Consider the following 60,948-nt stretch of genomic DNA (forward strand, 5'->3'; position numbering starts at 1 on the left):
ACCCCCAAAAAGGCCTATACTGCTCGTTGATGCCATCCACATTACACCAGGGCCTGTGGTGCTGACCGATATCATGCACATTTCACCAGGGCCAGTGGTGTTGGCTAAGGCCATTCACATTACACAAGGGTGTGTGGTGCTGATCAATACCATCCATACTTCACCAGGGACAGTATTGTTAGATGAGGCCATCCACATTACAACAGGGCCTGTGCTACTGGCTAAGGACATTTACATTTAACGAAGGCCTGTGGTCATGGCTGAGGCCAACCACATTTCACCAGTGCGTGTGGTCATGGCTGATGCCATCCACATTACACCAGGGCCAGTGCTCCCTGTGAGGCCATTTTCACCACACCGTGGCCTGTGCTGCTGGCTGATACCATCCTCATTTCACCAGGGCCTGCGTTACTGGCTGAGGCCATCCACATTGCACCAGGGCCACTGCTCCCTGTGAGGCCATTTTCACCACACCAGGGCCTGTGCTGCTGGCTGATACCATCCTCATTTCACCAGGCCCTGCGTTGCTGGCTCATGCCATCCATATTACATCAGGGCATGTGCTACTGGCTGAGACCAACTACATTACACCAGGGCCAATGCTCCCTGTGAGGCCATCTTCACCACACCAGGGCCTGTGTTGCTGGCTGAGGCCATCCACATTACACCAGGGCCTGTGCTACTGGCGGAGGTCAACTACATTTCACCAGTGCCTGCGTTGCTGGCTCATGCCATCCACATTTCACCAGGGCCTGTGCTACTCGTTGATGCCATCAGCATTACACCAGGGCATGTGGTGCTGTCCGAAACCATCCACTTTACACCTGGGCCTGTGGTGTTGGCCTATACCATCCACATTTCACCAGTGCCAGTGTTGTTGGCAGAGGCCATACACATTACACCAGGGACAGTGCTTCCTGTGAGGCCATCTTTACCACACAAGGGCCTGTGCTACTCGTTGATGCCATCCACATTACACCAGGGCATGTGGTGCTGTCCGAAACCATCCACTTTACACCTGGGCCTGTGGTGTTGGCCTATACCATCCACATTTCACCAGTGCCAGTGTTGTTGGCAGAGGCCATACACATTACACCAGGGACAGTGCTTCCTGTGAGGCCATCTTTACCACACAAGGGCCTGTGCTGCTCGTTGATGCCATCCACATTACACCTGGGCCTGTGGTGCTGACCGATATCATGCATATTTCACCAGGGCCATTGGTGTTGGCTAAGGCCATTCACATTACACCAGGGTGTGTGGTGCTGACAAATACCATCAATATTTCAAAAGGGACAGTGTTGTTAGATGAGGTCATCCACATTACAACAGGGCCTGTGCTCCTTGTGAGGCCATCTTCACCACACCAGGGCCTGCGTTGCTGGCTGAGGCCATCCACATTACACCAGGGCCTGTGCTACTGGCTGAGGACATTTACAGGGACAGTGCTTCCTGTGAGGCCATCTTCACCCCCAAAAAGGCCTATACTGCTCGTTGATGCCATCCACATTACACCAGGGCCTGTGGTGCTGACCGATATCATGCACATTTCACCAGGGCCAGTGGTGTTGGCTAAGGCCATTCACATTACACAAGGGTGTGTGGTGCTGACCAATACCATCCATACTTCACCAGGGACAGTGTTGTTAGATGAGGCCATCCACATTACAACAGGGCCTGTGCTACTGGCTGAGGACATTTACATTTTACAAAGGCCTGTGGTCATGGCTGAGGCCAACTGCATTTCACCAGGGCCTGTGTTGGTGGCTGATCCCATCCACAATATATAAAGGCAGGTGTTACTGGCTGATGCCATCCACATTGCAGCAGGGCTAATGCTCCCTGTGAGGCCATCTTCACCACATCAGGGCCTGTGCTGTTGGCTGATACCATCCACATTTCACCAGGGTCTGCATTGCTGGCTCATGCCATCCACATTACACCAGTGCCTGTGCTACTGGCTGAGGCCAACTACATTTCACCAGGGCCTGTGCTACTCGTTGATGCCATCCACATTACGCCAGGGCCAGTGGTGTTGGCTGAGGACATTCTCATTACACCAGGGTCTGCGGTGCTGGCCAATACCATCCACATTTCACCAAGGCCTGTGTTGTTGGCTGAGGCCATCCACATTACACCAGGGCCTGTGCTACTGGCTGAGGCACACTACATTTCACCAGGGCCTGTGCTACTCGTTGATGCCATCCACATTTCACCAGGGCATGTGGTGCTGCCCGAAACCATCCACAATACACAAGGGCCTGTGGTGCTGGCCAATACCATCCACATTTAACCAGTGGCAGTGCTTCCTCTGAGGCCATCATCACCACAGCAGGGCCGGTGGTGCTGGCTGAGACCATCCACATTACACCAGGGCCTGTGCTACTCATTGATGCCATCCACATTTCACCAGGGCTTTTATTGCTGGCTCATGCGATCCACAATACACTAGGGCCTGTGCTACTGGCTGAGGACATTCACATTACACCAGGGCCTGTGGTGCCGGCCAATACCATCCACATTTCATCAGGGCCACTGTTGTTGGCTGAGGCCATACACTTTACACAAGGGACAGTGCTTCCTGTGAGGCCATCTTCACCACACCAGGGCCTGTACTGTTGGATGAGGCCATCCACATTACACCAGGGATAGTTCTTCCTGTAAGGCCATCATCACCACACCAGGGCCTGTGGTGCTGGCTCATGCCATCCACATTACACCAGGGACTGTGCTACTCGTTGTTACCATCCACATTTCACCAGGGTTTGTGTTGCTGGCTGATGCATTCCACAATACACAAGGGCATGTGCTACTGGCTGAGGACATTTACAAATCACACCAGGGCCTCTGCTGCTGTCCAATACCATCCACATTTCACCAGGGCCACTGTTGTTGGATGAGGCCATCCACATTACACCAGGGACAGTGCTTCGTGTGAGGCCATCTTCACCACATCAGGGAGTGTGCTTTTGGCTGAGGCCATCCACATTACATCAGGGCCTGTGATGCCGGCTTTTACCATCCACATTACACCAGGGACAGTGTTTCCTGTGAGGCCATCTTCACCACACCAGGTCCTGCGTTGCTGGCTGATGACATCCACAAAAAAGAAGTGCCTGTGATACTGGCTGATGCCATCCACATTACACCAGGGCCTGTGGTCATGGCTGAGGCCAACTACATTTCACCAGGGCCTGTGATCATGGCTGATGCCATCCACATTACACCAGGGCCAGTGTTCCCTGTGAGGCCATCTTCACCACACCAGGGCCTGCGTTGCTGGCTGAGGCCATCCACATTGCACCAGGGCCATTGCTCCCTGTGAGGCCATATTCAACACCCCAGGGCCTGTGCTGCTGGCTGATACCATCCTCATTTCACCAGGGCCTGTTGTGCTGGCCAATACCATCCACATTTCACCAGGGCTTGTGTTGCTGGCTGATGCGTTCCACAATACACAAGGGCCTGTGCTACTTGCTGAGGACAACTACATTTCACCAGGGCCTGTCTTGGTGGCTGATCCCATCCACAATATACAAAGGTCTGTGCTACTGGCTGATGCCATCCACATTACACCAGGGTGAGTGGTGTTGGCTTAGGCCATCCACATTACACCACGGACAGTTCTTCCTGTGAGGCCATCATCACCACACCAGGGCCTGTGGTGCTAGATGAGGCCATCCACATTACACCAGGGCCTGTGATACTCGTTGATACCATCCACATTTCACCAGGGCTTGTGTTGCTGGCTGATGCCATCCACATTACACCTGGGCCAGTGCTCCCTTTGAGGCCATCTTAACCACAACAGGGCCTGCATTGCTGGCTGAGGCCATCCACATTTTACCAGGGCCTGCGTTGCTGGCTCATGCAATCCACATTACACCAGGGCCTGTGCTACTGGCAGAGGCCAACTACATTTCGCCAGGGCCTGTGCTACTCGTTGATGCCATCCACATTACAACAGGGCATGTGGTGCTGTCCGAAACCATCCACAATACACAAGGGCCTGTGATACTGGCTGATGCAATCCACATTACACCAGGGCCAGTGGTGTTGGCTGAGGACATTCACATTACACCTGGGCCTGTGGTGCTGGCCAATACCATCCACATTTCACCAAGGCCAGTGTTGTTGGCTGAGGACATCCACATTACACCACTGCCTGTGCTTCCTGTGAGATCATCATCACCACAGCAGGGCCTGTGCTTTTGGCTGAGGCCATCCACATTACATCACGGCCTGTGCTACTCGTTGATGCCATCCACATTACACCCGGACCTGTGGTGCTGTCCGAAACCATCCACATTACACCAGGGCCAGTGGTGTTGGCCAATACCATCCACATTTCACCAGTGCCAGTGTTGTTGGCTGAGGACATCCACATTACACCACTGCCAGTTCTTCCTGTGAGGCCATCTTCACCCCACCAGGGCCTCTGCTGCTCGTTGATGCCATCCATATTACACCTGGGCCTGAGGTGCTGACCGATATCATGCACATTTCACCAGGGCCAGTGGTGTTGGCTAAGGCCATTCACATTACACCAGGGTGTGTGGTGCTGACCAATACCATCGATATTTCACCAGGGACAGTGTTGTTAGATGAGGCCATCCACATTACAACAGGGCCTGTGCTACTGGCTGAGGACATTTACATTTCACCAGGGCCTGTGTTGGTGGCTGATCCCATCCACAATATACAAAGGCCTGTGCTACTGGCTGATGCCATCCACATTGCACCAGGGCCAATGCTTCCTGTGAGGCCATCTTCACCACATCAGGGCCTGCGTTGCTGGCTGAGGCCATCCACATTTCACAAGGGCCTGTGATGCTGGCTGAGGCCATCCACATTTCACCAGTGCCTGCGTTGCTGGCTCATGCCATCCTCATTGCACCAGGGCCTGTGCTACTCGTTGATGCCATCAGCATTACACCAGGGCATGTGGTGCTGTCCGAAACCATCCACTTTACACCTGGGCCTGTGGTGTTGGCCTATACCATCCACATTTCACCAGTGCCAGTGTTGTTGGCAGAGGCCATACACATTACACCAGGGACAGTGCTTCCTGTGAGGCCATCTTTACCACACAAGGGCCTGTGCTACTCGTTGATGCCATCCACATTACACCAGGGCATGTGGTGCTGTCCGAAACCATCCACTTTACACCTGGGCCTGTGGTGCTGGCCTATACCATCCACATTTCACCAGTGCCAGTGTTGTTGGCAGTGGCCATACACATTACACCAGGGACAGTGCTTCCTGTGAGGCCATCTTTACCACACAAGGGCCTGTGCTGCTCGTTGATGCCATCCACATTACACCTGGGCCTGTGGTGCTGACCGATATCATGCATATTTCACCAGGGCCATTGGTGTTGGCTAAGGCCATTCACATTACACCAGGGTGTGTGGTGCTGACCAATACCATCAATATTTCAAAAGGGACAGTGTTGTTAGATGAGGTCATCCACATTACAACAGGGCCTGTGCTCCTTGTGAGGCCATCTTCACCACACCAGGGCCTGCGTTGCTGGCTGAGGCCATCCACATTACACCAGGGCCTGTGCTACTGGCTGAGGACATTTACAGGGACAGTGCTTCCTGTGAGGCCATCTTCACCCCCAAAAAGGCCTATACTGCTCGTTGATGCCATCCACATTACACCAGGGCCTGTGGTGCTGACCGATATCATGCACATTTCACCAGGGCCAGTGGTGTTGGCTAAGGCCATTCACATTACACAAGGGTGTGTGGTGCTGACCAATACCATCCATACTTCACCAGGGACAGTATTGTTAGATGAGGCCATCCACATTACAACAGGGCCTGTGCTACTGGCTGAGGACATTTACATTTCACGAAGGCCTGTGGTCATGGCTGAGGCCAACCACATTTCACCAGTGCGTGTGGTCATGGCTGATGCCATCCACATTACACCAGGGCCAGTGCTCCCTGTGAGGCCATTTTCACCACACCGTGGCCTGTGCTGCTGGCTGATACCATCCTCATTTCACCAGGGCCTGCGTTACTGGCTGAGGCCATCCACATTGCACCAGGGCCACTGCTCCCTGTGAGGCCATTTTCACCACACCAGGGCCTGTGCTGCTGGCTGATACCATCCTCATTTCACCAGGCCCTGCGTTGCTGGCTCATGCCATCCATATTACATCAGGGCATGTGCTACTGGCTGAGACCAACTACATTACACCAGGGCCAATGCTCCCTGTGAGGCCATCTTCACCACACCAGGGCCTGTGTTGCTGGCTGAGGCCATCCACATTACACCAGGGCCTGTGCTACTGGCGGAGGTCAACTACATTTCACCAGGGCCTGTGCTACTCGTTGATGGCATCCACATTACACAAGGGCATGTGGTGCTGTCCGAAACCATCCACAATACACAAGGGCCTGTGATACTGGCTGATGCAATCCACATCACACCAGGGCCAGTGGTACTGGCTGAGAACATCCACATTGCACCAGGGCCACTGCTCCCTGTGAGGCCATTTTCACTACACCAGGGTCTGTACTGCTGGCTGATACCATCCTCATTTCACCAGGCCCTGCGTTGCTGGCTCATACCATCCATATTATATCAGAGCATGTGCTACTGGCTGAGGCCATCTACATTTCACCAGGGCCTGTGGTACTCGTTGATGCCATCCACATTACACCAGGGCCAGTGCTCCTTGTGAGGCCATCTTCACCACACCAGGGCCTGCGTTGCTGGCTGAGGCCATCCACATTACACCAGGGCCTGTGCTACTGGCTGAGGACATTTACAGGGACAGTGCTTCCTGTGAGGCCATCTTCACCCCCAAAAAGGCCTATACTGCTCGTTGATGCCATCCACATTACACCAGGGCCTGTGGTGCTGACCGATATCATGCACATTTCACCAGGGCCAGTGGTGTTGTCTAAGGCCATTCACATTTCACCAGTGGCAGTGCTTCCTGTGAGGCCATCATCACCACAGCAGGGCCGGTGGTGCTGGCTGAGGCCATCCACATTGCACCAGGGCCACTGCTCCCTGTGAGGCCATATTCAAAACACCAGGGCCTGTGCTGCTGGCTGAGGACATTCACATTACACCTGGGCCTGTGGTGCTGGCCAATACCATCCACATTTCACCAGTGCCAGTGTTGTTGGCTGAGGACATCCACATTACACCACTGCCTGTGCTTCCTGTGAGGCCATCATCACCACAGCAGGGCCTGCGTTGCTGGATGAGGCCATCCACATTACACCAGGGCCTGTGCTACTCGTTGATACCATCCACATTTCACCAGGGCTTGTGTTGCTGGCTGATGTGTTCCACAATACACAAAGGCCTGTGCTACTGGCTGAGGACATTCACATTACACCAGGGCCTGTGCTGCTGGCCAATACCATCCACATTTCACCAAGGCCAGTGTTGTTGGCTGAGGCCATCCACATTACACCAGGGCCTGTGCTACTGGCTGAGGCACACTACATTTCACCAGGGCCTGTGCTACTCGTTGATGCCATCCACATTACACCAGGTCCAGTGGTGTTGGCTGAGGACATTCTCATTACACCAGGGCCTGCGGTGCTGGCCAATACCATCCACATTTCACCAAGGCTTGTGTTGTTGGCTGAGGCCATACACATTACACCAGGGCCTGTGCTACTGGCTGAGGCACACTACATTTCACCAGGGCCTGTGCTACTCGTTGATGCCATCCACATTTCACCAGGGCATGTGGTGCTGTCCGAAACCATCCACAATACACAAGGGCCTGTGGTGCTGGCCAATACCATCCACATTTCACCAGTGGCAGTGCTTCCTGTGAGGCCATCATCACCACAGCAGGGCCGGTGGTGCTGGCTGAGGCCATCCACATTACACCAGGGCCTGTGCTACTCGTTGATACCGTCCACATTTCACCAGGGCTTTTATTGCTGGCTTATGCGATCCACAATACACTAGGGCCTGTGCTACTGGCTGAGGACATTCACATTACACCAGGGCCTGTGGTGCCGGCCAATACCATCCACATTTCATCAGGGCCACTGTTGTTGGCTGAGGCCATACACTTTACACAAGGGACAGTGCTTCCTGTGAGACCATCTTCACCACACCAGGGCCTGTACTGTTGGATGAGGCCATCCACATTACACCAGGGATAGTTCTTCCTGTAAGGCCATCATCACCACACCAGGGCCTGTGTTGCTGGCTCATGCCATCCACATTACACCAGGTCCTGTGCTACTCGTTGTTAACATCCACATTTCACCAGGGCTTGTGTTGCTGGCTGATGCATTCCATAATACACAAGGGCCTTTGCTACTGGCTGAGGACATTTACATTACACCAGGGCCTGTGCTGCTGGCCAATACCATCCACATTTCACCAGGGCCACTGTTGTTGGATGAGGCCATCCACATTACACCAGGGACAGTGCTTCGTGTGAGGCCATCTTCACCACATCAGGGGGTGTGCTTTTGGCTGAGGTCATCCACATTACATCAGGGCCTGTGATGCCGGCTTTTACCATCCACATTACACCAGGGACAGTGTTTCCTGTGAGGCCATCTTCACCACACCAGGGCCTGCGTTGCTGGCTGATGACATCAAAAAAAAAACAAGTGCCTGTGATACTGGCTGATGCCATCCACATTACACCAGGGCCAGTGGTGTTGGCTGAGGACATTCACATTACACCAGGGCCTGTGGTCATGGCTGAGGCCAACTACATTTCACCAGGGCCTGTGGTCATGGCTGATGCCATCCACATTACACCAGGGACAGTGTTCCCTGTGAGGCCATCTTCACCACACCAGGGCCTGCGTTGCTGGCTGAGGCCATCCACATTGCACCAGGGCCATTGCTCCCTGTGAGGCCATATTCAACACACCAGGGCCTGTGCTGCTGGCTGATACCATCCTCATTTCACCAGGGCCTGCGTTGCTGGCTCATGCCAGCCACATTACACCAGGGCCAGTGCTACTGGCTGAGGCCAACTACATTTCACCAGGGCCTGTGGTGCTGGCCAATATCATCCACATTTCACCAGGGCTTGTGTTGCTGGCTGATGCGTTCCACAATACACAAGGGCCTGTGCTACTGGCTGAGGACAACTACCTTTCACCAGGGCCTGTCTTGGTGGCTGATCCCATCCAGAATATACAAAGGTCTGTGCTACTGGCTAATGCCATCCACATTACACCAGGGCGAGTGGTGTTGGCTTAGGCCATCCACATTACACCACGGACAGTTCTTCCTGTGAGGCCATCATCACCACACCAGGGCCTGTGGTGTTAGATGAGGCCATCCACATTACACCAGGGCCTGTGCTACTCGTTGATACCATCCACATTTCACCAGGGCTTGTGTTGCTGGCTGATGCGTTCCACAATACACAAGGGCCTGTGCTATTGGCTGATGCCATCCACATTACACCTGGGCCTGTGCTCCCTTTGAGAACATCTTCACCACACCAGGGCCTGCATTGCTGGCTGAGGCCATCCACATTTCACCAGGGCCTGCGTTGCTGGCTCATGCAATCCACATTACACCAGGGCCTGTGCTACTGGCTGAGGCCAACTACATTTCACCAGGGCCTGTGCTCCTCGTTGATGCCATCCACATTACAACAGGGCATGCGGTGCTGTCCGAAACCATCCACAATACACAAGGGCCTGTGATACTGGCTGATGCAATCCACATTACACCAGGGCCAGTGGTGTTGGCTGAGGACATTCACATTACACCACTGCCTGTGCTTCCTGTGAGGCAATCATCACCACAGCAGGGCCTTTGTTGCTGGATGAGGCCATCCACATTACACCAGGGCCTGTGCTACTCGTTGATACCATCCACATTTCACCAGGGCTTGTGTTGCTGGCTGATGTGTTCCACAATACACAAGGGCCTGTGCTACTGGCTGAGGACATTCACGTTACACCAGGGCCTGTGGTGCTGGCCAATACAATCCACATTTCATCAGGGCCACTGTTGTTGGCTGAGGCCATACACATTACACCAGGGACAGTGCTTAGTGTGAGGCCATCTTCACCACACCAGGGAGTGTGCTTTTGGCTGAGGCCATACACATTACATCAGGGCCTGTGATGCCGGCTTCTACCATCCACATTACACCAGGGACAGTGCTTCCTGTGAGGCCATCTTCACCCCACCTGGGCCTGTGCTGCTCGTTGATGCCATCCACATTACACCTGGGCCTGTGGTGCTGACCGATATCATGCACATTTCACCAGGGCCAGTGGTTTTGGCTAAGGCCATTCACATTACACCAGGGTGTGTGGTGCTGACCAATACCATCCATACTTCACCAGGGACAGTATTGTTAGATGAGGCCATCCACATTACAACAGGGCCTTTGCTACTGGCTGAGGACATTTACGTTTCACCAGGGCCTGTGCTCATGGCTGAGGCCAACTACATTTCACCAGGGCCTGTGCTACTGGCTGATACCATCCACATTACACCAGGGTAAATGCTCCCTGTGAGGCCATCTTCACCACACCAGGGCCTGCGTTGCTGGCTGAGGCCATCCACATTGCTCCAGGGCCACTGCTCCCTGTGAGGCCATATTCAACACACCAGGGCCTGTGCTTCTGGTTGATACCAACTACATTTCACCAGGGCCTGTGCAATTCGTTGATGCCATCCACATTACACCCGGGCCTGTGGTGCTGTCCGAAACCATCCACATTTCACCAGGGCCTGTGATACTGGCTGATGCCATCCACATTACACCAGGTCCAGTGGTGTTGGCTAAGGACATTCACATTACACCAGGGACACTGCTTCCTGTGAGGCCATATTCACCCCACCAGGGCCTCTGCTGCTCGTTGATGCCATCCACATTACACCTGGGCTTGTGGTGCTGACCGATATCATGCACATTTCACCAGGGCCAGTGGTGTTGGCTAAGGCCATGTTAGATGAGGCCATCCACATTACAACAGGGCCTGTGCCACTGGCTGAGGACATTTACGTTTCACCAGGGCCTGTGGTCATGGCTGAGGCCAACTACATTTCACCAGGGCCTGTGGTCATGGCTGAGGCCAACTACATTTCACCAGGGCCTGTGGTCATGGCTGATGCCATCCACATTACACCAGGGCGAGTGCTCCCTGTGAGGCCATCTTCAGCACACCAGGGCCTGCGTTGCTGGCTGAGGCCATCCACATTGCACCAGGGCCACTGCTCCCTGTGAGGCCATATTCAAAACACCAGGGCCTGTGCTGCTGGCTGATACCATCCTCATTTCACCATGACCTGCGTTGCTGGCTCATGCCATCCACATTTCACCAGGGCCTGTGCTACTGGTTGAGGCCAACTACATTTCACCAGGGCCTGTGTTGTTGGCTGAGGACATCCACATTACACCACTGCCAGTACTTCCTGTGAGATCATCATCATCACAGCAGGGCCGGTGGTGCTGGCTGAGGCCATCTTAGGATATTCACATTACACCAGGGACGTGCTTCCTGTGAGGCCATCTTCACCACACCAGGGCCTGTACTGTTGGATGAGGCCATCCACATTACACCAGGGACAGTTCTTCCTGTAAGGCCATCATCACCACACCAGGGCCTGTGTTGCTGGCTCATGCCATCCACATTACACCAGGTCCTGTGCTACTCGTTGTTAACATCCACATTTCACCAGGGCTTGTGTTGCTGGCTGATGCATTCCATAATACACAAGGGCCTTTGCTACTGGCTGAGGACATTTACATTACACCAGGGCCTGTGCTGCTGGCCAATACCATCCACATTTCACCAGGGCCACTGTTGTTGGATGAGGCCATCCACATTACACCAGGGACAGTGCTTCGTGTGAGGCCATCTTCACCACATCAGGGGGTGTGCTTTTGGCTGAGGTCATCCACATTACATCAGGGCCTGTGATGCCGGCTTTTACCATCCACATTACACCAGGGACAGTGTTTCCTGTGAGGCCATCTTCACCACACCAGGGCCTGCGTTGCTGGCTGATGACATCAAAAAAAAAACAAGTGCCTGTGATACTGGCTGATGCCATCCACATTACACCAGGGCCAGTGGTGTTGGCTGAGGACATTCACATTACACCAGGGCCTGTGGTCATGGCTGAGGCCAACTACATTTCACCAGGGCCTGTGGTCATGGCTGATGCCATCCACATTACACCAGGGACAGTGTTCCCTGTGAGGCCATCTTCACCACACCAGGGCCTGCGTTGCTGGCTGAGGCCATCCACATTGCACCAGGGCCATTGCTCCCTGTGAGGCCATATTCAACACACCAGGGCCTGTGCTGCTGGCTGATACCATCCTCATTTCACCAGGGCCTGCGTTGCTGGCTCATGCCAGCCACATTACACCAGGGCCAGTGCTACTGGCTGAGGCCAACTACATTTCACCAGGGCCTGTGGTGCTGGCCAATATCATCCACATTTCACCAGGGCTTGTGTTGCTGGCTGATGCGTTCCACAATACACAAGGGCCTGTGCTACTGGCTGAGGACAACTACCTTTCACCAGGGCCTGTCTTGGTGGCTGATCCCATCCAGAATATACAAAGGTCTGTGCTACTGGCTAATGCCATCCACATTACACCAGGGCGAGTGGTGTTGGCTTAGGCCATCCACATTACACCACGGACAGTTCTTCCTGTGAGGCCATCATCACCACACCAGGGCCTGTGGTGTTAGATGAGGCCATCCACATTACACCAGGGCCTGTGCTACTCGTTGATACCATCCACATTTCACCAGGGCTTGTGTTGCTGGCTGATGCGTTCCACAATACACAAGGGCCTGTGCTATTGGCTGATGCCATCCACATTACACCTGGGCCTGTGCTCCCTTTGAGAACATCTTCACCACACCAGGGCCTGCATTGCTGGCTGAGGCCATCCACATTTCACCAGGGCCTGCGTTGCTGGCTCATGCAATCCACATTACACCAGGGCCTGTGCTACTGGCTGAGGCCAACTACATTTCACCAGGGCCTGTGCTCCTCGTTGATGCCATCCACATTACAACAGGGCATGCGGTGCTGTCCGAAACCATCCACAATACACAAGGGCCTGTGATACTGGCTGATGCAATCCACATTACACCAGGGCCAGTGGTGTTGGCTGAGGACATTCACATTACACCACTGCCTGTGCTTCCTGTGAGGCAATCATCACCACAGCAGGGCCTTTGTTGCTGGATGAGGCCATCCACATTACACCAGGGCCTGTGCTACTCGTTGATACCATCCACATTTCACCAGGGCTTGTGTTGCTGGCTGATGTGTTCCACAATACACAAGGGCCTGTGCTACTGGCTGAGGACATTCACGTTACACCAGGGCCTGTGGTGCTGGCCAATACAATCCACATTTCATCAGGGCCACTGTTGTTGGCTGAGGCCATACACATTACACCAGGGACAGTGCTTAGTGTGAGGCCATCTTCACCACACCAGGGAGTGTGCTTTTGGCTGAGGCCATACACATTACATCAGGGCCTGTGATGCCGGCTTCTACCATCCACATTACACCAGGGACAGTGCTTCCTGTGAGGCCATCTTCACCCCACCTGGGCCTGTGCTGCTCGTTGATGCCATCCACATTACACCTGGGCCTGTGGTGCTGACCGATATCATGCACATTTCACCAGGGCCAGTGGTTTTGGCTAAGGCCATTCACATTACACCAGGGTGTGTGGTGCTGACCAATACCATCCATACTTCACCAGGGACAGTATTGTTAGATGAGGCCATCCACATTACAACAGGGCCTTTGCTACTGGCTGAGGACATTTACGTTTCACCAGGGCCTGTGCTCATGGCTGAGGCCAACTACATTTCACCAGGGCCTGTGCTACTGGCTGATACCATCCACATTACACCAGGGTAAATGCTCCCTGTGAGGCCATCTTCACCACACCAGGGCCTGCGTTGCTGGCTGAGGCCATCCACATTGCTCCAGGGCCACTGCTCCCTGTGAGGCCATATTCAACACACCAGGGCCTGTGCTTCTGGTTGATACCAACTACATTTCACCAGGGCCTGTGCAATTCGTTGATGCCATCCACATTACACCCGGGCCTGTGGTGCTGTCCGAAACCATCCACATTTCACCAGGGCCTGTGATACTGGCTGATGCCATCCACATTACACCAGGTCCAGTGGTGTTGGCTAAGGACATTCACATTACACCAGGGACACTGCTTCCTGTGAGGCCATATTCACCCCACCAGGGCCTCTGCTGCTCGTTGATGCCATCCACATTACACCTGGGCTTGTGGTGCTGACCGATATCATGCACATTTCACCAGGGCCAGTGGTGTTGGCTAAGGCCATGTTAGATGAGGCCATCCACATTACAACAGGGCCTGTGCCACTGGCTGAGGACATTTACGTTTCACCAGGGCCTGTGGTCATGGCTGAGGCCAACTACATTTCACCAGGGCCTGTGGTCATGGCTGAGGCCAACTACATTTCACCAGGGCCTGTGGTCATGGCTGATGCCATCCACATTACACCAGGGCGAGTGCTCCCTGTGAGGCCATCTTCAGCACACCAGGGCCTGCGTTGCTGGCTGAGGCCATCCACATTGCACCAGGGCCACTGCTCCCTGTGAGGCCATATTCAAAACACCAGGGCCTGTGCTGCTGGCTGATACCATCCTCATTTCACCATGACCTGCGTTGCTGGCTCATGCCATCCACATTTCACCAGGGCCTGTGCTACTGGTTGAGGCCAACTACATTTCACCAGGGCCTGTGTTGTTGGCTGAGGACATCCACATTACACCACTGCCAGTACTTCCTGTGAGATCATCATCATCACAGCAGGGCCGGTGGTGCTGGCTGAGGCCATCTTAGGATATTCACATTACACCAGGGACGTGCTTCCTGTGAGGCCATCTTCACCACACCAGGGCCTGTACTGTTGGATGAGGCCATCCACATTACACCAGGGACAGTTCTTCCTGTGAGGCCATCATCACCACACCAGGGCCTGTGTTGCTGGATGAGGCCATCCACATTACACCACTACTCGTTGATACCATCCACATTTAACCAGGGCTTGTGTTGCTGGCTGATGTGTTCCACAATACACAAGGGCCTGCGTTACTGGCTGAGGCCATCCACATTGCACCAGGGCCACTGCTCCCTGTGAGGCCATTTTCACCACACCAGGGCCTGTGCTGCTGGCTGATACCATCCTCATTTCACCAGGCCCTGCGTTGCTGGCTCATGCCATCCATATTACATCAGGGCATGTGCTACTGGCTGAGACCAACTACATTACACCAGGGCCAATGCTCCCTGTGAGGCCATCTTCACCACACCAGGGCCTGTGTTGCTGGCTGAGGCCATCCACATTACACCAGGGCCTGTGCTACTGGCGGAGGTCAACTACATTTCACCAGTGCCTGCGTTGCTGGCTCATGCCATCCACATTTCACCAGGGCCTGTGCTACTCGTTGATGCCATCAGCATTACACCAGGGCATGTGGTGCTGTCCGAAACCATCCACTTTACACCTGGGCCTGTGGTGTTGGCCTATACCATCCACATTTCACCAGTGCCAGTGTTGTTGGCAGAGGCCATACACATTACACCAGGGACAGTGCTTCCTGTGAGGCCATCTTTACCACACAAGGGCCTGTGCTACTCGTTGATGCCATCCACATTACACCAGGGCATGTGGTGCTGTCCGAAACCATCCACTTTACACCTGGGCCTGTGGTGTTGGCCTATACCATCCACATTTCACCAGTGCCAGTGTTGTTGGCAGAGGCCATACACATTACACCAGGGACAGTGCTTCCTGTGAGGCCATCTTTACCACACAAGGGCCTGTGCTGCTCGTTGATGCCATCCACATTACACCTGGGCCTGTGGTGCTGACCGATATCATGCATATTTCACCAGGGCCATTGGTGTTGGCTAAGGCCATTCACATTACACCAGGGTGTGTGGTGCTGACAAATACCATCAATATTTCAAAAGGGACAGTGTTGTTAGATGAGGTCATCCACATTACAACAGGGCCTGTGCTCCTTGTGAGGCCATCTTCACCACACCAGGGCCTGCGTTGCTGGCTGAGGCCATCCACATTACACCAGGGCCTGTGCTACTGGCTGAGGACATTTACAGGGACAGTGCTTCCTGTGAGGCCATCTTCACCCCCAAAAAGGCCTATACTGCTCGTTGATGCCATCCACATTACACCAGGGCCTGTGGTGCTGACCGATATCATGCACATTTCACCAGGGCCAGTGGTGTTGGCTAAGGCCATTCACATTACACAAGGGTGTGTGGTGCTGACCAATACCATCCATACTTCACCAGGGACAGTGTTGTTAGATGAGGCCATCCACATTACAACAGGGCCTGTGCTACTGGCTGAGGACATTTACATTTTACAAAGGCCTGTGGTCATGGCTGAGGCCAACTGCATTTCACCAGGGCCTGTGTTGGTGGCTGATCCCATCCACAATATATAAAGGCAGGTGTTACTGGCTGATGCCATCCACATTGCAGCAGGGCTAATGCTCCCTGTGAGGCCATCTTCACCACATCAGGGCCTGTGCTGTTGGCTGATACCATCCACATTTCACCAGGGTCTGCATTGCTGGCTCATGCCATCCACATTACACCAGTGCCTGTGCTACTGGCTGAGGCCAACTACATTTCACCAGGGCCTGTGCTACTCGTTGATGCCATCCACATTACGCCAGGGCCAGTGGTGTTGGCTGAGGACATTCTCATTACACCAGGGTCTGCGGTGCTGGCCAATACCATCCACATTTCACCAAGGCCTGTGTTGTTGGCTGAGGCCATCCACATTACACCAGGGCCTGTGCTACTGGCTGAGGCACACTACATTTCACCAGGGCCTGTGCTACTCGTTGATGCCATCCACATTTCACCAGGGCATGTGGTGCTGCCCGAAACCATCCACAATACACAAGGGCCTGTGGTGCTGGCCAATACCATCCACATTTAACCAGTGGCAGTGCTTCCTCTGAGGCCATCATCACCACAGCAGGGCCGGTGGTGCTGGCTGAGACCATCCACATTACACCAGGGCCTGTGCTACTCATTGATGCCATCCACATTTCACCAGGGCTTTTATTGCTGGCTCATGCGATCCACAATACACTAGGGCCTGTGCTACTGGCTGAGGACATTCACATTACACCAGGGCCTGTGGTGCCGGCCAATACCATCCACATTTCATCAGGGCCACTGTTGTTGGCTGAGGCCATACACTTTACACAAGGGACAGTGCTTCCTGTGAGGCCATCTTCACCACACCAGGGCCTGTACTGTTGGATGAGGCCATCCACATTACACCAGGGATAGTTCTTCCTGTAAGGCCATCATCACCACACCAGGGCCTGTGGTGCTGGCTCATGCCATCCACATTACACCAGGGACTGTGCTACTCGTTGTTACCATCCACATTTCACCAGGGTTTGTGTTGCTGGCTGATGCATTCCACAATACACAAGGGCATGTGCTACTGGCTGAGGACATTTACAAATCACACCAGGGCCTCTGCTGCTGTCCAATACCATCCACATTTCACCAGGGCCACTGTTGTTGGATGAGGCCATCCACATTACACCAGGGACAGTGCTTCGTGTGAGGCCATCTTCACCACATCAGGGAGTGTGCTTTTGGCTGAGGCCATCCACATTACATCAGGGCCTGTGATGCCGGCTTTTACCATCCACATTACACCAGGGACAGTGTTTCCTGTGAGGCCATCTTCACCACACCAGGTCCTGCGTTGCTGGCTGATGACATCCACAAAAAAGAAGTGCCTGTGATACTGGCTGATGCCATCCACATTACACCAGGGCCTGTGGTCATGGCTGAGGCCAACTACATTTCACCAGGGCCTGTGATCATGGCTGATGCCATCCACATTACACCAGGGCCAGTGTTCCCTGTGAGGCCATCTTCACCACACCAGGGCCTGCGTTGCTGGCTGAGGCCATCCACATTGCACCAGGGCCATTGCTCCCTGTGAGGCCATATTCAACACCCCAGGGCCTGTGCTGCTGGCTGATACCATCCTCATTTCACCAGGGCCTGTTGTGCTGGCCAATACCATCCACATTTCACCAGGGCTTGTGTTGCTGGCTGATGCGTTCCACAATACACAAGGGCCTGTGCTACTTGCTGAGGACAACTACATTTCACCAGGGCCTGTCTTGGTGGCTGATCCCATCCACAATATACAAAGGTCTAGCTACTGGCTGATGCCATCCACATTACACCAGGGTGAGTGGTGTTGGCTTAGGCCATCCACATTACACCACGGACAGTTCTTCCTGTGAGGCCATCATCACCACACCAGGGCCTGTGGTGCTAGATGAGGCCATCCACATTACACCAGGGCCTGTGATACTCGTTGATACCATCCACATTTCACCAGGGCTTGTGTTGCTGGCTGATGCCATCCACATTACACCTGGGCCAGTGCTCCCTTTGAGGCCATCTTAACCACAACAGGGCCTGCATTGCTGGCTGAGGCCATCCACATTTTACCAGGGCCTGCGTTGCTGGCTCATGCAATCCACATTACACCAGGGCCTGTGCTACTGGCAGAGGCCAACTACATTTCGCCAGGGCCTGTGCTACTCGTTGATGCCATCCACATTACAACAGGGCATGTGGTGCTGTCCGAAACCATCCACAATACACAAGGGCCTGTGATACTGGCTGATGCAATCCACATTACACCAGGGCCAGTGGTGTTGGCTGAGGACATTCACATTACACCTGGGCCTGTGGTGCTGGCCAATACCATCCACATTTCACCAAGGCCAGTGTTGTTGGCTGAGGACATCCACATTACACCACTGCCTGTGCTTCCTGTGAGATCATCATCACCACAGCAGGGCCTGTGCTTTTGGCTGAGGCCATCCACATTACATCACGGCCTGTGCTACTCGTTGATGCCATCCACATTACACCCGGACCTGTGGTGCTGTCCGAAACCATCCACATTACACCAGGGCCAGTGGTGTTGGCCAATACCATCCACATTTCACCAGTGCCAGTGTTGTTGGCTGAGGACATCCACATTACACCACTGCCAGTTCTTCCTGTGAGGCCATCTTCACCCCACCAGGGCCTCTGCTGCTCGTTGATGCCATCCATATTACACCTGGGCCTGAGGTGCTGACCGATATCATGCACATTTCACCAGGGCCAGTGGTGTTGGCTAAGGCCATTCACATTACACCAGGGTGTGTGGTGCTGACCAATACCATCGATATTTCACCAGGGACAGTGTTGTTAGATGAGGCCATCCACATTACAACAGGGCCTGTGCTACTGGCTGAGGACATTTACATTTCACCAGGGCCTGTGTTGGTGGCTGATCCCATCCACAATATACAAAGGCCTGTGCTACTGGCTGATGCCATCCACATTGCACCAGGGCCAATGCTTCCTGTGAGGCCATCTTCACCACATCAGGGCCTGCGTTGCTGGCTGAGGCCATCCACATTTCACAAGGGCCTGTGATGCTGGCTGAGGCCATCCACATTTCACCAGTGCCTGCGTTGCTGGCTCATGCCATCCTCATTGCACCAGGGCCTGTGCTACTCGTTGATGCCATCAGCATTACACCAGGGCATGTGGTGCTGTCCGAAACCATCCACTTTACACCTGGGCCTGTGGTGTTGGCCTATACCATCCACATTTCACCAGTGCCAGTGTTGTTGGCAGAGGCCATACACATTACACCAGGGACAGTGCTTCCTGTGAGGCCATCTTTACCACACAAGGGCCTGTGCTACTCGTTGATGCCATCCACATTACACCAGGGCATGTGGTGCTGTCCGAAACCATCCACTTTACACCTGGGCCTGTGGTGCTGGCCTATACCATCCACATTTCACCAGTGCCAGTGTTGTTGGCAGTGGCCATACACATTACACCAGGGACAGTGCTTCCTGTGAGGCCATCTTTACCACACAAGGGCCTGTGCTGCTCGTTGATGCCATCCACATTACACCTGGGCCTGTGGTGCTGACCGATATCATGCATATTTCACCAGGGCCATTGGTGTTGGCTAAGGCCATTCACATTACACCAGGGTGTGTGGTGCTGACCAATACCATCAATATTTCAAAAGGGACAGTGTTGTTAGATGAGGTCATCCACATTACAACAGGGCCTGTGCTCCTTGTGAGGCCATCTTCACCACACCAGGGCCTGCGTTGCTGGCTGAGGCCATCCACATTACACCAGGGCCTGTGCTACTGGCTGAGGACATTTACAGGGACAGTGCTTCCTGTGAGGCCATCTTCACCCCCAAAAAGGCCTATACTGCTCGTTGATGCCATCCACATTACACCAGGGCCTGTGGTGCTGACCGATATCATGCACATTTCACCAGGGCCAGTGGTGTTGGCTAAGGCCATTCACATTACACAAGGGTGTGTGGTGCTGACCAATACCATCCATACTTCACCAGGGACAGTATTGTTAGATGAGGCCATCCACATTACAACAGGGCCTGTGCTACTGGCTGAGGACATTTACATTTCACGAAGGCCTGTGGTCATGGCTGAGGCCAACCACATTTCACCAGTGCGTGTGGTCATGGCTGATGCCATCCACATTACACCAGGGCCAGTGCTCCCTGTGAGGCCATTTTCACCACACCGTGGCCTGTGCTGCTGGCTGATACCATCCTCATTTCACCAGGGCCTGCGTTACTGGCTGAGGCCATCCACATTGCACCAGGGCCACTGCTCCCTGTGAGGCCATTTTCACCACACCAGGGCCTGTGCTGCTGGCTGATACCATCCTCATTTCACCAGGCCCTGCGTTGCTGGCTCATGCCATCCATATTACATCAGGGCATGTGCTACTGGCTGAGACCAACTACATTACACCAGGGCCAATGCTCCCTGTGAGGCCATCTTCACCACACCAGGGCCTGTGTTGCTGGCTGAGGCCATCCACATTACACCAGGGCCTGTGCTACTGGCGGAGGTCAACTACATTTCACCAGGGCCTGTGCTACTCGTTGATGGCATCCACATTACACAAGGGCATGTGGTGCTGTCCGAAACCATCCACAATACACAAGGGCCTGTGATACTGGCTGATGCAATCCACATCACACCAGGGCCAGTGGTACTGGCTGAGAACATCCACATTGCACCAGGGCCACTGCTCCCTGTGAGGCCATTTTCACTACACCAGGGTCTGTACTGCTGGCTGATACCATCCTCATTTCACCAGGCCCTGCGTTGCTGGCTCATACCATCCATATTATATCAGAGCATGTGCTACTGGCTGAGGCCATCTACATTTCACCAGGGCCTGTGGTACTCGTTGATGCCATCCACATTACACCAGGGCCAGTGCTCCTTGTGAGGCCATCTTCACCACACCAGGGCCTGCGTTGCTGGCTGAGGCCATCCACATTACACCAGGGCCTGTGCTACTGGCTGAGGACATTTACAGGGACAGTGCTTCCTGTGAGGCCATCTTCACCCCCAAAAAGGCCTATACTGCTCGTTGATGCCATCCACATTACACCAGGGCCTGTGGTGCTGACCGATATCATGCACATTTCACCAGGGCCAGTGGTGTTGTCTAAGGCCATTCACATTTCACCAGTGGCAGTGCTTCCTGTGAGGCCATCATCACCACAGCAGGGCCGGTGGTGCTGGCTGAGGCCATCCACATTGCACCAGGGCCACTGCTCCCTGTGAGGCCATATTCAAAACACCAGGGCCTGTGCTGCTGGCTGAGGACATTCACATTACACCTGGGCCTGTGGTGCTGGCCAATACCATCCACATTTCACCAGTGCCAGTGTTGTTGGCTGAGGACATCCACATTACACCACTGCCTGTGCTTCCTGTGAGGCCATCATCACCACAGCAGGGCCTGCGTTGCTGGATGAGGCCATCCACATTACACCAGGGCCTGTGCTACTCGTTGATACCATCCACATTTCACCAGGGCTTGTGTTGCTGGCTGATGTGTTCCACAATACACAAAGGCCTGTGCTACTGGCTGAGGACATTCACATTACACCAGGGCCTGTGCTGCTGGCCAATACCATCCACATTTCACCAAGGCCAGTGTTGTTGGCTGAGGCCATCCACATTACACCAGGGCCTGTGCTACTGGCTGAGGCACACTACATTTCACCAGGGCCTGTGCTACTCGTTGATGCCATCCACATTACACCAGGTCCAGTGGTGTTGGCTGAGGACATTCTCATTACACCAGGGCCTGCGGTGCTGGCCAATACCATCCACATTTCACCAAGGCTTGTGTTGTTGGCTGAGGCCATACACATTACACCAGGGCCTGTGCTACTGGCTGAGGCACACTACATTTCACCAGGGCCTGTGCTACTCGTTGATGCCATCCACATTTCACCAGGGCATGTGGTGCTGTCCGAAACCATCCACAATACACAAGGGCCTGTGGTGCTGGCCAATACCATCCACATTTCACCAGTGGCAGTGCTTCCTGTGAGGCCATCATCACCACAGCAGGGCCGGTGGTGCTGGCTGAGGCCATCCACATTACACCAGGGCCTGTGCTACTCGTTGATACCGTCCACATTTCACCAGGGCTTTTATTGCTGGCTTATGCGATCCACAATACACTAGGGCCTGTGCTACTGGCTGAGGACATTCACATTACACCAGGGCCTGTGGTGCCGGCCAATACCATCCACATTTCATCAGGGCCACTGTTGTTGGCTGAGGCCATACACTTTACACAAGGGACAGTGCTTCCTGTGAGACCATCTTCACCACACCAGGGCCTGTACTGTTGGATGAGGCCATCCACATTACACCAGGGATAGTTCTTCCTGTAAGGCCATCATCACCACACCAGGGCCTGTGTTGCTGGCTCATGCCATCCACATTACACCAGGTCCTGTGCTACTCGTTGTTAACATCCACATTTCACCAGGGCTTGTGTTGCTGGCTGATGCATTCCATAATACACAAGGGCCTTTGCTACTGGCTGAGGACATTTACATTACACCAGGGCCTGTGCTGCTGGCCAATACCATCCACATTTCACCAGGGCCACTGTTGTTGGATGAGGCCATCCACATTACACCAGGGACAGTGCTTCGTGTGAGGCCATCTTCACCACATCAGGGGGTGTGCTTTTGGCTGAGGTCATCCACATTACATCAGGGCCTGTGATGCCGGCTTTTACCATCCACATTACACCAGGGACAGTGTTTCCTGTGAGGCCATCTTCACCACACCAGGGCCTGCGTTGCTGGCTGATGACATCAAAAAAAAAACAAGTGCCTGTGATACTGGCTGATGCCATCCACATTACACCAGGGCCAGTGGTGTTGGCTGAGGACATTCACATTACACCAGGGCCTGTGGTCATGGCTGAGGCCAACTACATTTCACCAGGGCCTGTGGTCATGGCTGATGCCATCCACATTACACCAGGGACAGTGTTCCCTGTGAGGCCATCTTCACCACACCAGGGCCTGCGTTGCTGGCTGAGGCCATCCACATTGCACCAGGGCCATTGCTCCCTGTGAGGCCATATTCAACACACCAGGGCCTGTGCTGCTGGCTGATACCATCCTCATTTCACCAGGGCCTGCGTTGCTGGCTCATGCCAGCCACATTACACCAGGGCCAGTGCTACTGGCTGAGGCCAACTACATTTCACCAGGGCCTGTGGTGCTGGCCAATATCATCCACATTTCACCAGGGCTTGTGTTGCTGGCTGATGCGTTCCACAATACACAAGGGCCTGTGCTACTGGCTGAGGACAACTACCTTTCACCAGGGCCTGTCTTGGTGGCTGATCCCATCCAGAATATACAAAGGTCTGTGCTACTGGCTAATGCCATCCACATTACACCAGGGCGAGTGGTGTTGGCTTAGGCCATCCACATTACACCACGGACAGTTCTTCCTGTGAGGCCATCATCACCACACCAGGGCCTGTGGTGTTAGATGAGGCCATCCACATTACACCAGGGCCTGTGCTACTCGTTGATACCATCCACATTTCACCAGGGCTTGTGTTGCTGGCTGATGCGTTCCACAATACACAAGGGCCTGTGCTATTGGCTGATGCCATCCACATTACACCTGGGCCTGTGCTCCCTTTGAGAACATCTTCACCACACCAGGGCCTGCATTGCTGGCTGAGGCCATCCACATTTCACCAGGGCCTGCGTTGCTGGCTCATGCAATCCACATTACACCAGGGCCTGTGCTACTGGCTGAGGCCAACTACATTTCACCAGGGCCTGTGCTCCTCGTTGATGCCATCCACATTACAACAGGGCATGCGGTGCTGTCCGAAACCATCCACAATACACAAGGGCCTGTGATACTGGCTGATGCAATCCACATTACACCAGGGCCAGTGGTGTTGGCTGAGGACATTCACATTACACCACTGCCTGTGCTTCCTGTGAGGCAATCATCACCACAGCAGGGCCTTTGTTGCTGGATGAGGCCATCCACATTACACCAGGGCCTGTGCTACTCGTTGATACCATCCACATTTCACCAGGGCTTGTGTTGCTGGCTGATGTGTTCCACAATACACAAGGGCCTGTGCTACTGGCTGAGGACATTCACGTTACACCAGGGCCTGTGGTGCTGGCCAATACAATCCACATTTCATCAGGGCCACTGTTGTTGGCTGAGGCCATACACATTACACCAGGGACAGTGCTTAGTGTGAGGCCATCTTCACCACACCAGGGAGTGTGCTTTTGGCTGAGGCCATACACATTACATCAGGGCCTGTGATGCCGGCTTCTACCATCCACATTACACCAGGGACAGTGCTTCCTGTGAGGCCATCTTCACCCCACCTGGGCCTGTGCTGCTCGTTGATGCCATCCACATTACACCTGGGCCTGTGGTGCTGACCGATATCATGCACATTTCACCAGGGCCAGTGGTTTTGGCTAAGGCCATTCACATTACACCAGGGTGTGTGGTGCTGACCAATACCATCCATACTTCACCAGGGACAGTATTGTTAGATGAGGCCATCCACATTACAACAGGGCCTTTGCTACTGGCTGAGGACATTTACGTTTCACCAGGGCCTGTGCTCATGGCTGAGGCCAACTACATTTCACCAGGGCCTGTGCTACTGGCTGATACCATCCACATTACACCAGGGTAAATGCTCCCTGTGAGGCCATCTTCACCACACCAGGGCCTGCGTTGCTGGCTGAGGCCATCCACATTGCTCCAGGGCCACTGCTCCCTGTGAGGCCATATTCAACACACCAGGGCCTGTGCTTCTGGTTGATACCAACTACATTTCACCAGGGCCTGTGCAATTCGTTGATGCCATCCACATTACACCCGGGCCTGTGGTGCTGTCCGAAACCATCCACATTTCACCAGGGCCTGTGATACTGGCTGATGCCATCCACATTACACCAGGTCCAGTGGTGTTGGCTAAGGACATTCACATTACACCAGGGACACTGCTTCCTGTGAGGCCATATTCACCCCACCAGGGCCTCTGCTGCTCGTTGATGCCATCCACATTACACCTGGGCTTGTGGTGCTGACCGATATCATGCACATTTCACCAGGGCCAGTGGTGTTGGCTAAGGCCATGTTAGATGAGGCCATCCACATTACAACAGGGCCTGTGCCACTGGCTGAGGACATTTACGTTTCACCAGGGCCTGTGGTCATGGCTGAGGCCAACTACATTTCACCAGGGCCTGTGGTCATGGCTGAGGCCAACTACATTTCACCAGGGCCTGTGGTCATGGCTGATGCCATCCACATTACACCAGGGCGAGTGCTCCCTGTGAGGCCATCTTCAGCACACCAGGGCCTGCGTTGCTGGCTGAGGCCATCCACATTGCACCAGGGCCACTGCTCCCTGTGAGGCCATATTCAAAACACCAGGGCCTGTGCTGCTGGCTGATACCATCCTCATTTCACCATGACCTGCGTTGCTGGCTCATGCCATCCACATTTCACCAGGGCCTGTGCTACTGGTTGAGGCCAACTACATTTCACCAGGGCCTGTGTTGTTGGCTGAGGACATCCACATTACACCACTGCCAGTACTTCCTGTGAGATCATCATCATCACAGCAGGGCCGGTGGTGCTGGCTGAGGCCATCTTAGGATATTCACATTACACCAGGGACGTGCTTCCTGTGAGGCCATCTTCACCACACCAGGGCCTGTACTGTTGGATGAGGCCATCCACATTACACCAGGGACAGTTCTTCCTGTGAGGCCATCATCACCACACCAGGGCCTGTGTTGCTGGATGAGGCCATCCACATTACACCACTACTCGTTGATACCATCCACATTTAACCAGGGCTTGTGTTGCTGGCTGATGTGTTCCACAATACACAAGGGCCTGTGCTACTGGCTGAGGACATTCACATTGCACCAGGGCCTGTGGTGCTGGCCAATACCATCCACATTTCACCAGGGCCACTGTTGTTGGCTGAGGCCATACACATTACACCAGGGACAGTGCTTACTGTGACGCCATCTTCACCACACCAGGGAGTGTGCTTTTGGCTGAGGCCATCCACATTACATCAGGGCCTGTGCTACTCGTTGATGCCATCCACATTACACCCGGACCTGTGTTGCTGTCCGAAACCATCCACAATACACAAGGGCCTGTGATACTGGCTGATGCCATCCACATTACACCAGGGCCAGTGGTGTTGGCCAATACCATCCACATTTCACCAGTGCCAGTGTTGTTGGCTGAGGACATCCACATTACACCACTGCCAGTGCTTCCTGTGAGGCCATCATCACCACAGCAGGGCCGGTGGTTCTGGCTGAGGCCATCCACATTACACCAGGGCCTGTGCTACTCGTTGATACCATCCACATTTCACCAGGGCTTGTGTTGCTGGCTGATGTGTTCCACAATACACAAGGGCCTGTGCTACTGGCTGAGGACATTCACATTACACCAGGGCCTGTGCTGCTGGCCAATACCATCCACATTTCACCAAGGCCAGTGTTGTTGGCTGAGGCCATCCACATTACACCAGGGCCTGTGCTACTGGCTGAGGCACACTACATTTCACCAGGGCCTGTGCTACTCGTTGATGCCATCCACATTACACCAGGTCCAGTGGTGTTGGCTGAGGACATTCTCATTACACCAGGGCCTGCGGTGCTGGCCAATACCATCCACATTTCACCAAGGCTTGTGTAGTTGGCTGAGGCCATCCACATTACACCAGGGCCTGTGCTACTGGCTGAGGCACACTACATTTCACCAGGGCCTGTGCTACTCGTTGATGCCATCCACATTTCACCAGGGCATGTGGTGCTGTCCGAAACCATCCACAATACACAAGGGCCTGTGGTGCTGGCCAATACCATCCACATTTCACCAGTGGCAGTGCTTCCTGTGAGGCCATCATCACCACAGCAGGGCCGGTGGTGCTGGCTGAGGCCATCCACATTACACCAGGGCCTGTGCTACTCGTTGATACCGTCCACATTTCACCAGGGCTTTTATTGCTGGCTTATGCGATCCACAATACACTAGGGCCTGTGCTACTGGCTGAGGACATTCACATTACACCAGGGCCTGTGGTGCCGGCCAATACCATCCACATTTCATCAGGGCCACTGTTGTTGGCTGAGGCCATACACTTTACACAAGGGACAGTGCTTCCTGTGAGACCATCTTCACCACACCAGGGCCTGTACTGTTGGATGAGGCCATCCACATTACACCAGGGATAGTTCTTCCTGTAAGGCCATCATCACCACACCAGGGCCTGTGTTGCTGGCTCATGCCATCCACATTACACCAGGTCCTGTGCTACTCGTTGTTAACATCCACATTTCACCAGGGCTTGTGTTGCTGGCTGATGCATTCCATAATACACAAGGGCCTTTGCTACTGGCTGAGGACATTTACATTACACCAGGGCCTGTGCTGCTGGCCAATACCATCCACATTTCACCAGGGCCACTGTTGTTGGATGAGGCCATCCACATTACACCAGGGACAGTGCTTCGTGTGAGGCCATCTTCACCACATCAGGGGGTGTGCTTTTGGCTGAGGTCATCCACATTACATCAGGGCCTGTGATGCCGGCTTTTACCATCCACATTACACCAGGGACAGTGTTTCCTGTGAGGCCATCTTCACCACACCAGGGCCTGCGTTGCTGGCTGATGACATCAAAAAAAAAACAAGTGCCTGTGATACTGGCTGATGCCATCCACATTACACCAGGGCCAGTGGTGTTGGCTGAGGACATTCACATTACACCAGGGCCTGTGGTCATGGCTGAGGCCAACTACATTTCACCAGGGCCTGTGGTCATGGCTGATGCCATCCACATTACACCAGGGACAGTGTTCCCTGTGAGGCCATCTTCACCACACCAGGGCCTGCGTTGCTGGCTGAGGCCATCCACATTGCACCAGGGCCATTGCTCCCTGTGAGGCCATATTCAACACACCAGGGCCTGTGCTGCTGGCTGATACCATCCTCATTTCACCAGGGCCTGCGTTGCTGGCTCATGCCATCCACATTACATCAGGGCCTGTGCTACTGGCTGAGGCCAACTACATTTCACCAGGGCCTGTGGTGCTGGCCAATATCATCCACATTTCACCAGGGCTTGTGTTGCTGGCTGATGCGTTCCACAATACACAAGGGCCTGTGCTACTGGCTGAGGACAACTACCTTTCACCAGGGCCTGTCTTGGTGGCTGATCCCATCCAGAATATACAAAGGTCTGTGCTACTGGCTGATGCCATCCACATTACACCAGGACGAGTGGTGTTGGCTTAGGCCATCCACATTACACCACGGACAGTTCTTCCTGTGAGGCCATCATCACCACACCAGGGCCTGTGGTGTTAGATGAGGCCATCCACATTACACCAGGGCCTGTGCTACTCGTTGATACCATCCACATTTCACCAGGGCTTGTGTTGCTGGCTGATGCGTTCCACAATACACAAGGGCCTGTGCTATTGGCTGATGCCATCCACATTACACCTGGGCCTGTGCTCCCTTTGAGGCCATCTTCACCACACCAGGGCCTGCATTGCTGGCTGAGGCCATCCACATTTCACCAGGGCCTGCGTTGCTGGCTCATGCAATCCACATTACACCAGGGCCTGTGCTACTGGCTGAGGCCAACTACATTTCACCAGGGCCTGTGCTCCTCGTTGATGCCATCCACATTACAACAGGGCATGCGGTGCTGTCCGAAACCATCCACAATACACAAGGGCCTGTGATACTGGCTGATGCAATCCACATTACACCAGGGCCAGTGGTGTTGGCTGAGGACATTCACATTACACCACTGCCTGTGCTTCCTGTGAGGCAATCATCACCACAGCAGGGCCTGCGTTGCTGGATGAGGCCATCCACATTACACCAGGGCCTGTGCTACTCGTTGATACCATCCACATTTCACCAGGGCTTGTGTTGCTGGCTGATGTGTTCCACAATACACAAGGGCCTGTGCTACTGGCTGAGGACATTCACGTTACACCAGGGCCTGTGGTGCTGGCCAATACAATCCACATTTCATCAGGGCCACTGTTGTTGGCTGAGGCCATACACATTACACCAGCGACAGTGCTTACTGTGAGGCCATCTTCACCACACCAGGGAGTGTGCTTTTGGCTGAGGCCATCCACATTACATCAGGGCCTGTGATGCCGGCTTCTACCATCCACATTACACCAGGGACAGTGCTTCCTGTGAGGCCATCTTCACCCCACCAGGGCCTCTGCTGCTCGTTGATGCCATCCACATTACACCTGGGCTTGTGGTGCTGACCGATATCATGCACATTTCACCAGGGCCAGTGGCCATTTTCACCACACCAGGGCCTGTGCTGCTGGCTGATACCATCCTCATTTCACCAGGCCCTGCGTTGCTGGCTCATGCCATCCATATTACATCAGGGCATGTGCTGCTGGCTGAGGCCATCCACATTTCACCAGGGCCTGTGCTACTCGTTGATGCCATCCACATTTCACCAGGGCTTGTGTTGCTGGTTGACCTATACTGTCCTATACACAGGACAGGGACGATCAAAGTAAAATAGGAACTACAACAGGGAGGGAACACAGAGATGTAGGACAGAAACAGAACAGAGACTTAACAACTATAAAATTTAATACAAACAGAAGACCATAATTCACAGAATAAACTTGACTGAAAAAATACAAAATACTGGGTCAAATGCATCTAGAGACTTACGCAGAAATTTGGTCAAATGTGTATAAAAAAGCATATTGGCACACAGTGTGTGACAGTCAGATTGGCGCACTGCACCTAAATGTTTCATTTCAGCTCGGTGCCATAAGTCTTCCCTATGTCTACACACGGCGGATTGAAAAGGTTATTGTTATGAAGATTTTAAACAATGGGAAGAATTACAAACTATTCTACGGAATCTCCACTTCCTGGTGGAGCTTCATGGTGAGTGAGACATCTGAAGAGGAGTTTATGTGTATTTTTCTTCTGCTTTAAACTGACTAGAATGAACTAAGGGATTGACAGGGAACCCAGACTGAAAATCTTTTGTTGGTTGGTTTGTTTCTTTTGTTTTGTGTTGTTTACTGAGATTTATGAGCCTGTTATGAGCTGAGAACTTCAGTGTTAAATAAATCGCTTGGTGGTTACAAAGTATATTGAGCTGGATTTCGTTTAATGTTTAGAGTGGTCTGAAAGAGCTCAAGCATCCCTTGTGCATGGTTTGCAAAACAAACTAGGGTTCATCTTATGTGTCTGCAGAGAAACCTGATTGGCACCCCAGAAGAGGCAACTCATTGTCGAACCTCCTTGGCAAGCAAACGGGCACATAAAAAAGTGACATCCCGGATGGGACGCTGGCTTGGGAGAATAGCAAGCAGTATTGAATGTAGTTATTGGTTTTGAATAATGGTTACTGATAAGTGAAAATAGATGAGGAAAGTCGAGCTCAAACGGCCTTCATCTGTCTCTTTGGTTTGTATCAGTTTGAGGTAATGGCATTTGGACTCAAGAATGCAGCCGCTAACTTCCAGAGACTGATGGAAATATTTCTGGGGATTTGCAAAGGGATGACATTATCATCTACTCCACCGCTCTGGAACAGTATACTTCAGACATCCATGCTGTCCTGGATAAACTACGTGAATCTAAGTTAACTGTCAAAATGACAATTTTTTGGACCTACCTTAGGTTTTTGGGACACACAGGCTGTATCCCAATTCAGGGTCTGCAGCCTTAAAGGCCGCATTTTAAGGCCGATTATGTCACAGCGACGCGACGAAGGCTGTCCCAATTCCAAGGCTGCTCGAAATGCGGCCCTCAAATGCGTCCTTCATTTCCCTGAATTTTAAGGCTGTGGCGGTGTAGACTTCGTGGCCCAACATATCCCAGAATGCATAGCGCAGCGGTAAGTGTGGATAATTTTGCTGAAAAAAAACGGCGGATGAGGGGCGCCCGAAGAGTAAACTTTAAGTAAGTACTGAATATGATGTCACTTATTTATGTGCAAATGTTTAATAACGAAGAACATTAAAACATTACTGTTTGCCACATGTCGGCAAAGTTATGTGACATTAGTGACGTTTGTACTAACTTGGTTTTAAAGCCTTTACTTTAAAATATACGCCGTTCAATAGCTGACCTTAATCTTACAGAGAATGATCAAAGCTCATGTAGAAACAAACAAACAAATGAACAAAAGATTTTCTCCTTCATTTCTGTCAAACAAAGCTGTATGAAACGTTTCCAGCTGTTAGTATCATGGTTGCTAGGCAACCTGGGCAGCGCAACGGAGGCTAGACCGTCCTATTTCACAAGCCTCGCACTTCCGGCCATAGTGGTCTTTGAGTACGCGGCCCTTGTGGACTGTTAAGGCTGCAGACCCTGAATTGGGATACAGCCACAGTTTCTTCTTCAGGGGTGGAAGTGGATCCTGAACAATCCTGAAAAAAAAGATTTCCCTTCTCCTTGAAACATAAAGTAGCTGCAGGTGTTCCTGGGAATGGCATGAGCAGTGTTGGGTAAGTTACTTTAAAAAAGTAATTAATTACTAATTACTAATTACTTAATCAATATTGTATTTAAAATACTTATCTAATTACTGTGTCTGAAAAGTAACTTAATTACTCAATAAGTAATTTAACTAAATGCTTCTTAAAATCCCTCTAAACCTTGAGTGGGCAAACAATAGAAATTAAACTCTTTAAATAATAAATACATTTTTTTTTTAAAGACGGAGACTCTACAGTACGCAGCGGTAGCATCTCTTCCACAATGTAGCCTGCAATCATTTTTTAAGCTCACCTTCAGATGCTTTCTGTGCTTCTGAAGTAAAATCAAGTTTTGCCTGCTTAGCAGGAGTTGCCGCGGTGTTATCCATGGATGATGAACAAGAATCACTCAGAAGTGTTCGTCTATGCTCTCGTGTCAGGCGCTTCAGTAGATTACTCGTGCTATTAACAGCAGCCGATAGTTTTTTCTCGCCAGGACATAGCTTACATATTACTGTAATGTTCTTGTCTGCTTGTTTCAGAAAAGTGAAGAGACGGGAATATGTCCATTTCATAAAACAGCCACTCGCTTCAGCCGAGTCCGACAGCTTCCGCTTTAGAATACGACTGTGCAGCAAACTGGCGCGAAATGACGTACAGCTGCACTACAGCGATGTTAAAGCGGCAGAGTTTACTTCTACGTTTAGAAGACAAATTATTGAAATTAAATAATGATATTCAGCGAGTTTAATTATTTTACAATGTAACGCAAGTACATTGTAAGTAACTGTAATTAAAATACCTAAAAATGAACAGTAATCAGTTACTCTACTTTTTCAGTGGAAAAGTAATTTAATTACAGTAACGCGTTACACCCAACACTGGGCATGAGTGGTACCAACAATTTTTGCCCCAGTTCTCACAGCACACAGAACCACTGAATCACAGGAGCATAAAGAAACAAAATTCATTTGGACTCCCAGGTGTTAAACTGCTTTTAAAAGCATAAAACAACAACTAGTTTCTCCACCTGTACCAGGGTTAGGGTTACCAGGTCACCCATTCATTGTCTATGCAGATGCCAGTGACGTAGTATTGGGTTCACTGCTGGCTCAACTAGTTATAAAGTTATAAGTGCTAATTATTGTCAAATCATTTTGCTGCTTCCTCCATGCCAGCCTCAGGCATTGTACATTTATGTGTTCATCAGTGCGTCTACTTTATGTTGGTCTGAATACTGAATTTTACAGAACACAACAAGCGATGTCAAAGTACAGAGAAGCTGAGGAACAAAGCTGTCAGGACCAACCTGATGTTAGTTCTGTCATGATCCTGGGTCCTTTTGACCCAGCGTTTGGTGTTTTCTGTTCTTCCTCTGTTTAGTGTTTACTCTGTTCTGCCGTGTGTTCTTGTATTTAGTCCGCGTTTCTGAGTTTGTGTCCTTTCATGCGTAGTTCCTGTTTTATTGTGAAGGTCTGCGTCTTATGTGAGTGTTTTCAGTTTGCCTCCCTAGTCTCGTCACGTTAATCACTCCCAGTTGTGTTCCCCACCTGTGTGTAATCTCCCTGTGTTCTCTGAGTGTATTTAAGTTGTGTCTTCTGTCATAGTAGTTGCTGGTTCGTCTGTGTTGTTTCCCCTCGGTCTCCCTGCATCTCTCCATGTGTATTTCCCCGGACCTCCCTGCATCTTCGTTTCTGGTTTGTTTTGTTAGTTTTATCCAGTTTAGGTTCCAGTTTCATGTTCCCGGTGCCTTTGTTGTTTGTTTTTTCCTTTGTTAATAAATACTCACCTGCACCAGAGCTGCCGCGTCCTGGTCCTAAATATTCCACACGGCTTGCCCTGGCAAACCGTGACAAGTTCACAGTTATTATATAGTTCAGTGTGGTTTTTATACACGTTTGTGTGGTTAGAATGAAAAAAGTTCATGTGATAAATTCAGCTCTTGATAGGAGGCAGCTCATCAGCATTTGAGAATTAATGCAATGATTTTATTTCTTAGGGTAATTAAAACACCTACAGTACAGTACGTATACTAAACAGTCACAAAAATATTACAATATTTAAATGTAGCTTTTTGCTATTTTACATAAACGTGTATTCTTACTCACTTTAAGGAAACATTTGTTTAATTCTCTTGCTACATGCATAAGGACATTAAGAGAGTCTCGTGTCTGTCAGAGTCTCGTGTCTGTCAGTCTGCTCCTCGGTCACTGGAGGAGCTTCTCCTCCTGAAACATGAATGAAATTCCACTTTCATGCGTCTTACTCAGTTTATTTGAAAAGTAAACACAGGAACCATTTGTATTGAAGTTCTCCAAAGCTTTGTCTGAGTAAAGGTGCATCCATCCACTGAAGCTTGCAGTCCTTCATCTTTGTTACAGGTTTTCTTCTAGTGGCCAAAAGTCATAACATCATTTTATTGTATTTACAAAGGCTTTATCAAACCCAGAGCCAGAATTACTGCTATAGCTGTTTAATTTAATGAAGTTCACTTATAATTGTGATTGTTCTACACAAATATTGTCAGTTTTTTCATGACAGTTTAAAAAAGAAGTTTGTGGTTTTATTTGAAGCTGCTGATTTAATAAATTATATGTGTCTCCCTCCTCAGGTCAGTCAGTTTAGGTGACACCAATAGTCTCCTTTGCAAGCAACTTGTCCAATCAGAGCAGGCCAACCACGCCCTGAAGGAGAACCTCCAGAAGCTGACGAATGATTGGATGACAGCTGTGGAGGAGGCAGAGCAGCGAGAGGCTGATTTGCAGAAAGAGCGAGAGGTCTGCAGTTTAATTGATTTTAAAAGTGACCATTCAGATGGCAGTTATTGTGTTTCTATATTTGTGTGTGTGTGTGTGTGTGTGGCGTTGGCTGTGTCTTGTGGGGGAGCAGCAGGCTCGGCTGCTGTCTATCTGGAGATCTGTGGCTGCTCTGAGACGGGACTGTCACGCTATGAAAACGGCTGCTGACAGGTACGTCTGAGGCGAGGCTGCTTCACTCAGAGGACCGTCTCTACAGTTGGTTCAGTCCAGTTATTAGCACCACCAATCAGCATTCAGAGGAATTCAAAGACCCTAAAGAAAAGAGAACTTTAGAAGAGGACAGGGCTCAGACCGTTTTCAAACTGACCAACCTCAGTTTGTAAACATGCTGACCCACCTGTCTGTGTCTGCAGGGACCTGTGGCAGCTGAAGGCCGAGTTTTCTCACCTCTCATCCGTTCCCCTCTCCAGCTGTGACTCTGTCTCCTCCTCTCTGAGGCTCAGCACACTTTACATTAATCCTCTCTCCTTCTCCTCCGCTTCTCCCCCTCTTCTCGCTTCCCACTTTCCTCCCTTTTCATTCTATTCTCCTCCTCCGTCCTCCGATCTGGCCCTTTGTCCTCCGAACTCTTCTGCACCTCCTCTCCTCTCATCATCCACAATGCGAATCTTTTCTTTGGGAGAGTTGGAACTCAAAGAGGAGAAGGATGAGGAAAGGAGGGACGAGGACGAGCAAGGCACTTCAGAGGTGAAGTCTGTTCAGGAGACTCAAGTTTTACAGATGCAGCAGAGGTAAATTAGCTTCTACCAGACGTTCAAACACATCCTGCACCTCCCTCTGTTCTCCTCTCGATCATTCTCCTTCTTTCTTTGCCAGGATTCAGGCGCTCACTGGCTCACTGCAGACCGAGGTCTGTCTGAGGGAGGAGAGCGAGAGGGAGGCCGAGAGACATGTCCTGTTTAACGAAGTCAAATAGAAACTGAATCACTGCTGTTGTTACATGAGTACAGTTATTATTGAACACGTCACCAGTTTTATCAGTCAGTATATTTCTGAAGGGGGTGTTGGCCAGTAACAGCCAGTAACAACCAGTAACAACCCATCCAATATTCAAAGACATCAAACCATAGATGTTCATACATTAATCTGTAATAATGAGAAATGACACGGGGAAAAAATTAAATACTGAAATGTATTTAATGCTTTGTTGGTGATGACAGCTTCAAGACACCTTTTGTATGGAGAAATTGCTCGGGTGTGATTTTTGACGCGTTCTACAAACAGTTTTTTAAATCCTGAAGGTTCTGCAAAAGGAACTCAAGTGCAGAGTTCATAGATTTTCATTTGGATTCAGGTCAGCTGATTGGCTGGCCAGCTGTAACATCATCTCTGAAACCAACTCAATGTCCTCAGCTGTTTGTTTTGCTAAAACAATTTACTATTCATTATATATTCATCTCTATGAAGCATGCCAGTGCTGTATGCTGAATAACAGCCCACAAACATAATGTTCCCACCTCTAGACTTCACTGTGGGTTTGGGGTTTTGGGGCTGATATGCAGTGCCCTTTGACATCCAAACATGGTGGATTACGGCATCTACAGAGTTAATTTTTGGTCATGTCTGACCAAACTAAAGTTTACACTCACCATTTATAGGCATAGAGACCTTACACGTGGAAATCTTGCCACCACACTGGGAGAGCACCATGAGGTTGTCCTCAGGGTGCTGTATCACTTCGCTCTCACACTGCAGGCTTACTTGTGGTTCCTGGGATGTTCAAAAGTAGAATGGGAGGCAGAGCCTTGAACTTTCGGGTCCCTCTTCTGCGGAAGAAACTTGCAGCTTGGATTCAGGAGACAGACCCCATCTGTACTTTTAAGATTAGGCTTTTTTGACAAAGCTTGAAGTTGGGGCTCGATCAGGTGACCCAGCTTTATTTAAATCCCTGAAAGTGATGACGTCTCTCCCAGAGCTCTAGTTCAGGGACATCTACCTGTATCTTGTAGAGAAACGCTCCCCATATATATATATATATTTATTTATTTATTTATTTGTTTTTTTGCCTGTCCCGTTTGGTTCTTTTGCCATTAGAATTATTGTCTAAAGGCGAAGAAAGATGCCCAACGGATTTTCTTTACGTTCCCCTTATATTGATGCCAGGATTAAAGCTTTCAAAGTGTGGACAGCTGTGTGTTTTCAACCTAGATGGGTAAACAATGCCACTGTGTAGGAGACGAAGAACAAGAGGTTGTTCACTATTGAAGCACATTTTAGCACTACATAGCTAGCTTCAATGAACTTGCACTCGTCTTACGTTTAGAAGACTTTGATATTTACTGTGTAGGGTTAGAAAAGTTGTGTCATAACAGTAAAGTTGACAGAGTATTTTTCCGACGTCGGTAAATCATTCCTACAGTTTGAATGAGAAACCACAGACAGCCAGGGTTGCTGTGGAGAAGCAGGGATTGGTGCGATTTGGCCCGTAAGGCGGGGTTAGGAGAGCTGTGTTCACATACAGGTGCCATACTCTGTGTTCCCTCTGGCAGCTGTTCCTGTTTCTGCTCGTCAGTTAGTGCATCCAATAGCTCAGCAGCTGTCTGTCACTTTTGCTAATTTAAACTAAAAGATGTTTGAAGGATCCCTGGAGGGCAAAGGACGCAGTACCGTTTTGCCCTCCAGGTGGGCGTGTCCCAGTAGCTCTGATGTCATGTGGAAGCTATGATGAGTCTGCGAGTGTGGGCAGGATTGGACACAAATATTGTGGGAGTGACAAACGGACAGGAGGGTAATGCTCAGAGGTAAAGTAGTCCCATGCATGGCTCTACTTCCCATGATGCAATGAGCATTCTTCTCTCACCATGTGTTTATACACCACTCTGCATTTAACTGAGTTATTTTTAATCTCTGGCTGTTTCTCTCTGTTATTGTAGGGTCTTTACCTTCCAATATACAGTCTATGAGGCGGCTGTTGTTGTGATTTGGCGCTATAGAAATATAATTGAATTGAATTCTTGCACTAGTTCGTGTTGATGGCTGGTCTACATGAAGCTCTAAGAGCCTCTGTCAGCAGCAGTAAGTGAAGCATTTGAAGTTAGCTTGTGTTCTACTTTGTGTTCAGTCCAGAGTCCTGACCTCAGCCAGCAGTCAGTCACTGAACATCTCAGAGGGTGTCCTTAGCCTGGATCTGTCCTGCTTGCTTTCCGTCCTGTCTCAGACTGAGAGCGCCCTACAGTGGAGAAATGAGGAATTACAGGTAAACAACACAATATAGTTCTTATATGCAAAGTCACTACTGTTTTTATGATTAATGTGTCAGTGTAGCCACAATATCTGCCTCCTGATCCATGATTGTCTACAGGTTTTCACAGTTTCACACCAGTTTGTTGGAAAGTGTGTATTTGTCATGTGAAATACTTCAAAGTGCAGGTTTTAACACCAAAGTACTGAAGTAGTTAAAATTGTGTATACTGTTCAAAACTTCATGTTACTGAGTGTTGGCTGTGCAAACTGCCAGGATTAGTCCATCATTTTAAAGAGTTGTCTGTTTAGGCCCAGACTCTGCTGTAGTGTGTTACACTGATGTTCATGATTCCCAGTTTTTGGGAGTCGACACACAAAACAAGTCTGTGTGGACAGCGCTGTGCAGCTGATCCTAAAGCGATATGACAGCACTTCAAACAAATACAGACGGCTACATTGTAACTGAAAATTATCATTTTCACACATTTCTGATAAATTCAATTTTCCCTTAATGTTGTATTAAAGCGTAATTTTGTTGTAGGACAGCTCCTTAATTTTAACTAATTTAAATAAATTAAATGAAATAAAAAATCATTATCACATTTAAAATATTGCAAATGTATTTTAGATGTCTAAAGTTATTCAGCCTGATGTTCATTATACAGTCAAAAAGCGGCACACGCACGCCTGCAGTCTGAATCAGTATGGTTATGTGTATGCTAGTCAAAAGCCTTACTGTGTGTGTGTGTGTGTGTGTGTGTGTCAGGGGGCACAGCGATCTCTGCAGCAGCTCGGTGAGCAGAGAGCAGCCCTGCACCTGCGACTGCAGCAGCTGGAGGACGACAACCAGCAGCTACACACACACACACACACACAACAACAGCAGCAGGAGCTTGGCCACATTATGGACGTACTGAGCAGGTTCACACAGAGAAAATCAATTCAGATTTTATGCTACACTTTTGTGTAATTCATGCTTGTAAATGAATTAGTGAACGACACTGACAGAGTTGACAGCTCTGTATTTACCGATGTGTGTGACAGAGAGAAGGAGACGGCGTCCTTACTGCATCTGCAGGTCGAGGAACTGCAGAGGAGGGGGGAAGAGCTGAGGAAAGAACATCACAGACTGAGAAAGGAGAAAGACGAACAGGAAGAGAGAAACAGACAGCTGCAGACTGTCCTGATTCGTATTTTGAGGTGAGAGACAAACGACTGCAGGTCCATTGTGCGTCAAAACAATGATTTTATTTACACACATGTGTGGTGGAGATGAGCTCTGGCATACAAATAGCGTCAATCTCCCCCGAACAATAAACGAGCAGTCGTATTTATAACCTAGTTGATGACGGACGTCATGCATCAAAGCAGATAGATAACGTGCATCAGTTCCAGTAATCCTCAGCATTGGACACATTCAAAAAAGAACAGTTCCTTCCTCTGTTCCTCCGCCACTGCCAGATGCTTCCTGTTATTTCACTTACTGCACTTCAGAACAGAACATGAACATGCCGTTTACAAGCAAAACAAGTCTATATACTGTGTATGTGTGTACAGGCAGCCTTATGTGTGTCTTGACCTCCGTGCCTGACCTCACTCGACAAACAAAGACATTTTAAAAGTATAATTCCTGAGTCATCTGTTACCAGGCAAACTCCAATACAGCAGGCTGCTGAACACACACAGGCCTCTATTCTGTTTCTATATAATATGTGGTGTATTGTAAGCATGTATGCAATTCTTTCATAGCTTGGGTCACTTTAAATTTCTCAATTGATCGGCCGGACGTCGCGCTGCCCAAAGCTTCAGACCATCAACTGACCGAGCTTCAACTCTTTAATAAGCACAAAAATGCAATGTGTATAACATGATTACAGTTGCACCTGCAATGAAAGATTATTATGTAATTATACTCACACCTGAAATACAGAATTTAATGTAACATCAACAGCTTCAATAAATGCTTTGATGAAATGATAATGATAAATGATAAGTAATGCAACAGTAATGATAATGGTTATGATAATGGTAACAGTAAAATAATTTTCTAATCTCCACAAGACAGAAATGCGCAGACGGTACTCAGCATAGGTCACCACTGCACTGCACTGTGCTTTACTGGTTCATCAGCAATGCACTGGTTTTGTTTCAGAGTTGAGACTGAGGTGTTGGAGAATGTCCAGCTAACAAAGCGGGAGACTTTGACCCAAGCAGAAATGTATAGTCTGAAAGTAAACAGGCTCAGTCACTCAAGCAGTTTTTATACCTGAACTGAGACGGAGCAGTGATGTGATATTTTATGTGGAGACCAAATATCAGTCAATGAAAATCATAATAAACTCCTGCGTCACCATTCTGAGAGAACGTTAGCCCAGCAAATGTGGAATAAATCAGCTCGAACAAAAACCATCCAGCATAGAATGATAGACCTGCCAGTCTGACCCCATTCAGTTACAGACTGATGACTTGCTGTTTGAAAAAGGTGATAAATCACATTAAATGTGATTCAAATACTACGCTTATTGCAAAATGTTAAAAATCGCAATCATATATTGTGAAACTATCATATTGTGGGCGATTTAGCTTTTCTTCCATTTAACACACAGCAGGAAATGGTCCTTCTTTGGCTCTCGGAGGAGGCGGACGCTTATGTCCTTGTCTAGTCTCGTGTTTTTTTTGTATTTTCCCTGGAACATTCTCTCACAGTCTGTTCTCTAAAACCTAAAAGAGGAATTATGGATTGGATCAACTGGTCCCTAAATGCAATTGACACCCCTTTCTCAACGAGAAGTTTGGGCTCAGGTGAGCCTGAGTGCTGAAGATATCTACCTATTCGGAACCATGATAACAGGGTTCTGGCTGATCGGAGCTGGCTTGGCCCTGACTTATCGAAGAATTAAGAAAGCGGAACCGGCTGTTCAAACCCCCACAAGGCTGCCCGCTGGGATTGGAATGATGGGAGAGGCGTGAGTTTCTCAAAATGGGCTCATTGAGTCAGCACGGATAAGATCTTGGAGAGGCTACAGCTGCTGTGAATACTCAGAATAAGATCTCTGACTGCAGACTGGATACATCTCGGAAGGGCTAGCTCAGAATAACATCTCTGGGCGCAAAATTGGATGACATCTCGGGGAGGCACACTGCCGTGAGTTCTCAGAAATTGGCTCCTTGAGCACAAGAAATGACAACATCACAGAACGCAAGTATGGCGAAGCTCGCGGCTCTCCAACGGGAGATTGAGAGACCAGTGTTGGACTGTAGAACTGCTTTGAAATTCATATGAGCTGTTCGCACTAAAGTAAAAAAATAACATCACTTCATGCGGATACCCCTTTGTCGCCAGCCGCAAGGCCGGAGCTGAACAAAACACCCTGATAACGACTGTGTTTAGACTGGAACAGTCCATCACAGTTGCCATTCCATGCAAGGCCACCTGGGTTGGCTGGAAGACTGTTTACTTAGCCTGGCAGGGCGAAGGACACTGTCTCAGCTGAACTATGGACACACACACACATACATATACTGATACTGATAAGCACTCACTGACGCATCACCCTCCCTACCCCGGATCCAACGCCACCTCCAATGCTTACCTCCCCTCTGATGTGGACATCGGGTCAGTTGGAGGCGCAGTCGAAAGATTGCAGCGGTCCCAGATCAGATGTACACACTGGAACACTTTGCCATGTTGCTTGTCTGTGTTTATTGTTCTATGGTGTGTTGATATCTGTGCATTCCCGTATTATCCTTTTGTGTTACACATTTCGATGTTTTTTTCCTCGCTACCTAGCCTGACCTGTCTCCCCAATGTGATGTTTGTGTATTGTATGTATGGTCGGCAAGGTCTGTCATCTCGGTTGTGGGCAAAAGACCTGCAACTGACAAATAAAGGCTATCTCTTTCTCTTCAGAAACTGTTGTCACTAAAATAATATTACTGTTATTCACTCTTGCAGGCCTGCTTAGAACAAAAATCAGAAAAAAGAGAGCTGATTATTAGCTCATCAAAGCACAAAACAAAATCACCTGCCTGATTTTCTCTAAGTGCACTGTTACAAAAATAATGGGCCCCCTTAGACATGTCCATGTTTAATAAAACTCCCTCTATTAAAATAAGAAGAACACCCAAAGCAAATTGACCGAATCAACCCATCACTACAACAACCTCAAAAATCTTAAACACAGAAAATTTTGCTTATTAATCTATCAATATGTTGTTGGGATTAGAACTTCAGGGTCACAAAAGTTTTGCCCTACTTTTGGCTTAACTAATACTTACATAGCCTGAAATCAGACTTAAATCACTCCCTCTGTTCATTTTCCCCACATCATATTTCAATGGCCTCAGGTTCTTCAGCATCCTGACAGTCTGAGGTCAACTGACATAATTTCACCTGCTCAATACACAGAAAATCTTGTTAAAAGCCACACAACTTGCACACCATCATCACTAAATTCTAAATTTTCTTTTCTAAAAACTACTACACACTAAGAGATTTGGACAAGATGATAAACAGACTCACACGCTCAACATGCTGTCTAGTCTTCATGAGCTCTCTTGTATTTCTGAGGTTAATGCATTTTCTGTTTGTGTGTGTGAGTTTGTATATGTTTCTTTTTGCAGTGTTTCAGACTCCTTCACAATTTTCCCTTTAAACAGTCAGTTTTCTCTTTCCCAGGTTTGCTAACCCAAATTTTGATTTCCCACATTAAATAACAGCATTCCTCTTTGTTCAGCCAGGAGTTAGAGCTCGCTGGTGAGGTTTAGTAACACATGGCGCTGTAAACACTTCAACCAGAAACTTGCCTGAACATTTCCAGTGATGTTAACCTATAACTTTCTTCTGACCGCTGCATGTGGAAAATTGATCCAGGTCTTCTTTGCGTCTAAAAATAACAAAACTGAGACATTTTCATTATTATCATCACTGCTTAACCGACCCGTTTCTCTCTCTCCAGTCAGAAATACCAATTTATGTCATGTATGTAAGTGTAAGCGTGTTCTTCATTGCATTTATGTTATGTGTTCATATTAATGTTGAGTGTAAGCTGCTTCTTCATTGCATGTGTATTTTTGTAATCAGGTGTAACTCATGCCTCTTTCCACTGAGCTGTGGATTCAAACTGTCTCACTTCTGATTCTTTCCAAAAATAATTTCACATGTAACAATTTGTGTATGTGTGTTTTCTATTCATTCATGTAATTGTTAGTTCATGTATTTATTTTCTCGGTCTTTCTCTTTTCTTTTCTTTTCTTCTTTTTTTTTTTTTTTTTTTGATGTGGTGGACAATCCTAAACCTCCATGATTTAGCTTCCATTTTCGATCCAATTATATCCTGTACTCTCGCACTCAAACTCGTCCAGGCTTGACCTCTGACTGGTCCCTGTCCCTCTTCTCACAGTGTCCTGTTTGGCCTTCAAATCTCCAGGTAACAAGCTCAACTCAGCTGTTTCATCTTCTCTGTTTCTTCTCTGTTAATCTTTCAGTCTTTTCTTTTAGGTTAATTCCCAGCATGGCAAATATCCAGTGCCTTCAAACAGTCATGTCACTTGTCAGGTTTCCAGCTTGTAATTCAAAGCTCATGTTCCATCAGTGGTATTCATACATGCTGCTGCTTGACCCTTCAGTGTTATAGGTCAGTTGCACTGACTTTTGCCTGCTGTTAACTCTTCAAGTACACTGTGTTCTGTCTGTCTTCTGTCTTCATCAGGAGATTAACTGTCCTTTAAGCTTCTTCTCAGGGTGGGGACAGAATGAGAGGTCAGGCTGTAAAATTTTTAAGCCAAAGGCTGGCCTGTTTCTCATCCCAATTCTGTTAATCTATCCTTTTGCCGCTGTACTCATGTTTTGAGGTTGAGAAGAATCCACCTGTATTGACACACTAAAACATGTAATTAATATCATTTTATTACTTTTTCTTAAGACATTCAGTCTCTAATTCCTCTGTTTTCATGTTGCAACGTCTCTCACCAGCTCACAAGCTGTATTCAGACTTGCTGTTTCACATGCTGTTTGACACACACACCCTGCAGTTTGCCTACGCACACACTTCTTATCTCAGTGAATTGTCATCTACTTTTATAACTTAAACAAACTCTTATTTTATATTTACAGTCTATAAACCCTCTGTAACTCTGCTAAGTGTTGATCTAAAAAGAATGTACCCCCAGTACACGCGCACACACACTTAAATATACTAAGCTCTTTGCATTTGCAAGCATTCACATTAAAATCTTCAGCGTGCCTAGGAGAGCTCTTTCAGACCTCAGCACAATTAACAGTTTTTGTTTTTGTTTTTCCCACACATATCACCATTCTTTCAGCTCAGTTTTTTGTAGCATCATCCACACAATACTTTCCTCAGCATTTTGCACCCTTCCCTGAACTTCGTCGTCTCACACACACACTTTTCTCTCAGACTTCCTCTTTTTACGCACTCTGCTATGAACCTACGTAGTGTTATTATTACTTATTTGTTATTTTGTACAAATCACACAGAATCACTCAAATCCAGTACTCACAACATTCACACACTTAGAATCACTCAAAATACGCTTTCCTAAGAGTATTTTATCAAACATGCTTTTAAAATCAGAAAGCGGAAGTACACTGCAGCCAGTAACTGCGTATGTCCTCTTAAAAGAGAAGAGAAATAAACACATATGGGACAATTCTCTCCAAATTAGACAAAATATGACCATAAATGCCCTTTTCTGAGTCATGTTCTTCTCTTTACACAACTCTTGGCCTCCAGGGCATAAAACTTTGGACTTATAACCGTGATATAAGTCCTCACAGCGCACCAAGCACGGAGAAAATCCAGCCTCAGTGCTTCAAAATCCTTACTGCGCACCAAGCACGGAGAAAACTCACTCTCAGTGCTTCAAAATTCTCACAAGATTCAAAAACTGTTTCTGTCATTTATCTGCCCAAGAACTTCATCAAATGGACCTCTATGGGTCCAGTAATCTTCAGCATATGTATATCACTGCAGCCAGTGAAGATTTAAAACAGTTTCTTGTCTCAGTGCACCCACCATTAACTTATCACATGGACCGCAGCCGATCCATCAATATCAACACAATTGTGTATCCCCATGTACACAACTGATTGTTCACTTGTGTCACAGCACATCTAGTAATATCTTCAGAATTACTTCAACATGGTAAACATTGATTTTCCTTTATAATCAATTCCTTCAAATTTAATTTACCATTAAAACTCAAGACCACAAGTGACTCGATTCTCTGAAATCCTGAGTCACTTAGACACCTTGCCCAGTTCAAGGTGCCCTTCTCATCGGACTTCCACGTCCAGAATTACTCTTTTTACTCACAAATAAGTGTCTCCCAAAATGATCCTCTGATCATAACCTATTTTTAAACCAAGGTCCCAAGTCTTGGTAGATGGTCAATCTCCAGTCCCGCATGCCGGCGGCCCCTAATAGACGTCTCTAATAGGGAGGGGTCTGCACCCCTGAACTTGACACTTATTAACCCATAAAATGACCAATAACCTATGATCCTGTGTTTTCCTAAACACACATTGGTCTCCTTTCTCTCTTACCATAACATCTCATGTTACTTTTATCTCAGTACTGTCTTTTTCTCACAGTTTCATTATCCTTACTTCAAAGCTTCACTTTGTTCTCAAGAATTTAGTTTTACCACTACTGAGCCAATTTAATAGTTAAGCTCATCTACTCAGCGAACAGATAATTTAGAATTCAGCCAATATGCACAAATTTGCTTTTTGAACAGGTTTGTGCCTACCTTTAAATCTTTTTAGACCGGTCTTCTGTTCGCCTCACATCAGATCCAACCTTCGGCCACATTTGTTCTCTCTGTCACACGAAGAACTGGGTGGAAACACCAAATATTAACCCCGATTCTTTTGTCCCCGTGATAGAACAGAGAAAACCGACTCATAGTGTGTTAAAACATTTATATTTCTTTTTATTCAATCATCTTCAGGAAGAGAGAGACCCCTGCACAGCCCAAACGCCAGTTGCAAGAGCTCTAACATTTTTAGCTCCACATATGTCTTATATGGTGTTATTTCTGTACTTTGCACGTCACACAGTTTCAAACATTGCTTATATGGCAAAGTTCCTCTTTTCTGTGTCTTATCTATTAATATGCCTGTGCACTAAAACTTCCTGTTTTTCAGTCTGGATGAGCACTTAGTTTGTGAGTCAAAAGTGGCCTTGCACTACAAGCCTTCATTATTAAAGTACATAAAACAATATAATAGGAAAATAAGGCTACTAAGGATATTGATTTCATGACAACCCAAAACTATTTTAACTCTACTCAAAATCAAGCACTACTGTCAAAACTGGCTCCTAAACTGTTGTTTACAGCATATTCAGATAACTTATTCTGCCTCAGCATCACACCTCTGTGCTGGGTCAGGCCACAGGACTTCATCCACATCACAGGCCATGGTTTCCCTTGCAAGCCACAAGGAAAGAATTCTTTAGCATGCCGAATTCAGCCCTGGCAAGATTCCACTCTTATCTCACCACATGCTCCATTCAATGCTTGAAGCAGATTTCCCTGTCGTATACTTTACATCTCCATGCTGAGAAAACTCCTCAATAGGGTTCAAAAAGGGAGAGTACGGTGGAAGAAACGTATTGATAAAATGCTGCACATTGTGAAACCACAATGTGCGTATGTCACCGTATTCTTGGACCACGGTGAAAGCTCACATTGGCCCAAGTGATATGGGATGCTCTGCCTGCTCGCAATCTCTCTAATCAAGCAAAGCATCCCGTAGACCATCCAGGAATGTCACTATAAGTTCATTGTTGTATGGCCCAACAGTAACATGACTGTGGAGAACCCCATAGCTGTTCATGGCAGCACAGTTACATTTTCACCACGCTGGCCAGGCAATTCAATAATGGTACGTTGACCTATGACAATGTGACCTTTTCTTCTCCTTTTTCCTACATTCAAAATGTATGTTGTCTTCTATAATCCACTGCTGCATTTCATGCAGTCAAATTGCATTATTCTGATGGACCATATCCACAAAAAGTGTCTCTTGGTGTTGTGAGCACATGCTTGTTCTTTCAATCTTTCAATTCTAAACAAAATACCATTTAGTTATATGTATACTTGTATATATAGCACATGTGTACATCATACTATTTCATTTACAGAACTAAAATTTGTTTGTTGTGTACAGAGAATCTTTGAGCTTGACTCAATGGTTAGGCCTCATGAACACATCTTCGTGGATGAAGCTGTATTCAATCTAGCAAAAAGCAGAAGAAGGGGTTGCAACATGTGTTTTCAATTTTGAGTGGTAGTGTGTTAATGATGAAAACAGTGTGTTAGTTGTGTTTAACTTCTGTAGCCTGTGTGCACCATTCTGGGTACAAGTGCACCACACCGCTAAATGTGTTTTGTGTTTGAGAATGTGTTTAGAGTTTTGGTGAATGGGTGATTCAGAGTTGCAAATGGTGTCCTAACCAGATGAATTGTGTTCAAGATTTTGGCAACTTTGGGATTGATTTGAAGAGTTTTCATAGTTGACAGTTTAGTTTTTACAATGGGATTTAGTGTTTTAGCAATTCAGAAAAACTGTAACAAGGAGCCAATGAAGGGAAACCAATATGAGAAATATGCTCTCTCTTTCTAGCCCCTGTCAGTACTCTTGCTGCAGGATTTTGGATTAACTGAAGGCTTTTCAGGGAGTTTTTAGGATATAATGATAACAATGAATTACAGTAGACCACCCTAGAAGTAATAAATGCATGAACTAGTAGTGGTAGGTAGTGGATTCATACTTAGGACCTTCTTGTTTTGAGACAATAGTACGAACCACTGTGCCACCGAGCTATTAAGTGCTAACGCAAATTGTAGCTATAAAAACATGCTCCCTCAACTGCCATAATTTAAATCAATGAAGGATGAACAGTAGTGCCTCATGCTGAACGGGAGATGGTGCCCAGAGCTGAAGGAAATATCAAGCATGACTGATTCAGTCACAGTTTTTTACCATTCACAGTTTTAACATTCACAGTTTTTTTTTTACCAGCTGTGGGAATGAACATGAAGTAAAATGAATACTGAAGCCATGTACAACAGCCTTGTAAGGTGTAAGGTAATGCTTATTATTATTAATGATGAGTTTGCTTTATAATGAACTTTTTAGAATATAATCAGAATGTCTGGCAGATGAAATGCACCATGAACCAAAACTGGCACTTAAAATCAAATACATTTAACAGAGAAAGAGAAGTACAACAGAGAAGTACAACATACTGAAAGTCCTGCAGCATATAATATGCCATAGGTTTCCTGCTAATTTATTTTTAATTATTTAATATTAATAGTAAAGATGTAATAGTAGGATAGAGTACAAATAGAGTACAATCCACTGCCCACTCCCACACCTGAAAAAAACAAAACAAAAACAAACATGCAGCACCTGGAACACAAAAAGGAGAAAATACACAGGAACATAAAGCAACAATCTTCTTGTGGTGTGTGTGTCTGTGTGTGTGAGTGTGTGAGAGAGAGAGAGAGAGAGAGAAAGAGAGAGATGGGGGGGTGGGGAGAGAGAGTGAGACGAAATGTACTTGTACTCCCATCCCAGCAGGAGAAGCAGGGAGGCACCAGATGGGGCACCCTCAGGCAAAGGTTGGAAGATCCAGAGCATCTAGAGGCAACGGACAGCCGAACCTGGACCGGGCACCGAGCAGGAAGGGATCAAAGAAGTAAACTGACAAAAACAACCAATTTGAAGTTTCAGTTTGTTTTTACCACTTTATAAAACAGGTTATTCCATTTTGATTTCAATTTTTGTTTAAGCCTCAATTAAATTAAATTTGGAGCATTTTTATCCTGTTTGGCTATTAAATGAAAACAAGCAAACAAAAGAATATGATTTTTTTAACCTAATGTATGCGGCTGTTGTATCTTAAAACTTTAAGTCACCGTGTATTTGTTTTATTTATCTTTATGTTTTCTTTTTGATGATTTCTTTGAAGTTTTATGTATAATGATCTGTGCTCTATTTGACGTAAACCTGTTTCCATATCCATTGTTAAATAAAGCTTAAGGTTATTAAAATTAAAAAACAAACAAATTAAAAAATCTCCATTCACATACAAAGCCGCTGGTCAGCTTCCGGTTCTAATTATCCAATCACCAAGTTGTTCCAGGTGGTCAGGAGCGCTTTTCAAGCTCAGGTGTGCTGGCGGCTTTCAGCTGTTTCCCACTGCTCCTTGGATTTTCCTAGCGGCCAAAAAGAAACGCATGCCTACCGACCGGGACCATGTCAGCGGATCCCGGACGGTCGAAGAAGAAAGCGAAGGCAATGATGACTGCCTGGATTTGGATTTGTTTGGCGACTTTAGCCTGGCTAGCCATGGCAGAAAAACAGTGCTGGGACTCAGAAGTAGCTTTGCACGACCCCTGACGCTGTTATCTGACCCCGAGCTGCTAGTGGGCAAGCATAGCGGTGGAGGTTTTCTGCCGGTGCCGGTCTGGAAATTTCTCAAAGGTAAGAATACACCTTCACACCGCACTCACTACCATAGAAGCCATGTTTAATTACAACAAGAAGTTAATCAAAGAATACGTCACTAGTGTTAAAAAAGAGAGAGCTGAAGAAGTTTCTCAGATAAGAAGCGAAATGTCTTGAACTTAAAGTCCAGTTGCTTTCTTTTAAAGCTCCTTAGACTATGACCTGGATGACTGAGAACTTACAGACATAACAGTAACTTGCTCCCCCACCTGTTTCTGCAGTTTCAGATGCTGCAGACATGTCACACTTGGGCCGGCCACAGTTTCGCTGCAGCAACAGATCACTGTATCTGCGGTTCTGGCAGGACCGACACTCTGTCCTGCGTCTGCATGGTATGTTTGTCTGCAGATGCATTTACAACTGACTTTCATGAGTAAAATGACAGTGCAGATTTACTGAAATTCTACTATTTGTGATGGCGAAGCAATTCCTTTATTATTTGTTGTTGTTGTTGTTGTTGGAACAGATTGACAAAGACGTTTCATCAGATGGGGCGGAGTGTTAGGCAACCAGCAGGGTTTTGTGGCTCCAATAATCGGTGTCCAAACTTTTGGAAATACGGTCATTAGGTTAAAATATATCACAAGTTATGTTTTTAAATTCTGCACTTCAAACAGAAACACTGCTTTGCCTTCATTTATTTAGCTGGAGATGCGTTGTTTACACTGTTCACAAATTACAAATTGGTTCAAATGTTTGCAACAAGTGAACACTGCTGTGATGTGAATTTACATACCTGCATTTTTAAGGCTACTGAAGCACAAGAGTAGAAATCTCAAGGTCATTTTTAAATTTTTGAGGAAGGAAAAAGACCCTAAACAACAAAACTATGTGAAAAAGGGGAAAATGCCTATTACATTATGGGATGTGAACCTGAGTAGTTTACAGTTGGATCTATAATTGTATAGCTTTGCCTCTGTCTGCCACTGTCTAAATCAATTTGATGTGTTAAGACTTAAAAATTTAGTTAATGCAACATTTTTTTTACACTTCTGTTTAAGAATTATGGCATTTTTTTTTATATGTAAAATACTTCGATGAAAATTATTTGCAAACAGTGACTGAAGTGTAGAATGCTCCCTTGAGATGATCTACCAGCTCTTTAACATAACCACTTTGAGTTGCAGTTGGATGATTCTACTGCCTTCTGTATCTGAAGAGCATTTATTGGGCCGAGATTAGGTTACTGACTTGGCCACTGAACAATATCCCATTGCTTTTCCTTGAGAAACCATTTGGGTTGCTTTTCTAGTATGTTGTGTTTGGGTCACTGTGGACTACTATGATCAGTTTTTCAGCATTAGGCTGAAGGTGAGTGGAGTATAGCCCTGGACTCTGTAAATGCATGTTTAACATACCTAGGCTTTTTTTTTTTTGTGTGTGTCATCTGGATTCACTTACTATAATGTCAGGAATTTGGTTAAATTGTGACACAAAGGATTATCATCTAACTTAACCCAGGGCACATTCAAATGAAAGGTTGGTGTTGCAAGCATCTGACTATCAGAAATATGTAGAGGTGAGTGGTATAAACGGTATATGTTAGAAACGATATGAATTTGGCCAACTTTAGATTATGACACTATTGCTCTACCGCAATAGCGCATGTTGATGATGTCATCAAGCTGCACCTGTCTTGGTCCAAAGAATCGCATCGCTGCAAGCTAGCATGGAGCTTACAGGTGGGGAGGAGGTGGTGCTCATAAAGAAGACCAGTGTGACGTCGGTCATATGGACCTGGTTTGGGTTTAGCAGTTGGAAGTTGAACAGAACAATATCATCTGCAAATTATGCCGGGCGACAGTAATGGTGAAGAGAGGGAATACAAGTAATTTGTTTTAGCAAATTACTTGTATTCCCGAAGCACTTTTGGAATATGGGGAAAGCCAAAACCTGCGCTTCCTCCACTTCCGTAACATTGATTCATTAATGCTGAATTCTCTCGCAGCTGCTCTATTCCAATGTTGTTATTAATGACTAACCTTGTATTGTGGATGGATTATCTCAGTAGTTTTCCTAACTGAAGTTTGGTCCGTTTATAGCATCCTGCCATGCAACTGCATTTGTCCCTAACCACCAGAAACAATCACGTTAACTTTTATCGAGTGGGGAAAAAAGTTAGCGTTCATCCTTCAGCTTCACTGTGCTAATGTCATGCTAATGTAGCTGTTTTGCTAGCGATCATGTAGCACATCATTATATACCAGCTAGTCCAACTTCAGTAACCCTACAAAAGTCACTGCTGTTTAGTTTTCTGTCTTCATTTATGTTGGAAGTGATAGCAGAGCTGTACGTTTTAATTTTTTTTCGGAAATCTCTCAGTCAGAACATGGCATATCATGTATAGGTGGAAACTAGTGAGCTAACTTCCTAACTTCTAACTCTGTTGAATTTAATAAATTCTGTTTTCATGGATTCCTGGATATTAAACTTAATTGTTACACCTAGTAAAGCAGCAACGCTGATCATTTTCTTTGTGCCGGTCCAGATAAAGGGAAAGGGTTGTACCCGGGGGGTAGCGGTGGTGGAAAAGAAGCACAAAGTATTTAAAATAAGATGGAAGATCAAAAAAGGTTCAACAAAAACTAATTTAAAAAAACAAACAAACTTGAATGTCAATATGCATTACATCTATCTATAGAGGGAATGACTTCAGTTTAGGGCTTGATTTAGGATTATTTTAGTAATCAAGTAATCTATAAATTATTCCCTTGATCAGTAATCAAATGATAAACTTATCTCTTAATGAGCAATGATATTCAAAAGAAACATTGTTTTTTCCTAAATGAACTGTTCATTGGTTTCCATTTTAGAAAGGACAATGTTTTGGTGCAAACGTCTAACAAAAAAGACAAATGTTCTGATTGTATTTATGTGCCATATTATATTACTTTTTAAAAAGAAGGCTTTTTCTTAAATGCGAAATATATAATTGATCTCAAGTAAAAAATAAATGTATATGAAATCTAAACTAAGGCATAAAAAAACTTAACATTGCTTCTGAATTCTACTGGCCTATGTAGATCTCTGTTAGCTTGTGAAAACGGCCTTTTTATATTTTTTAAATATTAATGCAGTTTAACACTTTTTAGATTAAAAGTGAAATATAATGTAATAAAAGCCTTCAAATTAATTTGGTTTGGTACACCTCATGCCCCCCTTTTTAGACTCACCCCTGTTTGCTACACGTATCGCCTTAAGTTCTGGAGACTTAATGCAGGTTTTTGTTTTTTGGGTTTTTTTTGCTGTGTGGTGGACAGAACAGCTACAAAGTTTCCTTTTCTCTACGCTCGTGTTTCTTCATCAGGCGCTTTGATGAAGGACTCACACTAGCTTTTTCCCAGTAAAGGGTTTAATGGTGATTACATGAACAGTCGCTGCGGTTTTTGAGGCTAGAAAGACATTTTCTTTCACTCTACCTGAGCTCACAATCTCTGTAATGGCTCCACCGCTTTGCTCTTTGCAAGGTGTCTAAAATGGCTCTGGGTTAAACTGTCACAGCATCATCATAGCTGCTGTTATCAGTGTGGGTGAGCTTGATGTTAAACTTTTATATACATTTGCATCAAAAAATGTTTGCATTGCAGGTATGTTTTTAGTTGCAAATGTTGCTTGCATTTCCATGGCGACAGTGCGCTACAGAGCCGTGTGTTAAATGAAGCAAACAATTAGAATTTTTTATAATCGCATTATTCAAATTGAATCATTGCAGTTAAGCTTTCATTTAATACGCTCAGCTTGACACAGTAGTACGTTTAGTTTTTGTTCTGTTGAGTCAGTTTGAGTACATGGTGATTGTGGGGTGCAAATCAATTTAATATTTTGAAGCATTTAATGGGATGATCTAAGGACAAATCTCTAGTGTGTATATATAATTTGAGGTAAAGTATTCTAAGTTACAAACTCAAGGGCGTAGATTTGGTTTTGGCATTGGTGGGGATGGATGATTCAACCATCGAACCCTGCCCTGTTTCTTTTTTTCCCCCTTTTTGTCTTTGCTTCTTGATTTAAAAAAAAAAAAAAGGAGAAATACACTTGCCTACATATGCTATTCTACATGCTTTTAAACCATTTAAAATTACAATTCATAGTTTTACATTTGAATTATATAATGTTAAATTACTATTAAACAAATGACTAAGTATTTTAGAGTTTAGTTTACTTCAGCCATATTTCATTTAAATCAGATATCATACAAACATAAAAATAGCTTCAAATACAGTCATGACAATAAAAGAATATGACTTTAAGGACTTAACAACATTACTTCAGTTATAGTACACCAACATCTCTTATACATTAGCACTAAGGGAACACTGAATGACCTGGTGGGTTTTGTCCATAAAACTACTCATCTAAGTAAAAGATCTCTCAGCAAAATTATGCAACATTTTAGGCACTATTCCCCCGATCAAATCAGTGAGCTGGGATTTTTTTTTTATTCCAAACATGAACTACTGTTACAGCAACAGACATGGACTACTGGTGTCCCACACAACAACTCAATGTCCACTATGTGAAGGGGCCACACACATGCCTTCTCCTCTCGTTAACTGAGATAAACTGCTGGCATATTGGTTTTACATCTATACTGTCCAGTCTCTCCTGGTGGACATGGCATACAGCAGCATTGTTTAATCTCATTCGAGTCACTGTTAACCTTAGCCATGTTTTTAGTCTTCTGAGAGCACTGAAGCTTCTTTTAGCCTCAGTACATGCGTTTTATCCTCAGATTAAAATTATGTGCTTGATGTGCCTCACCTTTGGCCCTGGCTCTTCCCCTCTGACTGCACTAGGACATATTGCCACCTGATAAAATAACACATTGATTCGTGCCATATAAAAAGTGAGACGTGTCAATTCAGATTCTTTGTCAAATATACACTAATGAATCAATTTACATCAGCAGCCTAACAATTGTCATGATAATAAATACTAGTTAATCTATAGCACCAAATCATCAGTCAGTCACCTGTGACCTCGCATCTTCACCTCTGTCCGAGCTACAACATGGCAGAGCTGCCGCTGTCACCTGATAAATAACAATGAGACATTCCAAATACATGCAGTCACACATGTGCTTCAAATACAGTCATGAAACATCAAGTCATCATCCAATTTCACCTGTGATCTTGTATCACCATTGTTGGTTGGAATATTTGCAAAATCATGACTACCTCATGATATTTTGTCTCAAAAATTAACCCTATGAATATGTCAGTACCATTAGGATGAAATTATTGTGTCACCAACATTTAACGTCAGACATATAATTTTAACAGCCTCTGTAAACTAATATCCTGGCTTGCTCGAGGCTGCTGTTTTCTCTGACAGTTTCAATCAAAATTAGAAATGCTACTGTGGGAGACTGAGATAACTAATAGTGCCGCCTGTTGTGCAGTTAGTTTCCAAAACACGTTATTCATGGTTACATACAGTTTTAGACTGATGTGGGCCAAAGCCTAGCATAGCCTGTAATGTTATTATGACGGACACATTTTATGAGTGAACTTGACTTTAAGTGACTTACAGGTTTCTTTGAAAAATACTTTCTTATATCCAGCTTCTTCCTTTTTGCTGCCATCCTCCTCTCCTCCTTGCAGCGCAGGCTTGCCGCTGCTAAAACTAAACAGAGCTCCCTGAAAGGCACAGCCAATCACATTGGCCATATTTGTTACATGACGTAGGACTCCAGTAGAGAACGTAATTTAACTCTTTCTGCACCGCTGGGTGAATGAGACGTCGACCGATGTTTTTTTTTTCTTTCTATCGGGTTAGTTTTTCTTTACTCGAAGAGATCAAATTATTGGTGGGGACAATTCAATAATCGCTGGATATTGGTGGGGACATGTCCCTTCCGTCCATGCCAAATCTACGCCGTTGTACAAACTATATTTGTTGCCTGTGGGTTTTTGTTTTTTTTTCTGCAAATCTCAAATGGAACATGGTTTCGACAAATGAAAGTGAGTTACTTTGACTACCTGCAACAAGCCAATATGATGGCTGCGATCAATTGTGAGCATCCCGCATCATCTCAGTGTGTGGCAACACCAGCAGTGAGTTGCAGATCAACAAAAATCCTAGTAAAACTCCCCCTTGGAGGAAGACTGCACAGGGTCAAGGCTCTTGGTAAAGATGTGGTGTTAAAGAGGATACTAACAACAACTTCTGGATCAGTGCTTGTGCAGATATCCACACAATGTGACACCGTAAGGATATCAAGCACAGAATTAAATTGGTAAAGAATTCAGAGTGTTAAAACCTGAATATTCTTTTTTTTTTTTTTTTTCCCCCCCCCAGGATTCCATCCTTGAAATGACATATTCGGACTCAGCTGGTGAGATGTCTACAGTGCTGGCAGCTTGTAGAGTTAAACAAAGGAAACAGGATCGTCACCCAAGAGCTCTTTGGGACTCAAATGTGGCTGTCACTGTGGAAACAACTCTGACACAGGTGGTAATTCCTGATGGACCTTCTTGTGATGGTGCAGAGGAACAGGATGACCTTCCCTGCTGTGAAACATCAGATGATGATCTACCCTGCTGTGACCCTTTAGTAGATGATCTACCCTGCTGTGACCCTTTAGTAGATGATCTACCCTGCTGTACCTCTTTGGAGGAAAATTTCCCCTGCAGTGAACATTCACACAAACACCCACCTAGCAGCCAATACCCATCAAGGTTCCCTCATGGTCCCTTGCAAGGGTTTAGCAGCAGCCAGTAGTGGTCAAGGTGGCGGGAGCAGTGGTCATGAGGGCCGCCCCTCGAAAGGTGGCGGGAGCAGTGGTCATGAGGGCCGCCCCTCGAAAGGTGGCGGGAGCAGTGGTCATGAGGGCCGCCCCTCGAAAGGTGGCGAGACAGTGGTCATGAGGGCCGCCCCTCGAAAGGTGGCGAGAGCAGTGGTCATGAGGGCCGCCCCTCGAAAGGTGGCGGGAGCAGTGGTCAAGGTGGCGGGAGCAGTGGTCAAGGTGGCGGGAGCAGTGGTCATGAGGGCCGCCCCTCGAAAGGTGGCGGGAGCAGTGGTCAAGGTGGCCGGAGCAGTGGTCATGAGGGCCGCCCCTCGAAAGGTGGCGAGCGCAGTGGTCATGAGGGCCGCCCCTCGAAAGGTGGTGAGCGCAGTGGTCATGAGGGCCGCCCCTCGAAAGGTGGCGAGAGCAGTGGTCACAAGGTGGCCAGCTTGATCAAATTATTAGGTAATCAACAAATTTCAAGTCATGGTTGCCACCCTTCCAAAGGTGTTGGGAGCTATTCCTCAGTTATTCAAGCAACTTTATTTGACCAACAAAGAGGACACGCACCCTCAGAAAGCTTGCATGGGTTTTTCTCAAGTGGTGGCAGCCAACTTACAGATGATGACCAACAAATCAGGCAAACTTCATTAGGTGGTCATCCAACATCAGTTCATTCAGGCAAAGAGGTCCACTCCAAAGGTCGTGAGGGCGGCCTTGAGGGCCATGTCGCCAAAGGTGGCAAGTTCCACACTCCAAAGGTGGTGAGAGCCGCCCTTCCATTCGTCACGAGGGGAGGTCGTAGGGGCCACCCCTCCAGTGGGCGAGATGTGGGCAAGGACAATGCAGGCAGACATTCATAGTGCTGTATGCTGAGTTATATTCTGTGTACAGTTTTGTTGAAAATATGCTTTGAAATAAAGCTTTCTGGATCACTAGTGTGAATGGGTGAAGTCCTTTGAGTGATTACATTTATTTGGAATGCACTGTTCAAGTACCACTCTATGTAAAACTGTTTGCATAGCTGTAGATGAAATAACACAAGTTGCACATCCCTGTTGGTGAACCTCTGAAATGAGTATGTACCAACTAATTTGTAAGCAAAATTTTGAGTTACCCTGAACCTTAATTATATACAGACTTTGACTTCATCTTACTATTCTCTGAATGTTTAATGCTAGTTTATAATATTAGGTTTAGTATTATTCAGAATGAGTGAGCGGGGTGAGAATATTGTCCACATAAGTGGGGGCATATGGCTTTTATAGCCTGTAGAATAAACTGCCCTTTTTTTATTTGTGTAGTTTATTCCAATGAACTGCAGAAGTTAATATGCCATACATGTGTAGCCCTGGCTATATAAGTGGCTCATTTATTTAAATAGTTCATTTATATTGATAGTGAATTGAAAATGTTCACCGTGTTCAAGAACGTATACAAATGGCTGTAAAGTATGTGATGTGTGTCAGTTAAATGCACAGCCTTTTTATTTGTATTTTGAGGTTTATGTCTTTTTTTTTTTTTTTTTTTTTGAAATGGTATTGATGTGTACTACAGCTCCAGTGAACCCTGAAGTAGTCTCAGGTAGATGGGGTGGGAGTAAGTGGGGAGCTGTGTGCACTCTTCAGGGAGAGAGACGAGAGATGAACAACAGTGTCAAGTGGACACAGAGTTCATAGACTGGCGATGAATGTGAAACTGTTGTACCCTGCTGTGAGTAGGAGGAGACGGACGTCTTGCTGGCGTGTCAGAGAGGTCCCTTCTGCTAGTGTGTTGAACTTATGTGTTCACGTGGGAGCACGTGGAGACAACAACTGAGTTCTGCTGCCGGCCTTGACCCAGTTTCCCCCGCTATCCTCTTGTACTGCCTGGAGGTGTGAGTACTATTGTTTGCACGTGCATTTTTATTTTACTGCTTGGCAACAAGTGAAGCGGCCATGTTGTTTTAGGTCCCAACGCACCCGAGCCACGACTCAGGCCTGCAACGAGGTGTTTGCTAGCAGAAAGACTGTAGCAGTTAAGGTGTGTGTGTGTGTGTCGGTGAGAGTGCGTGTGGGCCCACAATAATATTTAGTTATTTGGTTTCTGTTGAGGTAAATACCTTACCATTGTTTAACAAACTTTATTAATTTTACTTTCTTTTGTTTTCATTCACTAAAGTGGAGTTAACTTTATAATTGACCTGCTTGCGTGTGGTTTATTTCCATATAATGTAGTTTTAATGCATATGTCATATCATAAGCATCAAAAAGGAGTATCAGTAGGAAGTAACAACAGGAACCCAGGGCCCCTCTAAATAGAACGTGGGACGGGTGTTACACATGTCCCTTAAATCTATCCTCTTGTTTAAAATGCTGCCAGTGACTCTTAAGTGACTATTTGTGGTTCTTAATGAGGAGATTAAAGACTACACATTAGCGCTGCAGCTATTGATTTTTTTAGTTATTTAATTCTTCTCTCAATTATACATTTGATTAATAATACATTAAAATATTATTCTAGTAAAGTAAATATTCAACCGGTCTTTCAAAATTAATTACTCATTAGAAATTGATTTTTGTTTCAGCTGTCATCTGTTTCACTTGTTTTACTAACTTTTTACATACCATATTAAATGTTTTTAAAGGAAAGCATTTTCTTAAACGCAAAAACACTCAAGTAGAGCCAAAGTCAAAATAAGATAAATACACAATCTAAACGAAAGCATAAAATCAATCTTTTCTGTCAGCTTGGAAGGCTTCAGGAGTTGTACGTGTTTCTATCTATTTAAGTGAATGTGTGAGTTTGTGTATGTAAGTCTTTTATGGAGAATGTGTTGTTCCAGAATAAAGTATATCAGCATTCTGAGGTTTGCCCTGTGCTTTGATTTAAAGTTTTGGTGCAGCTGAAAACAAGACGACATGATGGTGTAGACGTCATTTAATATTAAAAAATTTTTCACCTGCAGGATTGTCCAACCTACAATCCTGCAGGTCTGTGGCTCAGAGCTTTATTGGCACATGTACATTTTTAATGACGTGTGGAAAAAAGCTTTAGATAAATATTAACACAATTTAATTGTGACTGTATTTTATATTATTGCACTTTCTATCAGAAAAATGATGATTACGAAGAGCAGGCACCCGCCCTTTAGCCGATGTTGTTGCAGAAAGGCGCTTCCGCTTTGTGTCAGCCTTCAGTAAGCTGTATAATTTAATCATAGTATCAGACTAAGTTAAATGTTCATCTGCATATTTACTACAACTTTTGGAGGCTTACTGACATGCTGATACAGTTCATTCAGTGCCCCACTGCTGTTGTTGTTATAGGAGCAGGGAGGGATAGAGTGCACCGAACAGTATGGCTGAAAATTCCCTCAGTAAGTACAACGGTCTGCACTTGATGATCATAAGCTCCAGCCCAGATAGCAAGGAGACATTGAAACAATGTTTAGTCAATATCAGATGATTCTATTGAATCAACGTTGAAATCTGAAGTTGACTTAACGTCACTCTTTTTTTTTTTTTTTTTTTTTAAATATTGAAACAACGTCAGGTTTTGATATTGAATCAATGTTGAACGCTGACATAGATTCGACACAAAATTTTCAAACACTGTTAATGTTGAAACAAAGTAAAATTCTGATATTGAATCACTGTTGAACTCTGATGTTGATTTTCCATCACTTTTGAAACTATTGAAACAAAGTCATGATTAAAAATCAGTACTTTGTATCAATACTAAACCACTGCAAATTACCAGCAATACTTAACCTCCTAAGACCCGAGCTCTTCCATGGCATATATTTTTAATTTATCTTTGATATTTGGGAATATTGGGACCCAATGAATGTAAAAACAAAGAATTACCAGATTTTATTATTTTTTTTTTACCTGATTTTTGTTTTTAAGAAAATTGAGAGACACATGAGGATATTTGTTTAAAATTTTGATAGAAGAGTGGCAGCATAATGTCCTCGTAAGTGGATATCAGGCCCTTGTAGAGCAAAAATTAGTATTTTGGTCTAGACAACCCAAAATGTCATGTCCACAGACGCCAGGTCCTAGGAGGTTAAACCTGCAAAAAAGACAATTGTGTATGATCCACAAATAGGAAACCCATTATATGCTGGACATTGTCTTACAATTTGTTATGTCCATAATAATATCCCTATAATATGAAGCATCTGGCATTATGTAATAAAAAAAAAATGACAGACATCTCTGTATCAGTAACAAAGTAATTTATTATATTAAAAAAAGTTTCTTTGTTACATGTATTGATTACAGGTCACTTTTTTTTTTTTTTTTTTTAGTTTACTCGGGGATCGGGCTGGATATCAGGCATCCCGCACCACTCATGTGATCCGGAGCGTAGCGGAGACATTTCTGCACTGCTTGGGCGAAGGCAAACTCAGAAACAGTGTTTACCCCCACCGGCTGAGTCAGGCCATCTAGGACACAAACAAACACAAAAAGAAGAAAAGAAGGCCAAATTAGAGCTTAAATATGAATAACCTCTTCATAGTCATTTGTCTTCGGCAGGGAGAAAGCATCTAAACTACTAGGCTGATTAATATGAAAGTCACAAGCAGTGTTGCCAACTCCTCAGTAAGGAAAATCGCTATTGGTTGTCCTAAAAGTCGCTAGAAGTCGCTAAATGACGTCATCGCCTAATTTG

The 60,948-nt window shown here is 47.1% G+C and overlaps 1 protein-coding gene across 3 annotated transcripts; it reads left to right on the forward strand.

Moving 5' to 3' along the window:
- The first annotated feature begins 38,788 nt into the window (after nucleotides 1–38,788).
- LOC146394133 (uncharacterized) lies at nucleotides 38,789–60,693 on the forward strand. 3 transcript variants are annotated; one of them, XR_014797193.1, is made up of 5 exons: nucleotides 38,789–38,938; nucleotides 39,062–39,217; nucleotides 48,633–49,538; nucleotides 49,784–49,894; nucleotides 55,863–59,198. XR_014797193.1 is itself a non-coding variant. In XM_084908273.1 (5 exons), exons 3-5 carry the CDS (start codon nucleotides 49,292–49,294, stop codon nucleotides 60,631–60,633), a joined length of 408 nt encoding a protein of 135 aa, XP_084764399.1. In that variant the 5' UTR covers nucleotides 38,789–38,938; nucleotides 39,062–39,217; nucleotides 48,630–49,291; the 3' UTR covers nucleotides 60,634–60,693. The 3 variants fall into 3 exon arrangements, 2 of the variants coding, with proteins under 2 accessions (XP_084764399.1, XP_084764482.1); XM_084908273.1 differs by lacking the exon at nucleotides 55,863–59,198 and adding an exon at nucleotides 60,584–60,693 and having other exon boundaries at nucleotides 48,630–49,538; XM_084908356.1 differs by having other exon boundaries at nucleotides 48,630–49,538.
- The last annotated feature ends 255 nt before the right edge of the window (nucleotides 60,694–60,948 follow it).

Source organism: Perissodus microlepis, chromosome 1 (genome assembly GCF_051167445.1).
Source record: "Perissodus microlepis isolate ML-2025 ecotype Zambia chromosome 1, ASM5116744v1, whole genome shotgun sequence".
In the NCBI taxonomy this organism is placed as follows: domain Eukaryota; kingdom Metazoa; phylum Chordata; class Actinopteri; order Cichliformes; family Cichlidae; genus Perissodus; species Perissodus microlepis.

Coding starts and splice junctions, on each gene's coding strand:
- LOC146394133 (XM_084908273.1), top strand. CDS start 49,292: ATGCCTACCGACCGGGACCATGTCAGCGGATCCCGGACGGTCGAAGAA. Junction 49,539..49,783: donor GGTCTGGAAATTTCTCAAAG/GTAAGAATACAC, acceptor CTGTTTCTGCAG/TTTCAGATGCTGCAGACATG. Junction 49,895..60,583: donor CTCTGTCCTGCGTCTGCATG/GTATGTTTGTCT, acceptor TTTTTTTTTTAG/TTTACTCGGGGATCGGGCTG.